Here is a 72,089-nt window from a genome sequence, read left to right on the forward strand (position 1 = left end):
CTCTGTTTTTAATCCAATAATTATATGCATCATGTCCTACAATGTTGGGTGGTAGTGGTCCTTTTAATTTTATTTCTACAATTCCCATTATGTCCGGTTCTTTTTCTTTCAAATAATCATTCAGCTCATTCAATCCTGTTATTAATCCATCTATATTTGTGTAAGACACTCTTAGTTTTCTGTCACTTCCATTGTGTTCTCTGTTTCCCTTTTGTTTTTATCTTGTATGTCGAACTGCCTTAGTTTCATATTCACTACTCTCCAATAGAATCTCTCTTTCTCTGACTCCGTTCTGTTCTCGTTTTTTTCTTAGCTTCAAGTCTTTTCTGCTTTTCTTCCTCTCTTTCCTCTTTATTCATTTCCCTTTTTATCCATACCTTTTTATATTGTTCACTTGTTGCTAGTTTCCCTGTTTTGGATAAGATATTCTCTGCCGTCGTTTGTGACCTGAATTTAATCTTAATTGGTCTGGTCTTATCTTTACTATACTGTCCGAGCCTGAATTTTTCCTCAATTTCCTTCATAATTTCTGGTTCATCTTCCTGAACTAATTGTAGTAAACTGCTTACTTTTTCATTTTCCTCATTGGTTCCTGAGGTTCTATCTGGGTTATGTTTCTCTTCCATTCCTAATATAATTATACATTTCTTTTTGTCAGCTAAGTCTCTTACTATATTCTCCTTCTGTCTCATCACTTTAATAACTGAGTCTTCAGTTTGTTCTCTCATTTGCTGTTTAATTATATCAGTAAATGCAACTTTACTGTTTTCTTTTATCGACTTCCATCCCTCTCTGTTTTCTTTACTATTCCTCTTCAATTCCTCATTCTCCACATTTACTTCTTTTAACTGTCTTTTCAGGTTTTCTATTTCATCAGTTAAGTTTTTGTTCGCCTTCTCTAGTTCTTCCAATTTTTCAACCCTCCGTATAATATTGTTAACATGACCGAACCTACGCTCCAAGTCCTCGATCATCTTATCGACCTTCTCTTCTAGTCTTGTCAGTCGGGGGGGGGTGTCCCCCCACCCTCTTTAAATCCCTGGAAAATATTCTCATCACTTTCTACTGTATTGCTCTTATCTATACTTCTAATCTCTACATTTTTATTAGACATTTCGTCGTCGTCGGGGGCCCGTTTGTTTACCTTTCGCCTGTCTGTCTGGGCCAAGTCTACTCCTTCCTCATTTCCTTCCATTTCCCTCAGTAATCCCTCCCCTTCTCCTCTTTCCCTACTTTCCTACTACCCCACGAGCAATTCCCCCCCACCCTGTAAATACAATAGGCACTTCTCTTTGCGTTGGGATCCACAAAACTTCAATTTTCTTCAGAACGTCTTCTAAGCCGTCCGTTCGTTGAAGTGTGTGTGTGTGTGTGTGTGTGTGCGTGTATTATATATATATATATATATATATATATATATATATATATATATATATATACATATATATATATATATATATATATATATATAGTGTAATACACACAAATCTAAATACATCTAATTGGAAATAAAGTATATAAAGTCAGAACTGTATATAAATTTGAGGCTAGGTATGATAAGCAAAAAATGAAGAATGGGAGACGGGATCCACCGAGCGTTGCTTCTTTCCTATATACTACAATTAAGTAAATACACGTTTAACTCCGTGTCTTTTTCCGTTGCAAATCATGTTTACGTTTTAGAAATCGTCTGCTGTTGAGACCTAAAAGCTACACGTCAGGGGTGAAGAAAATGTGGGCGGACACATTATTCATCGTTTTCATATCCATATGCACCGCTTTCTTTGGTGAAGGTATTTTAGAGATGTTTTATGTTTTTTTCTCTGTGAATGCAGGGTCAGGTAGTTTTTTTTAGTTAGTATTCTGGTTTATATCTGTAAAGTAGTCCATGCACCCTGATCCTCCGTGTTCTTCTAATCATCTAATGGTTTATAAGAATAAAGTAATTCATAAAACAGTTCACAGTTTGTATTTGATTTAGAATTATATTTTTGGGTCAGAGGCTTTATAATTTATTTCTGGTGCACTTTCTGTGATTTTTGTTATTATATTTTTTTCTTTTCATTTTTGAGATATATTTTGTTTTAGATTTATAATAAAATAATCACAACTCAGTTGCTTCAAGGAAATAATCATAATGATAACTCCATTGGTTATGGATAAATATGAACCATTTGATACAAGGTGCTCCAGAACAGGAAAAGAGTAGTCAGTAGGTCATGCTTGTTAGAATGTCAAAAAGATCTCTCCTAGAATGTAAATGTGACTTTCACCAACATGTGGATTAGTTTTAAGCATGTCATTTTGGTTCTTGATTAGTTTGGGTGGTGATATCTCTGTTAGATTGATATCTTGGGAAGTCTGGTGAAGTACAGATGTTGGACATCTGTTGTGGAATGCCTGTTTTGTGACCTAATTGTGGATATTTTTTATATAGAGATATTGTCAGGTGCTAGACCAGATAATTGTATGTGAATGATTATATTGCAATTACTGGGCTATGTTTGTATAATGTATGAGGGGTCTGTGGGTTTGAGGGCTCAAACCTATATAACATAAAAATATAGAAATAATAAATTTGTAAATTATAATACATCAACATAATATGTTATTCTTGGTGGAAATCAGTAACAGAAAATATGGACAATTTATAGTTTCACCCAACCATAGAATTTGATATGTGGCTTATGTGTTTCTGGTGAGAAATGTTGTGATATGAACGATGGTGTACATCATTTCTGTCGCAAATGCGTACTTTTGAAGTAATTAAGTATTGAAGTTATGCACTTATGCCTACATCTCCCAAACGATCTGGGGGGACGTGTGGGAAATCGGGGTTTTTGGGTGGGGGAGACTAATAAATGGAGTAATGTGCGTTGCAAAACAGGTATAAAATGAACAAAAACACTTAAAAATATAAAAAATAAAAATCACATTTTAGGTCCGGAGTCCAGCGGTAGCCATCTTTGTGTTTACCAACGATTCGAAAAATGTCTCGCTAAATATGTTACACTTAGCGAAGTCCACTCCAGCCACGCAAGACTTCCTAACCGTAAACTAATGTTACCTCTGTTAGGTTAGGTTAGTTTAGTTTACTTTACTTTACGGTTACCAAGTCTTGCGCGATCGGCTGCCCTCAATCTAGCGCTTCTACTCACAAATACTTACAATCGTTAGTAAACAAACATGGCGCTGCGCGCGGTACCCACCAATTTGGGATATTTTTGCTTTTTATGGGTTTCTTTAGTCTTCTTCGTTTTACACCTGATTGGCAACACGCATTACTCCATTTATTAGTCTCCCCCACCCAAAAACCCCGATTTCCCACATGTCTCCCCAGATCGTTTGGGAGATGTAGGCAGAAGTGCATAACTTCAATACTAAATTACTTCAAAAGTACGCATTTGCGACGGAAATGATGTACTGAAAATATTGCAAAAAGATCTACACAAACATAGCCACTTCGGCTGCTTGAGATGCCATCTTTGTTTTGGTAAATACAGAGGTGGAAAAAATTAAAGTATGATAAATTCATCTATTCTAACATAACCAAACCTACCTACCTAACCTAATCTCCATACCTAACTTCACCTACCTACTTAACCTAACTTGCATTTAATAATGTAGTACCTGTAATTCTAGAGGTGATCAGAGTCATTGTTGTCTTCAACCTCTGAATCTATCAAAAGAAAGATGGGAGTCAACACAACTTCGTTTGTTTGTGCATGGCTTTGAGCAATGTTTTCTGTTCTTGATTTTTGCCAAGAAAAATATTTATTATGTTGATGTATTATAATTTACAAAATTAGTATTTAATTTTCTAATGCTACATTGTATGTATGTGCACTGCTAAAGAAATACCTCTGTTTTGTGTATGGAGTGAAGTGCACATGCAAATGGAGTAAAGTGTGTATGTATTTATATATCATAAGATGGTGAGGAGCCTATGCCATAAGGTGCATAGTTGCTTTCAAAGCCATTACCCTCTGTACCTCGACTGTATCAGTCACTGCTGGGAATCAGAGTGGAGTGTGGAATTAAACCCACAATGAAGCAAATGACAGATTTAGAATTTAGAAATCACTAAGGTGTTTTCAATAATTACACTAAATTCCTTGTATTTATACAGAACACAGGAAAAAAGTTGAGTCAATTGATTGTATAGTTGGAAAAAAAAACAGTAAAAACTGACAGTGTATACATAAATTCTGTATATTTCTTTCCAGGTCTAACATGGCTTTTGGTGTATCGGACAGAGAAGTACCAGAAACTAAAAGCAGAAGTTGAAAGACAGTGTAAAAGATGTAAGTAGAGCAACATCTGTTGAGTAACTGGTATGTAGTCATAACTTGTACATTTGAATTTGTCTTGCATATTTCTTAAATGTGCTCTTGCCATTATTTAGAAGCAAGAATTATGTGAGAAAAGGTACTCTTCAAGGATCCACAGTTATATGCATGTTCCTCGCATCATCCTTTTACCTGTTAGCTTAGCCTCATAAAAGAGGTCTATTTTAATGATATACAAACAAAATATACTCTCCCTCAACACTCTATGCCTAGAGGTTTATTCCTATGAATATGTACATTTGTGTTACATACTATTCATCTGAAATTTGTCCAAAATATAGTTAAAAGAATATGTGCTTCCTATCCAAGAAACTGGTGGTGGATAGGCTTGAATATCTTAATTGTTTCCATATACCATTGCTAACCATTACGATATAACACGCATGAAACATGAACCACATGCATACAAGGTGTCAGCAGGCACTGGCGTTTTGCAATACCTCCAATCATGCTGACCTCCATATTTCCAAAATGTAAACACCTGACTCAAACATACATCACACATCATGCCACCACCCAATGGAAAGATACAGAAACAAATACATAGTGTCACCAGACAGATCATTAACCATTTCCGTATACCTGCCAAACTACATAATTATAACTGCAAACCATACATCATCTTGTGACACATTCACTAATACTAAATACTTTGCAATGCAGCTAACAAACAAATAGTATTGTATAAATCCCAAACCTATGATCTATTTGTTAACCTACACCAAATATGCAAATGTAGGCATATTCACATATATATGCGGCAACTGTGTCACCACAGAGAGGGGAGAACTCTCCCTCCAAGGGAGTACCTGGGGACTCCCCAAAGGTGATCACATCCCCATGCTGCAAATATCTCATTACAAATAAACAAGAATGTCTGAAAAGGCTTTATGTTCCCTACCACAGGTGTAGCTTTTCACAGGTTACATTAATGACTTTAACACCTATGTCATTAGAGATAAAACTCTCTGCAGGGTCTCCTATATTGAAGATCTTGTATGAAAGATGTGACTAATAGCAGCTCACACACCTAGTAACAGGACCCACTGCCAATTGGTATGCCCCTGGTGGCAAATAGAGAATTTTCTTAGATATGAGGTATTGCCATAATGTTAGCATGGACCATATGGTACCTAAAAACAGAGAGGGCTCCACCAGGTATTTAGAATAAGGTGGCACCAAAGAAATATCTCACCAGAAATTAGGTGGCAAAGTGAGATTACTGCCACCATCTCTCAGATCAACCATGAATTATACAGCCAGTGTAAAACTGAGTGTTTCCTGTGGAACCATCATCTAAAAGTTCAGCTCTCTTGCATCTTGTGTTTGTGGGCTGTGTGCCCCTGAGTGTGATTAAGCACTGTCCAAATAGATCAAAGTCTTTGACAATAAACAACCTGAAGAAGATAGGTATCTACATCTACAATGTGAGATCCTTCGAGAGTTTGATATAAGAAATGAGATCAGGTGAGGCATAGTGGGACCTGGTGAAGTCCAAAGGAAGAAAGCACATGCAACTACAAGATTGTCACCACCTGTTCTGCTTTAGAAGAAGGAAAGATCCAATGGGATAGAATTGTTGATAGATTGAAAGGTTGCTGGTAATATAGTGAAATTCAGTAGTGTATCAGATAAGATACCTTGGATTATGATGAGGCTGTGTAAAAGGTACACTATCAATAATACAGGTATATGGACCAACTTCACAGAGTTTAGACAGTGAAACTGAGCTTATGTGTGATTATGTAAGCCAGATAATGGATCAAGTAAAAGAAATAGAACATTTCCTTATTCTGTTTTTGTGGTACTTGATCCTTGAATAACTGTTGCTTCTGGACATTTCCTCCTTATGCAGTCAGTTTCACATGTATGTTATATGGAGGTGGATGACTTAATGGTTTGATACACCATTTCATTGGTGCTAGTCTTGAGCACCTGAACAAAAATCTTGGAAGAGTCACTGGTCAGCTGTACAACCTTGTGACTGGCTCTCCACATTGATAATGGTTGTCCATTGATTTTCCTTTCTTCTGCATTGTTTAATGATAAACTGTGGGAATTTCAGTTTTGCAAACACTTCCTCAATGTATTGGCATTCTTCATCTTTTGTGGATATCTTTCTAAATTCCATATCTGGGTTGGACTACATGGATGACAAAGTGTAGTTTAAGTAAAATTAATATATATTTATATAATTTATTCAACCTACCTCTGCAGGAATAATTATCATAAAGTAGCATATCCCTAAAATAGGTGGAGTTTTCCTGAGGCCAGGGATAACCCCCCTCCCCCAACTCAAAATTGTTTATTGGGAAAACTTATTTGAAATATGTGGCCATTTTAGGAATTCAATCCTGATAACTCAAGAACTATTTCCATATATATATGAACAACCACAATGCTCTTTAATTCTAAGCCATCAACATCGGGAGGCCTAATGGAGGCTTAGAATTAAAGTGCATTGTGGTTGTTAAAATGTATCTCTAATGACTGGGACCCATTCAGTATTGTACATATATATATATATATATATATATATATTCACACACACACACACACACTTCAACGAATGGACGGCTTAGAAGACGTTCTGAAGAAAATTGAAGTTTGTGGATCCCAACGCAAAGAGAAGTGCCTATTGTTTTTACAGGGTGGGGGGGAAATTGCTCGTGGAGTAGTGGGAACGTAGGGAAAGAGGAAAAGGGGAGGGATTACTGAGGGAAATGGAAGGAAATGAGGAGGGAGTAGACTTTGCCCAGCCAGACAAGCGGAAGGTAAACAAAAGACTGAGCGAGGATCAAATGTCTAATAAAAATGTAAAGATTAGAAGTATAGAGAGGAGCAATACAGAAGAAAGTGACGAGAATATGTTCCAAGGATTTAAAGAGGGTGGGGGGGACACAACCCCCCCCCCGACTGATAAGACTAGAGGAGAGAGTTGATAAGGTGATCGAGGACTTGGAACGTAAGTTAGGTAATGTAGACTCCATTTTCCAGAGAATTGAAAGGTTGGAACAACTAGAGAAGGCTAACAGAAACTTAACTGAAGAAATAGAGGACCTAAAAAGACAGTTAGGAAATGTAAAGGAGGAGAATGAGAAATTGAAGAAGAATAGTAATGAAAATAGAGAGAAAATAGCTACAGAAGTTAAAAATTGGAGAATAACTCAAGAAGGGAATAAGGTTTCATTCACTGACATAGTCAAACAGCAATTGAAAGAACATAATGAAGACTCGGTTATTAAAGTGATGAGACAGAAGGAGAATATAGTAAGAGAATTAGCTGACAAAAAGAAATGTATAATTATATTAGGAATGGAAGAGAAACATAACCCAGATAGAACCGCAAGAATCAAGGAGGAAAATGAAAGAGTAAGCAGTTTATTAAAATTAGTCCAGGAAGATGAACCAGAAATTATAAAGGAAATTGTGGAAAAATTCAGACTCGGAAAATATAGTACAGATAAGACCAGACCAATTAAGATTAAATTCAGGTCACAAATAACGGCAGAGAAAATTCTATCCAAGACAGGGAAACTAGCAACAAATGATCAATATAAAAAGGTATGGATAAAAAGAGAAATGAATAAGGAGGAAAGAGAGGCAGAAAAGCGGAAAAGAATTGAAGCTAAGGCAAAAAACGAGGAAAGAACGGAGTCAGAGAAAGAGAGATTCTATTGGAGAGTAGTGAACATGAAAATAAAGCAGTTCGACATACTAAAGAAAAACATAAGGGAAACAGAGAACACAATGGAAGTGGCAGAAAACTAAGAGTGTCTTACACAAATATAGATGGATTGATAACAGGATTGAATGAACTGAATGATTATTTGAAAGAAAAAGAACCGGACATAATGGGAATTGTAGAAACAAAATTAAAAGGCCCACTACCACCCAACAGTGTAGGACATGATACATACAATTATTGGATTAGAAACAGAGAGAAAAAACAAGGGGGTGGAGTTATGTTCCTGATTAAGAAGGATATAAACGTGAAAGGTGTCATATATGGAAAGAATACAGTAGAGATGATTATGATAGAAGTAGAAGACCGAGATAAGAAGAGCAGAAAATTTGTGATCAATTATGTGCCTCCGAAAACAGCCTCATGGGAGGAGAGTGAACATAAAAGTATGTTAGAGGACACAAAGATAGCATTAACTAAAATAATGGAAGACGGAGGAAGAATAGTTATGATGGGCGACTTTAATTGCAAAGAAATCTGCTGGGAAGAAATGACAGTAAAGAGTGGTGATGACTCATGGGGAAATGCTCTACTTGAGGTGATTACTGACCATTCAATGACACAATGGATACAAGAGAACACTAGGTATAGAAATGAAGAAGAACCATCGAGGCTAGACTTAATAATTACATCTGAACCTAGAATAGTGGACAAGATTGAATATAAAACACCAATAGGTAAAAGTGACCACATATTGATTGAACTGGAACTTAACGAAGAAAAATATATGAAAAGAAATGAACAATATAGAAAAGGAAGAATGATGTATGAAAAAACAAACTTTGATAAAATAAGAGAATTCTTCCAACAAGAAAACTGGGAAGAAATATACAAAGAAGAAACATCAGTGGAAGAGAAATGGAATATTTTGACAAAAATTTACAAAAAAGGAGTGGAAAAGTATGTCCCAAGACAAAAACAAGAAAAAGAATATGTAAAATGCTGGTACAACAAAAGTTGTAGGGAGTTAAAAGACAAAAGAGACAAAGCCTAGACCAGATGGAAAAAAGACAGAAGACCTGAAAAATGGAAAATATATACTGGTTATAGAAATGAATATGTACAAAAGTGCAGAGAGGAAAAAAGAAAATATGAAAAAGATGTTATAGAAAAGTGTAAAGATCAACCAAAACTATTCTACAGATTTGTAAACAATAAACTGAAAAACAAACAAGACTTGGAGAAATTAAGACAAGGAGGAGTTGAATACACTGAGGAAAGGGAAATGGCAGAAATTATGAACAAACATTTTAAATCAGTGTTTACAAGGGAAAATATACAACCTGAAGAGATTGAGTGGAAGGAAAAAGTCCCCCCTATGGAAGAAATAGAAGTAACAAAGAATGAAATATTGACACACTTGGGTAATTTTGATGTCAGAAAATCGCATGGGCCAGATGAAATAGCAAACTGGATTCTGAAAGAATGCAGGAATGAACTGGCAGACAAAATACATAGCATAATAAGCAGTTCCTTAAAAGAAGGAAAAGTTCCAGAAGATTGGAAAAGAGCAAATATAGTGCCTATATATAAAGGAGGAAATAAAGAAGAACCTACCAACTATAGACCAGTCTCTCTAACAAGTACAATAGCAAAAATATGTGAAAGAATTATCAAAAGTAGATGGGTAAAATACTTGGAAAAAAACAACGTACTAAATCCTAGGCAATTTGGATTCAGACAAGGACGATCATGCGTCACCAATTTAATATGTTTCTATTCAAGGCTAATAGATATAATACAAGAAAGAGATGGATGGGCTGATTGTGCATTTCTAGACCTAAAAAAAGCTTTTGACAAAGTACCACATAAGAAGCTGCTTAAGAAATTAGAATATGAAGGAGGAATACAAGGTAAATTGCTAAATTGGATGGAAGACTTTTTGCAAGAAAGAAAAATGAGAGTAGTGATAAGAGATCAGCACTCAGAATGGAATGAAGTAATAAGCGGTGTCCCGCAGGGAACAGTTCTGGCCCCAATAATGTTTGCTATATATATTAATGATATGGATGAAGGAATTGAAAGCTATATGAGCTTCTTTGCAGATGATGCAAAATTACTGAAAAGAGTGAAAACTGAAGAAGATTGTGAATCACTACAGAGAGATCTAAATAAAGTACAAGAATGGAGTAAGAAGTGGGAGATGGAGTTCAATACAAAAAAGTGTAGTATAATGGAATTTGGAAAAAGCAAAAACAGAATAACAGGATCATATAATTTGGGAGAAGAAGGAATAAAAAAGAGTAGAAAATGAGAAGGACCTGGGAGTCATTGTTATGAATAATATGTCACCTGAGAAACATATAAATAAGATTTTTGGAGAAACCTATAATTTAATAAGAACAATCAAAGTGGCATTTACATACCTGGATGAAGAAATGGTGAGGAAAATCCTAATCACCCTGATAAGACCAAGATTGGAATATGCAGCAACGATATGGTCACCAAGTACAAAAAAATGTATAAAAAAACTTGAAAGAATACAAAGAGCAATTACAAAATTGGCACCAACACTCAAAACTATCATATGAAGAGAGACTACAAAAACTTAAACTACAGACACTAGAGCAAAGAAGAGAGAGAGGAGATTTGATAGCTATTTACAGAATCATGAAAGGCATAGAAATTACTGATAGAGAGAATCTGATAAAATGGGATGACAGAAATACAAGAGGACACGGAAAGAAAATAAAAAAAAGACAGCTATAGAAGAGATTTGAAAAAGAACAGCTTTCCTCACAGAGCAATAGACAGTTGGAACAAGTTAGATGAGAAAGTGGTGTGTGCAAAAACAATACATGAATTTAAAAATAGTTTAGATAAAATGAGATATGAAGACGGGACCCCACGAGCATAGCTCCCCTTCCCGTAAAATACAACTAGGTAAATACAACTAGGTAAATACACACTTTCAACGAATGGACGGCTTGAAGAACATTCTGAAGAAAAGTGCAAATTGTGGATCCCAACGCAAAGAGAAGTGCCTTTTTGTATTTGCAGGGTGGGGGGAAATTGCTCGTGGGGTAGTGGGAAAGTAAGGAAAGAGGAGAAGGGGAGGGATTACTGAGGGAAATGGAAGGTAATGAGGAAGTAGAGGACTTGGTCCAAATAGACCGCCGTAAAGTAAACAAAAGACCACAAGACGAGCTGGAGGACGACGGAATGTCTAATAAGAATGTAAAGATTAGAAGTATAGATAGGAACAATACAGTAGAAAGTGATGAGAATATTTTCAAGGGATTTAAAGAGAGTGGGGGGGACACAAACCCCCCCCCCCCGACTGACAAGACTAGAGACGAAGGTTGATAAGGTGATCGAGGACTTGGAGAGTAGGTTAGGTCATATGAACACCATTTTACAAAGGGTTGAAAGATTGGAAGAACTGGAAAAGGCGAATAAAAACTTAACTGATGAAATAGAAGACCTAAAAAGACAGTTAAAAGAGGTAAAGGTGGAGAATGAGGAATTGAAGAAGAATAGTAAAGAAAACAGAGAAACAATAGCTAAAGAAAGTAAAAATTGGAAGAAAACCCAAGAAGGAAATAAGGTTTCATTCACTGACATAGTCAAACAGCAATTGAAAGAACATAATGAAGACTCAGTTATTAAAGTGATGAGACAAAAGGAGAATATAGTAAGGGATTTAGCAGACAAGAAGAAATGTATAATTATATTAGGAATGGAAGAGAAACACAACACAGATAGAACCACAAGAATCAAAGAGGAAAATGAAAAAGTAAGCCAATTACTAGAATCAGTTCAGGAAGAGGAACCACAAATTATGAAACAAATCGAAGAGAAATTTAGACTCGGAAAGTATAGCACAGACAAGACCAGACCAATTAAGATTAAATTCAAGTCACAAACAACGGCAGAGAATATCTTATCCAAAACAGGGAAACTAGCAACAAGTGAACAATACAAAAAGATATGGATAAAAAGAGAAATGAATAAAGAGGAAAGAGAGGAAGAAAAGCAGAAAAGACTGGAAGCTAAGGCAAAAAACGAGAACAGAACGGAGTCAGAGAAAGAGAGATTCTATTGGAGAGTAGTGAACATGAAACTAAGGAAGTTCGACATACAAAAGAAAAACATAAGGGAAACAGAGAACACAATGGAAGTGGCAGAAAACTAAGAGTGTCTTACACAAATATAGATGGATTAATAACAGGATTGAATGAGCTGAATGATTATTTGAAAGAAAAAGAACCGGACATAATGGGAATTGTAGAAACAAAATTAAAAGGCCCACTACCACCCAACAGTGTAGGACATGATGCATACAATTATTGGATTAGAAACAGAGAGAAAAAGCAAGGGGGTGGAGTTATGTTCCTGACTAAGAAGGATATAAACGTGAAAGGTGTCATATATGGAAAGAATACAGTAGAGATGATTATGATAGAAGTGGAAGACAGAGATAAGAAGAGCAGAAAATTTGTGATCAATTATGTGCCTCCGAAAACAGCCTCATGGGAGGAGAGTGAATATAAAAGCATGTTAGAGGACACAAAGATAGCATTAACTAAAATAATGGAAGATGGAGGAAGAATAGTTATGATGGGCGACTTTAATTGCAAAGAAATCTGCTGGGAAGAAATGACAGTAAAGAGTGGTGATGACTCATGGGGAAATGCTCTACTTGAGATGATTACTGACCATTCAATGACACAATGGATACAAGAGAACACTAGGTATAGAAATGAAGAAGAACCATCGAGGCTAGACTTAATAATTACATCTGAACCTGGAATAGTGGACAAGATTGAATATAAAACACCAATAGGTAAAAGTGACCACATATTGATTGAACTGGAACTTAAAGAAGAAAAATATATGAAAAGAAATGAACAATATAGAAAAGGAAGAATGATGTATGAAAAAACAAACTTTGATAAAATAAGAGAATTCTTCCAACAAGAAAACTGGGAAGAAATATACAAAGAAGAAACATCAGTGGAAGAGAAATGGAATATTTTGACAAAAATTTACAAAAAAGGAGTGGAAAAGTATGTCCCAAGACAAAAACAAGAAAAAGAATATGTAAAATGCTGGTACAACAAAAGTTGTAGGGAGTTAAAAGACAAAAGAGACAAAGCCTGGACCAGATGGAAAAAAGACAGAAGACCTGAAAAATGGAAAATATATACTGGTTATAGAAATGAATATGTACAAAAGTGCAGAGAGGAAAAAAGAAAATATGGAAAAGATGTTATAGAAAAGTGTAAAGATCAACCAAAACTATTCTACAGATTTGTAAACAATAAACTGAAAAACAAACAAGACTTGGAGAAATTAAGACAAGGAGGAGTTGAATACACTGAGGAAAGGGAAATGGCAGAAATTATGAACAAACATTTTAAATCAGTGTTTACAAGGGAAAATATACAACCTGAAGAGATTGAGTGGAAAGAAAAAGTCCCCCCTATGGAAGAAATAGAAGTAACAAAGAATGAAATATTGACACACTTGGGTAATTTTGATGTCAGAAAATCGCATGGGCCAGATGAAATAGCAAACTGGATTCTGAAAGAATGCAGGAATGAACTGGCAGACAAAATACATAGCATAATAAGCAGTTCCTTAAAAGAAGGAAAAGTTCCAGAAGATTGGAAAAAAGCAAATATAGTACCTATATATAAAGGAGGAAATAAAGAAGAACCTACCAACTATAGACCAGTCTCTCTAACAAGTACAATAGCAAAAATTTGTGAAAGAATTATCAAAAGTAGATGGGTAAAATACTTGGAAAAAAACAACGTACTAAATCCAAGGCAATTTGGATTCAGACAAGGACGATCATGCGTCACCAATTTAATATGTTTCTATTCAAGGCTAATAGATATAATACAAGAAAGAGATGGATGGGCTGATTGTGCATTTCTAGACCTAAAAAAAGCTTTTGACAAAGTACCACATAAGAAGTTGCTTAAGAAATTAGAATATGAAGGAGGAATACAAGGTAAATTGCTAAATTGGATGGAAGACTTTTTGCAAGAAAGAAAAATGAGAGTAGTGATAAGAGATCAGCACTCAAAATGGAATGAAGTAATAAGCGGTGTCCCGCAGGGAACAGTTCTGGCCCCAATAATGTTTGCTATATATATTAATGATATGGATGAAGGAATTGAAAGCTATATGAGCTTCTTTGCAGATGATGCAAAACTACTAAAAAGAGTGAAAACTGAAGAAGATTGTGAATCACTACAGAGAGATCTAAATAAAGTACAAGAATGGAGTAGGAAGTGGGAGATGGAGTTCAATACAAAAAAGTGTAGTATAATGGAATTTGGAAAAAGCAAAAACAGAATAACAGGATCATATAATTTGGGAGAAGAAGGAATAAAAAAAGTAGAAAATGAGAAGGACCTGGGAGTCATTGTTATGAATAATATGTCACCTGAGAAACATATAAATAAGATTTTTGGAGAAACTTATAATTTAATAAGAACAATCAAAGTGGCATTTACATACCTGGATGAAGAAATGGTGAGGAAAATCCTAATCACCCTGATAAGACCAAGATTGGAATATGCAGCAACGATATGGTCACCAAGTACAAAAAAATGTATAAAAAAACTTGAAAGAATACAAAGAGCAATCACAAAACTGGCACCAACACTCTCAAAACTATCATATGAAGAGAGACTACAAAAACTTAAACTACAGACACTAGAGCAAAGAAGAGAGAGAGGAGATTTGATAGCTATTTACAGAATCATGAAAGGCATAGAAATTACTGATAGAGAGAATCTGATAAAATGGGATGACAGAAATACAAGAGGACACGGAAAGAAAATAAAAAAAGACAGCTATAGAAGAGATTTGAAAAAGAACAGCTTTCCTCACAGAGTAATAGACAGTTGGAACAAGTTAGATGAGAAAGTGGTGTGTGCAAAAACAATACATGAATTTAAAAATAGTTTAGATAAAATGAGATATGAAGACGGGACCCCACGAGCATAGCTCCCCTTCCCGTAAAATACAACTAGGTAAATACAACTAGGTAAATACACACACATTGGTTCCAAAATAGGACGAGAGAATCATATGAGAGGTACAAAGAGAAATAAATCATAAGATAAAGGAGAGCAGATGTGAAATGGGGTAAGAGTATGACAAAAAATTTGGGAAGTAATAAAAAGGTGTTTTGGAAGGAAATTAAGAGAGGAAGGGAGGTGAATCAAGTAGAGAAGAAAAGGTAAAAGGTGCGGATGGAGAGATGATAATGGAAGAGACATCAGTAAAAGGAAGATGGGCAGAGTAATTTAGGGAGTTGCTAAATGTGAACGAGGATAGGGAGGGAAAGGTAGTTGCAGTGAGAAGCACTAAGAAAATGACAATATTGAATGAGGGAAATGGATGGGAAATAAGAAAAGGTGAGGTGAAAGTAGTTATTAAATTGATGTCAGCAGGTAAGGCACTTGGGTTAGGTGGGTGTTATGTGGAGTGTAAAAAAGGTAGAATGATGGTGGACTGACTGGTGAGGTTGTTTAATGTTTGTCTAAAAGAGGGTAGAGTGCAGGAGGACTGGAGGAGTGCATGTATAGTTCCACTTCACAAGGTAAAAGGGGACATGTGTGAGTGTAGTAGTTACAGAGGGATCAGTTTGTTGAGTGTTGTTGGGAGGGTTTTGGTCGAAAGTATTAGAAGAACGGAGTAATTGGTGAGGAACCATGTTGGTTTAGGACAGGTAGGGGTTGCATGGATCAGATTTTTGTGGTAAGGCAGATATTTGAGAAAGCTATAGCAAAAGGCAAGGATTTTTTTGGACCATTGGATTTGGAAAAAGCTTATGACAGGGTAGACAGGAAGGGACTGTGGGAGGTATTGCAGATATATTGGGCAGGAGGAAAACTGTTAAGAGCAGTTGAAAGTTTTTATGAAAGTAGTAAAGCTTGTGTTAGAATTAGAAATGAAGAGAGTGAGTGGTTTCAAGTAAAGGTGGGACTTGACCATGGATGTGTCATGTCACCATGGCTGTTCACTTTATACATGGATGGGGTGATGCGAGAGGAAAATGCAAAGGTAACAGGCCACTGATTGGAAATGGTTAAAGAAAAATGAGAGTTTAGCCAGTTGTTGTTTGTTGACAACACTGCACTTGTAGTAGGATTAGAGGAGAGATTAAGGAAGTTAGTGAGAGCTTGGGAAGGTGTGTGAAAGAAGGAAGTTGAGGATAAATGTGGGTAAAAGTAAGGTGATGAGATATATAAGGGGAGAGGATGGCAGCAAATTGGAAGTGAGTATTAACCACTTCAGTACAATGATGCCTATGTAGATGTCATGAGGCATGTTTGGGTACATGAGGATGCCAGCACCAGCGTCTTGATTATATATTTTTTTGTAGTTGTGCATGAGTTAACACCAGATTCTGTGAACTGGTTTGATCACATTTTCTGTGTTTATTATTACTCAGAGTAAAAGAGAACAAGTAATACAGCATTGACTTAATATTTTATAATGCAAGTAGTTTGATGAATCATACATATGGCAGCCGATACTGGGCACGATAATTTGACTCTTGCCAAAGTGGTTGAGGGAGAAAAACTGGAAGAAGTGGATAGCTTTACATACTTAGGAGGTGAATGTGGCAGGAAAGGGAGTGGAAGTGGAGGTAGAATGTAGATTGAGAGAAGCAAATAAATCCCTTGGAGGATTAAAAAGTGTAATGAGAAATAGAAATTTGGGAGTGGGTGCTAAGAGGAGATTGTATTAAGGGGGGATTGTGCCAACAGTACTGTATGTATATACCTAGTTGTATTTTACGGGAAGGGGAGCTATGCTCGTGGTGTCCCATCTTCATATCTCATTTTATCTAAACTATTTTTAAATTCATGTATTGTTTTTGCACACACTACTTTCTCATCTAACTTGTTCCAAATGTCTATTACTCTGTGAGGAAAGCTGTTCTTTTTCAGATCTCTTCTATAGCTGTCTTTCTTGATTTTCTTTCCGTGTCCTCTTGTATTTCTATCATCCCATTTTATTAGATCCTCTCTATCAATAATTTCTATGCCTTTCATGATTCTGTAAATAGCTATCAAATCTCCTCTCTCTCTTCTTTGCTCTAGTGTCTGTAGCTCAAGTTTTGCTAGTCTCTCTTCATATGATAGTTTTGAGAGTGTTGGTGCCAATTTTGTAATTGCTCTTTGTATTCTTTCAAGTTTTTTTATACATTTTTTTTTGTACTTGGTGACCACATCATTGCTGCATATTCCAATCTTGGTCTTATCAGAGTGATTAGTATTTTCTACACCATTTCTTCATCCAGGTATGTAAATGCCACTTTGATTGTTCTTATTAAATTATAAGTTTCTCCAAAAATCTTATTTATTTGTTTCTTAGGTGACATATTCATAACAATGACTCCCAGGTCCTTCTCATTTTCAACTTTTTTTTATTCTTTCTTCTCCTAATTTATATGATCCTGTTATTCTGTTTTTGCTTTTTCTAAATTCCATTATACTACACTTTGTAGTATTTAACTCTATCTCCCACTTCCTACTCCATTCCCAGACTTTATTTAGATCACTCTGTAGTGACTCACAATCTTCTTCTGTGTTCACTATTTTTAATAGTTTTCCATCATCTGCAAAGAAGCTCATATAACTTTCAATTTCTTCATCCATATCATTGATATATATAGCAAACATTGTTGGGGCCAAAACTGTTCCTTGTGGAACACCGCTTATTACTTCATCCCAATTTGAGTGTTTGTCTCTTATCACTACTCTTTTTTTCTTTCTTTCAAAAAGTCTTCCATCCATTTAAGCAGTTTGCCCTGTATTCCTCCTTCAGTTTCTAATTTCTTAAGCAACTTCTTATGTGGTACTTTGTCAAAAGCTTTTTTTAGGTCTAGAAATGCACAATCAGCCCATCCATCTCCTTCTTGTATTATATTTATTAGCCTTGAATAGATACATAATTGGTGACACATGATCATTCTTGTCTGAATCCAAAATACTTTGGATTTAGCACTTTTTTTTTTTTTTTTTTTTTTTTTTTTTTTCTCTCTAAATATTTTACCCATCTACTTTTGACAATTCTTTTACAAATTTTTGCTGTTGTACTTGTTAGAGAGACTGGTCTATAGTTGGTAGGGGCTTCTTTATTTCCCCCTTTATATGTAGGTACTATATTTCCTCTTTTCCAATCTTTTGGAACTTTTCCTTCTTTCAAGGAACTGTTTATCATTGCTATGTATTTTGTCTTCCAGTTCATTCCTGCATTCTTTCAAAATCCAGTTTGCTATTTCATCTGGTCCATGTGATTTTCTGACATCAAGATTACTCAAGTGTTTCATTATTTCATTCTTTGTTACTTCTATTTCTTTCATAGGGGGGACTTTCTCTTTCCATTCGATCTCTTCAGGTTGTATGTTCTTCCTTGTAATACAAACTCTGATTTAAAATGTTTGTTCATAATTTCCGCCATTTCTATTTCCTGTGTATTCAACTCCTCCTTGTCTTCATTTCTCCAAATCTTGTTTTTCAGTTTGTTGTTTATAAATCTGTAAAATAGTTTTGGTTGATCTTTACATTTTCTATGACATCTTTTTCATATTTTCTCTTTTCTTCTCTGCACACTTGTACATATTCATTTCTATAACAAGTATATATTTTCCATTTTTCAGGTCTTTTGTATTTCTTCCATTTGGCCCAAGCTTTATCTCTTTTGCCTTTTAACTCCCTACAACTTTTGTTGTACCAGCACTTTACATATTCTTTTTCTTGTTTTCGTCTTGGGACATACTTTTCCACTCCTTTTTTATCAATTTTTGTGAAAATATTCCATTTCACTGTTGTTTCCTCTTTGTAAATTCCTTCCCAGTTTTCTTTTTGAAAGAATTCTCTTATTTTATCAAAGTTTGTTTTTTCATACATCATTCTTCCTTTTCTATATTCATTTCTTTTCATGTATTTTTCCTCATTTAGTTCCAGTTCAATCAATATGTGGTCACTTTTACTTATTGGTGTTTATATTCAATCTTTTCCACTATTCTAGCTTCAGATGTGATTATTAGGTCTAGTCTCGATGATTCTTCTTCATTTCTATACCTAGTGTTCTCCTGTATCCACTGTGTCATTGTATGGTCAATAATCATCTCAAGTAGAACATTTCCCCATGGGCCGTCTCCACCCTTTACTGTCATCTCTTCCCAGCAGACTTCTTTGCAATTAAAGTCGCCCATCATAACTATTCTTCCTTCATCTTCCATTATCTTATTTAATGTTATCCTTGTGTCTTTTAACATACTTTTATGTTCACTCTCTTCCCACGAGGCTGTTTTTGGAGGCACATAAATTATCACAAATTTCTGCTCTTCTTATCTCTGTCTTCCACTTCGATCATAATCATCTCTACTGTATTCTTTCCATATGTGACACACCTCACATTTATATCCTTGTTAGTCAGGAACATAACTCCACCCCCTTGTTTTGTCTCTCTCTTTCTAATCCAATAATTATATGCATCATGTCCTACACTGTGGGGTGGTAGTGGACCTTTTAATTTTGTTTCTACAATTCCCATTATGTCCGGTTCTTTTTCCTTCAGATAATCATTCAGCTCATTCAATCCTATTATTAATCCATCTATACAGTATTTGTGTAAGACACTTAGTTTTCTGCCACTTCCATTGTATTCTCTGTTTCCCTTTTGTTTTTCTCTAGTATGTCATATTTCCTTACTTTCATATTCACTACTCTCCAATAGAATTTCTCTTTTTCTGACTCTGTTCTGTTCTCATTTTTTTTTTCTTAGCTTCTTGTCTTTTTATTTTTTCCTCCTGTCTTTCCTCTTTATTCATTTCTCTTTTTATCCATACCTTTTTATATTGTTCACTAGCTGCTAGTTTCCTTGTTTTTGCCAAGATATTCTCTGCCGTCGTTTGTGACCTGAATTTAATCTTAATTGGTCTGGTCTTATCTGTACTATACTTTCCGAGGATATACATCTCTTCAATTTGTTTCATGATTTCAGGTTCATCTCCCTGAACTAATTCTAGTAAAATGCTTACTTTTTATTTTTCTTCATTGATTCTTGTTCTATTTAGGTTATATTTCTCTTCCATTCCTAATATGATTATACATTTCTTTTCATCTGCTAAGTCTCTTACTATATTCTCCTTCTGTCTCATCACTTTAATAACTGAGTCTTCAGTTTGTTCTTTCATTTGCTGTTTTATTATGTCAGTAAATGCAACTTTACTGTTTTCTTGGATTTTTTCCAACCCTGTGCTTCTTTTGCTATGGCCTCTTTATTGTCTTTATTATTCCTCTTTAATTCCTCATTCTCCTCTTTTACTTCTTTTAACTGTCTTTTTAATTCTTTTGTTTCTTTAGTTAAGTTTTTGCTCACCTTCTCTAGTTCTTCCAATTTTTCATCTCCCTTGGCAATTTTGCTATGTTACCAAACCTACTTTCCCAATGTTCAGTCATTGTTTCAAGTTTTTCCTCTAGTCTTGCTAATCGGGGGAGGTTGGTATCCCCCCTTATTAAATCCCTGGAAATTATTATCTTCACCTTCAATTGTGCTGCTTTTATCTATATTTCTAATGTTTACATTTTCGTTAGTCCCTTTGTCTCCAAAATCATCCTCGGTCTTTCTCTTGTTTACAAGACGCCTGGTCTCCTGGACCAAGTCCTCCCCTTCCTCATTTCCTTCCATTTCCCTCAGTAATCCCTCCCCTTCTCCTTTTTTATCACCTCACTACACCACGAGCTTCCCCTTCCCTATAAATACATTAAGGTACTTCCTTGATGTTGAGATCCACGTAGATTTCGCTTTTTCTTCGGAACTCCAATCTTTGCCGTCCATCTGACGAAAGTGTGTGTGTGCGTATGTGTATATATATATATATATATATAATGATAAACTCCACAGCCTCATAACTTGTACATTTTTTGTTCCAGCTAATTTCAAATAATTTAATTTTGCAGAGGGGGTGCCTTTTTTAAAGATACTTCTCAATGAAAACTCATACCTACTAATTGATTCTTGTACCCAATTCTTGCAGTGGAAAAAAAGAAGGAAGCCCATGGGGACAGTATTGACAGACAGCAAAAACGGAAAATTGAGCGGGAAGAAGAGCGGTTGAAAAATAGCAACCGTGATCTTTCTTTAGTGAAAATGAAGAGCATGTTTGCCACTGGCTTTGTCTTCACTGCACTTCTCTCCATGTTCAACTCTATGTAAGCCTCCTTTTTCTTTGGATGGAATTTGATTTGACCCTTTCATCACCATAACACAGAGATTTTCTCCAATAAGAATAAGATAAAATTAGTCATTTGAAGCTAAAACCTCAGCTCAAGCGTCAAACCCTATTTTGACCTTGTTCAAGATGGATGTGACCTTCAGTTAAGATAATTTGGTTGTCACAAAAATAATGCCAGATGGTTTTATTCAGTCAAGGAGGATATTGCCTTGCCAGCTTTCATATCTTTCAATCCTCTTTTAGTTCTCTCTCCCATCTCAGTTATTTTCCTGTCATCTCCCACAGCTGCAAACCTTCCCTGTCCTCCTTGGCATTCAATAATTCCATGAAATACGCTACCCTTCTTACCCTGTTTTCACTTCATTAATGTGTCTGCCATTTATCTCCCCTCTACATCACCTGCCACTGTAGCCCCCTCACTCTTTCCACTTCCATATGAATCATTTTTTTCCTTTGTCCAGTTTTACATTAATTTAAATAGTAGGGGATGTTTTGGGAAGTGGGGGACTTGATCATCAATGAAACAAATATATTATTAGTTCATTGAAATGGATTTGAATGGTATGCTAGCCCTTAAAATGCTAGACCTCTAGTTGCCACTCATCGGAAACATTTTTATGTTATCTGAGCATACAGCAAGCAGTAAGACACAATGCACTAGTGCTTAGTAGCTTCAAAGGAATCTTCCAGCATCTAATTTGAGATTTAGTGCTAAAGGCTGTACCCTGAATAGGGGTAAGGAAGGTTAAAGGCATCTGGAAGGCAACTCAACCTTTTAAAAGAGTAGTATCACATAAAGGTATCTTTAAGGGCCTCTTGCATTATTATTGTGTAATAAATGATAGCAAGTATTGGAATGTGCAGTGTTCATATTTGACCAACAGCTTTGAAGGGAGAGTGGTGGCGAAGCTCCCTTTTACTCCGCTCTCCTGGATCCAAGGTCTCAGTCACCGAAATCTATTAGGGGAGGACTATACTGACTGCTCCTTCATCTTCCTCTACATCCTGTGCACTATGAGTATCAGACAGGTACAGTATATGTACTCTACTTCATAAGTAAAGAGGGGAATGTCTGTTGAGAAAGGACGGGAGAAGACAGAAGGCAGGGGTGAATGGAGAATGGTTGTATATGGATGATGCTGTGATGCATGAGGTAGAATGGGTGGGGGATGGGGGGTGAGGTAGTGTGTGTTAGAAAAATTGATGCAGCCCAAAGGGATTTCTCCCCGTCTTCTCCTTTTCTGCATGGGGGGGGACAAATTTAATGAAGCGGCCTTCCTGTGGATGTGCTGTGTCTTGCAACACTGCCTTTGACCCAGGGCAGTGGACAAGGTGCAGGGATGACCCGTCATCCAGGAGGTGCTAAGATAAGAGGGAGGGTGGAGTGTATTTAGGGATGGAATTGGTGGGAATGGTTTTATGCCTTTTCTTTTTGGCTACCTCTCTTGAAAGAGGGAAAAAGCCTTGGTACATGTATGTTTTTGGCTACCTCCCTTGTAAGGGGGAAAAAGCCTTGGTATATGTATGTACCTCATAAGTATTGTATTTTTAAGGTGACATCATGTTGTAGGGTTTATAGTTTGTAGGTTTAGCTAGGTGTATATAAATTATAAAGGTGTATATATAAATTTTGTAATGTCTCATAATTGATTCAATCAAATTTTCTTGCCAGCCACTGTTGGTTTTCATTCTGTGAAATTCAGGGCAACAGTTATCTCCATGGGAGTCCACCCATTGATGAAGGTTCCTCTTTCATCAACCCTGTCTGCCATATCCCTTTTCAGGCACACTCGCAACTTTTCATAGTTTTCTCTCAGCATCCATCTCTAGATGTTCTGTTTATGTTGTTTTGGGTAGCCAGTTATTATGACTGGAGTCAAACACCTTTGAACTTTTTCATATTTTATTATTATATTATTATTTTATGGGAGAGAGACTGGAGGAAGTGGATAGTTTTAGATACTTGGGTGCAAATGTGGTGGGAAAAGGAGGAGTGGAGGAGGAGGTAGAATGTAGATGGAGAGAAGTGAGTAAATGCCTTAGGGGATTAAACAGTGTAATGAGAAATAAACATTTGGGAATGGATGTTAAGGGGAGATTGTATGAAGGAGTGATTGTGCCGAGAGCACTGTATGGGGCAGAAATATGGAACATAAGAGAGTAGCTTGAATGTGTTTGAGATGAGGTGCCTGAGAAGTATGAGGAAATGAGGAGGTGAGGAGGAGAACAGGGGTGGAAAGGGAGTTGGGAGATAGGGTTTGGACACATGGAAATAATGAGTGAAGAAAGGCTAGTAAAATAGGTGTGGAAGGCAGACATAGAAGGAATGAACATGAGGGGGTGACCAAGAATGAGATGGATGGATGGGGTAAAAGGGGCATTGGAAAAGAGGATGTCTGTTGAGGAAGGATGGGAGTGGACAGAAGATAGGGGTAAAGGGAGAATGGTTGTGTATGAATGATGCTGTGATGCATGGAAGGGAGTGGGTGGGGGAGGGAGTATGTGTGAAAAAATTGATGTAGCCCAAAGGGTGTTCTCCCCATCTTCTTTTCCTGCATGAGGTGACAGAGAGGGGGGGGGAGGGGTCACTGATTTAATAAAGCGGCCTTGCTGTGGATTTGCTGTGTATCTGTTTTGGCACTTAGCAAGTCTACCATGTCATGTCTAATATATTTACTGTAGAGATAAATTTTGGAACAAGATACCCCTATCCATCTGCATTGCAGTTGAAGTAAATTCTGCAAGTATTGTTTTCTAAATTCTTTGTCTTTCCACAGAACATACAAAAGCTTCTTGGATTTGCACCCTCCCGAGCAGCCAACAAACACAGTACGAATCTGTTTGGACCACAGCCACAGCAATTTGGGCAGTACAAATAGTTGCTCTTGGCATTGGTCTACAACACTTATTTGACATATTTTACTCTTGTTACCTGTTATATACTTGGGTTCATATACTTAGTTACTGAAATTTAATTTATTGTGTTGTTGCCTCAACAAAACTTACCCAAGTCATTTGTTGTACTGTTCTTATTGTAATCATTCCTATAGATGTCCTTGTGGCTAAGGAAACTACAGCTTTGAGTATCTGTTTTTTTGCAATGTATTGTATACTTAAATGTATAATTACCTTTATTTTTGCCATTATATAATTCAAAATTTGTGTCCAGATTTAGTTGTAACATGTGACCTGCATATTCCAGTGTAAATTTAAAAAAACCTGTCATGTAGGTGTTACTAGGGTTTCATCATATTAACATCTAAGCAAGTCTAAAATTGTTTTGAAAATGAAATATTTTATACAGTTTTTTACAATGTATTTGTAAACATACATGCATATCCTCTTAATAAAGTAACACTTGCACAGATGAATCAAGTGTCAGATACATGTAGATGACCTAAAATTCAATAAAATACAATAAAAAAAAATACAGATTTTTAATCAAACCGAGAATATTCATGAAAAAGATGTAACAGACAGCCTCAAATGTTGATCATTATATACATAAAACCATTAACTATGTAAGATTGTAGATCTTTGAATTGGGCTAAACTACCAAATGAGAAGCCTCAAAATTTCCAGCGAATATTACAAAAATGCATGACCCAGATCAAAACTGAACATTAAAAACATGTGTGTTCTGCATGATAACCTGTTGATCTGGGGAGAGGGGGTACCTTGTAGCAAATTGTATACTTCCCATACCGAACCCAATACATTCCCTTCTATCGATGCCGTGGCTTCAGCTCTTCGTAACACGGTCGCAAAAAGATGTAATTCTTCTTTTGTGGATTGAAGAAGGCATGACCCTGCAACATAAACATTTTTATGGGTAAAGGGAAGAATGAAGTGGGCAGCATTGGAACACTAAATGGAGTGTAAAAAAACAAAGGGAGTTAAAGAAAGTAGTGTTCCAGTCTTATGTTTGAATTTTATTTTGTAAGATATAAAGTACTACTAGTAATAGGTGACTGAGCAAACTCCTTCATAGGTGACCAATACTTCCTCCAGACTCCTTCCAAAGTGTGAGATAGTGACCAAGACTGAGAGTATATCCAGTCACCATCAAAACTCATCTACCAAACCATACCTTCATTTTTTCCTATTACTTATCCTGTCCTTTAGGAAGGATAATTTCTGGAAGCACCTTGCCACAAACCACATAGTAGACAGTGCAGGCCCAATAGTCACCCTGTACTGGACTGAAGGGGCAATATATCTCAGCCTGCACAACTGAACAAACCTGTTCATGACCCATTCTGCTCACCCCACAAGGAAAAGAAGCTACAAAAGTAAACATAGCTTAACCACTCCCCCCATTCTCTTTCTCTCTCACCCTCACTTCTATGACTATCTCTTCATTCTCTACTCCATCTATTGTTCTTGTGGTGGGGGTACTGTCCCCATACATGTCACAGAAGTCGACTAAATAAAATGGAGTGCGGAGACTAGGGATTCCCCACCCAACTGCACTTTAGTCCTATGAAAAATAGCCATAAAAGGATCTGGAAGCAAAATTCTGACCAGAAGCCTTGTACTTGAGTCATATTAAATGTGTGGTTGTGACATTGATGAAATCAAAAGAGAAGAGATTGGTAGTATATTTGTGAGAAGAAATATGGATGCATTAGCCTTGAGTAAAACATAATTGAAAGGGAAGGGTGAGTTGGAGTTTGAGCATGGTGGGAAGGATGTCGGGTGTGACGTGGGGATAAGGGAGGGAAGAAGTAGCACTGCTGGCATGTGATGAGAATTCTAAGTGCACAGTGGAGTAGGGAATTTAAAGGGTAATGTAGTGAAGGTGGTACCAGGATGGGAGATTTAGGCTTTTATGAATGCCTGTGACCCAGGTAGGGAGAAACGTGAAGAGGTGGAGAAAGTATTCCAAATTTATTTAAATGATCATGTAAAATTTTGGGAGGAATGTAAATGTAGAAATGTTGGGGGATCTCGATGCTTGAGTAGAAACTGACCCAACAGATGTAGTTGGGAATTATGGGGTGGCAGACAGGAACTACAGTAATGAGATATCTAGGACATGTATTAACCTTTTCAATACAGGTCAAACTGTCGTGCACAACTTTGGATGCCTGATGTATGACGATTCAATGATGCATCACAATATTCACATTATAAAATATAAAATCATAGCTGTATTACTTGTTCTCTTTTACTCTGAATATTAGTAACCAGAGAAAATGTGATCAAGCCAGTTCACGGAATATGGGGGTCACTTGGCTACAACTACAAAATAAATAAAATCAAGACATAAATGCCAGCATCCTTGTATACTTGTATACTGTGCTAAGATGGGAGGGAGGGTGGAGGGGTGTGGAGTGTTTTCGGGGATGAAATGGGTTGGAGTGTTTTTGTGCCTTGTCCTTTTTGGCTGCCCCCCTGGTAGGGGGGAGGGAATCCTTAGTATATGTATGTATATATGTATCCTTGTATACCCACTAATGCCTCATGATGCCTACATAGGTGTAATCACATGAAAGAAGTTAAAAGGGAGGTGATGATAGTGAAAAGATTGATACAACTCTTCCTTTAGGATTCAAACCAAGTTGTTAAACATAATTATATACCAAGGGCTTTTTTCCACCTTGTCAGGGACGTTGCCAAATACAAGACTAGGATATTGCCAATTATACTGTGATGGACATCCAAAGGAAACCACTTGGAACTATACCAACAGCATTTTGCAGATAATTATAAGTCAACAGAATTAAAATATGTGCAAATCAACCGATCAATCTGTTGCTCCTGGCATCTTTTTGGAGAAGGTCTGTTGCCTTTCAGTAACTGGCAACAGTCTCCAGGTAGGTCTAGTCACTCAAGGAAGATAAATTGTGTTGTTGCCCAGGGATTCTTAGGTTGGGACATTTAGTTTGAGGTGTTCTGTGCCCTCTGTGTGGGGCTTATGTATGGTGGGTGTTGGTAGAGTACCGAGTTTGGTGGTCTGTCTTTAAGGGTTTGTTTAGTGATCTGAGAGAAAGAGTGTATGTGTGTGTGTTTTTGTGTGGATGCTTTGTGGTAGGTTGATATACGAGTATATGTTATGCAAAAGATAAATATAACTCAAATTTCTTTCAATGGTACATCTAAAACAAATCCAACCTAGTACTTACCTTGGACCAGTCATAGGACACGGCATAAGCAAAGATTTGTCCATTGTGATTAAAAGCACAACATGAAATAGGTTGTTCCATTGCATCTGAGTTCTTTAGTTTGGTTCTCGCATCTTTGTCCCAAAAGCTGAACCTTCCATCAGATCCAACAGTGGACAAGGTACCATGGACTGGGTGGAATTTAATGTCATTCACCTGGAGAGAAATTGAATGTTAAAATAACACTACAACCATATATACATATACCAAAGGGTTTTTCCCCTTTACAAGGAAGGTTGCCAAAAAACAGGCATAAAATCCACTCCCACCCATTCCATCACCACATACTCTATTCCCATTCACCCCCCCTCCCTCCCTCTTATCTTGGCTCCTCCTGGATGAACATAATAATGAAGGAGTCATAATCACAATTAAGTAAATGATATGAGGAATTGAGAAAAATTAGAATAAATAAATAAATAAATAAATAAAAAAAATGAAATGGTTTCACATGCCTTTACTAGGCATCTCTCTCCACTATATGTTGCCTTCAGTTTCTTTAGCAGGAAAATTTTGGCTTCAAGGTTCCCAACAAGTTTCTAGATCAACCCATAAATCCCTCAGAGAAGAAATATTCATGTCCTGGACAGTTACTAGCGTAGCACCCTTAGCCAGCCCTCCATTGCACCACCAGTTCTACAATGGGACCCCTCCCCTTCACCTTCCTTCAATAAGATCTAATAAAGTGATTCCAACTGGGGTATTGGCTGCTTGTTATTGTGGCAAAGTAGCATGCAGTCGATACTTTAGGGTCTATATGGGGCGCCCCTACGGACCAGAGCCACACATCATTTTGTCTATGATAGAAGAAATTCTGTTCATAGAGAAATGATGACACTTTTATACTACGACTGTCCCTCCATTATGCTGTCCCCCAACCCCTTGTTGCTGTCCTGTACCATTTCTCTGAGTATTCTCTTTCTGTGATGGGGGAATTTCCCTGTGGTGGGGGAAAAGAATACTGCCACCAAGTTTCCCACTTGGATCGTAAGAGGCGAGAAGAAAGGGACGGGGAGAGGGACTAGGCATCCTTCTCCCTGTAGCCCCAAGGGGCAGATTCCTAAAAAGCAAAGGAAAGGCATAAGGGGTGCTGGAGGGCCTCGGGCCAGCACCCTAAGGTTTGGGTCTTTTAATGTGCGTGGATGTGGTACAGATGAGAGTAAAAGGGAAGAGATAGGTAGTATGTTTGTGAGAAGAAAGTTGGATGTGTTGGCTTTGAGTGAAACTAAGTTGAAAGGGAAGGGTGAGTGTAAGTTTGGGAGTGTAAGTGGGAGGTTATCAGGAGTGAAGAGAGGGCAAGGGAGGGAAGGGGTGGCTATTCTAGTAAGTGAGGAGTTAGGTAAAGGGGTAGTGGAGTGGAAGGAGGTTTCCTCAAGGATAATGTGGATGAAGGTGAAACTGGGAAAGGAGATGTGGGTCTTTGTAAGTGCATATGGGCCGGGCAGTGAGAAGAGCATGGAAGAAAGGGAGGCCTTTTGGATAGATTTAAATGAGTGCATAGAGGGTTTAGGAAGAAATGTCAATGTAATAGTACTGGGAGACCTTAATGCTAGGGTGGGAAATGGTCCAATCGATGGAGTGGTTGGGAAATGTGGAGTTCCAGGAAAGAATCGTAGTGGAGAGTTGATGGTGGAAATGTGTCTAGAAAGAGAGTTGATGATAGCAAATACAGTGTTTCGGAAGAAAGTCAAGCATAAGTACACATGGGAGAGGGTGGTGGAGGGAAGGGTGGTAGATAGAGCGCTAATGGATTATGTAGTGGTAAATAGGATTATGATAGGAAGAGTTAAGGATGTACATGTGCTAAGGGGAGAGGGTGGGGGAATATCAGATCATTTTTTGGTGGAAGGTAAGCTGAGAGTGGAGGATAGATGGAGAAGGAGGAAAGGGACAAAAGGTAGGGAGGTTCTTAGAGTGAACTCCTTGAATGAAAAGGAAAAGGAAAAGGAGTACGAAAAGAAGCTGAAGGAGGAGTGGGAGGGAGTAAAGGATAGAGCAGAGATGGGTGTGGAGGAGGAATGGGGATGGTTCAAGGAGGGAGTCTTAAAGTGTGCAAGGATGGTGTGTGGAACAAGAAGGACAGGGGGAAATAGAAGAAAGGGTAGTGAATGGTGGGATGAGGAAACAAAGAAGGTTGTAGAAGAGAAGAAGCGAGCATTCACAGATTGGTTACAAAAGAGGACAGGGGAGTCATATGAGACGTACAAAGAAAAGAAAAGAGAAGTAAAGCAAAAGGTAAAGGAGGCAAAGCAGAGAGCAGATGTGAAATGGGGTAGGAGTATGACAGAAAATTTTGAAAGTAATAAAAAGATGTTTTGGAAAGAAATTAAGAGAGGAAGAGGAGGTGAATCAAGTAGGGAAGAAAAGGTAAAAGGTACAGATGGAGAGTTGATAATGGAAGAGATGGCAGTGAGGGGAAGATGGGCAGAATATTTTAGGGAGTTGCTGAATGTGAAGGAGGATAGGGAAGGAAAGATAGCTGCAGTGGGAAATGCGAAGAAAATGAGAGTGATGAGTGAGGAGAATGGAGGAGAAATAAGGAAGGATGAGGTGAAGGCAGTTGTAAAGATGATGAAAGCAGGTAAGGCACCTGGTCTGGATGGATGTCATGCAGAATGTCTGAAAAAGGGAGGTTCAGTGATGGTGGACTGGTTGGTGAGGTTATTTAATGTTTGCTGGAGAGAGGGTAGAGTACCGGAGGACTGGAGTAGTGCCTGTATAGTTCCTCTTTACAAGGGAAAAGGGGACAAGTGTGAATGTAGTAATTTCAGAGGGATTAGCCTGTTGAGTGTAGTAGGGAAGGCTTATGGGAGGATCTTGATTGAGAGGATTAGGAGAGGAACAGAAGGAGTAATTGGTGAGGAACAGTGTGGTAGAGGTTGCGTAGATCAGATCTTTGTGGTAAGACAGATATGTGAGAAAGCTATAGGTAAGGGGAAGGAATTTTTTTGGGCTTTTATAGATCTGGAAAAGGCTTATGATAGGGTAGACAGAAAGGCACTGTGGGAGGTCATGCAGATATATGGGATAGGAGGAAAGCTTTTGGGAGCTGTTAAGAGTTTTTATGAGAATAGTAGAGCATGTGTTAGGATTAGAAATGGAGAGAGTGAGTGGTTTGAAGTAAAGGTGGGACTTCGTCAAGGATGCGTTATGTCGCCCTGGCTGTTCAACTTATATATGGATGGGGTGGTGCGAGAGGTGAATGCAAGGGTAGTGGGTCAGGGATTGGAGATGGTTAAAGAAAATGGAGAAAAGTGGGAGGTGAGCCAGCTGTTGTTTGCGGACGACACTGCGCTTGTGGCAGGGTCAGAGGAGGGATTGAGGAAGTTGGTGGCAGAGTTTGGGAGAGTATGTGATAGAAGAAAGTTAAAGATAAATGTGGGTAAAAGTAAGGTGATGAGATGTACAAGGGGTGAAAGTGGCAGTAGACTGGAAGTGAACATTAAGGGAGAGCGACTGGAGGAAGTGGATAGTTTTAGATACTTGGGTGCAAGTGTAGCAGGAAAAGGTGGAGTGAAGGTGGAGGTAGAATGTAGATTGAGAGAAGCGAGTAAATGCCTTGGTGGTTTAAAGAGTGTAATGAGGAATAGACATTTGGGAATGGATGCAAAGAGGAGACTGTATGAAGGAGTGATTGTGCCAACAGCACTGTATGGGGCAGAAACGTGGAACATAAGAGAAGAAGACAGAAGGAGTTTGAATGTGTTTGAGATGAGGTGTCTGAGAAGTATGGTGGGGGTTACTAGGCTGGATAGAGTGAGAAATGAGGAGGTGAGGAGGAGAACAGGGGTGAAAAAGGATTTGGGAGATAGGGTTGATGAAAGAATATTAGGATGGTTTGGACACATGGAAAGAATGAGTGAAGAAAGATTAGTAAAAGAGGTATGGAAGGCAGATGTGGAGGGAGTGAACATGAGGGGACGTCCTAGGATGAGGTGGATGGATGGGGTGAAGGGGGCTTTGGGGAAGAGGGGAATGTCTGTTGAGGAAGGAAGGGAGAGGACGGAAGACAGAGGTGAGTGGAGAATGGTTGTATATGGATGATGTTGTGACTGCATGAGGAGGAATGGGCGGGGGGGTGGGGGGTGGGGTAGTATGTGTGAGTAAATTTTGACGCAGCCCGAAGGTGATTTCTCCCCGTCCTCGCCTTATATGCAAAGGGGGATGGAGAGGGGGGGTCGCCGATTAAATGAAGCGGCCTTGCTGTGGATGTGCTGTGTCTTGCGACACTGCTTCTGACCCAGGGCGGTGGGCAGGGTGCAGGGATGACCTGTCATCCAGGAGGTGCTCAGATGAGAGGAAGGGTGGGAGGGGTGTGGAGTGTATTTAGGGATGAAATGGGTGGGAGTGTTTTTTATGCCTTTCCCTTTTTGGCTACCTAACTTGAAAGGGGGAAAAAGCCTTGGTATATGTATGTATGTATGTATGATTACAAAAGATTACACTAAGTGGGAACCAATGATGGGTACCTCCTATGGGTGGGCCTGCAAGAGAACCCTTTCCTTGGTTCCCATTTTCAAAACCTGTCAACTCTCATCTTCTAAAGATGCAGCCCCGGGGGGTCTGGCATTTTGTCTCCTGAATGGACTCAGGATCTCCTATCAACTTCAATTGTATTACCTTCACCTTTCCACATAAGGTAAACTGACATCCAGCACCTGTTCCTCTCCTTCTATTCTCATACATACATATACCAAGGCTTTTTCCCCCTTACAAGGGAGGTAGCCAAAAAGGAAAAGGCATAAAATCATTTCCACCCATTCCATCCCTGAATACACTCCACACCCCTCCACCCTCCCTCTTATCTTAGCACCTCCTGGATGACGGGTCATCCCTGCACCTTGTCCACTGCCCTGGGTCAGAAGCAGCAAGGCCGCTTCATTAAATCGGCGACCCCCCCTCTCCATCCCCCCATGCATAAAAGGAGAAGACAGGGAGAAATCTCTTCAGGCTGCATCAAAATTTGCTCACATATACTACCTGACACCCCATCCCCCCGTCCATTCCACCTCATGCATCACAACATCATCCATATACATCCTTCTATTCTCAGTTGGTGATAAAGAAGCAATCCCACACTAGGTCAACATAGTAGGGGTCACTGACTGGTACCAGAATGTGGTGGTCCTGTAAGATGGGTAACAAAGCTGCCCATTTTCAAAACCTGTCAATCCACTCATTTCCATCAGGTGGTTCAGCTCTAAAGGGCTAACACATCATCTACAGACTGTTACCAAGACCTCTCTTTATCATCTTAAACTATATTTCCTACACTTTTTATTGCATGAAGAGCTGACCTTCCCTTACCACTTTCTTGCAGTGACATGGAAATAGACCCACACCATAACAACACAGAAAACAGTCCAAATTTTCTTCCTAAAGAACCTGTGGGAGAACCCATGGACCATTGCCAGCCACTGTGGGTCTGTGCATTTTTCACTTCGTGAAACTCGTGGCAAATTAATTAATTGGTTCATGGAAGTTTCCGTACGACCTGTTCTCGTTCTTAGAACTTTGTTTAACATCTTCACAATACTCACTGCAAATATATCTTGGAATCCATTTGTGGTGCCATTGGACCTGTGGCACTTGAAGGTGAAATTATCTTTGGGCGACGCTGGATGAATAAACTGGATGGCCACACGTCCTTCTACACTACCCAATGCAAAGCCAGCAGGAGCACCTTTTTTGTCCTTAAAAATGGCAACACACCGATGCTGTAAGAGAGGAAATTATATAATCTCAGCACACTGAGTACCAGATATTCTAATTCTATATTAGCATGATGAGTCAGGTGTCTACTTAGATGGGATAAATGAAGTGGCTGCCTCCCAAGAGTAAGAATAAGCTAGAAGTTTACTTGGGAATTTGATAGTAACGACTCCAGGAACAAGTCCCTATCAAAGGATGCTTACATGACGGTCTGGTTTAACATCATGAACTTCCCCTATCAGGAAGCTGGTCTTCCCAACTACACTCAACAAACAGATCCTTCTGAAACTACTACATTCACATTTGTGCCCTTTTCCCTTCTAAAGCTGAATTATACAGGCAGTCCTCCAGCATTCTATCCTCCCTAAGACACACATTAAATAACCTCACTAGTCAGACCACTATTACTGTACCTCCCTTCTTCAGACACTCTGCATGACACCCATCTCACCCAGGTACCTTTCCTGTTCTAATCATTTTCAGAGCTACTTGCATCTCATCTTTTCTTATTTTTCCTCCATTTTCCTCTCCCAACACTGCTTCTGACCCAGGGCAGTGGACAGGATGCAGGGATGACCCGTCATCCCGGAGGTGCCAAGATAGGAGGGAGGGAGGGGAGTGGAATATATGGGAAATGAAATGGGTGGGAGTGATTTCTATGCCTTTTTCTTTTTGGCTACCCCCCCCCATGTGAGGGGGAAAAAGCCTTTGGTATATGTATGTATGTATCACTGTCATTTTCTTAGCACGTCCCACAGCTACCAGCACTCCCTATCTTCCTCCACATTCAACAGCTCTCTAAAACACTCGGCCCATCTTCCCCTTACCACTTCCATTAAGATCTGTCCATCTGTGTCTTTAACCTTTTCTTTTCTACTTGACTCACCTCCGCTTCTTCTCTTGATTTATGGGATACTATACATTAAACTTATAGTCATGTGAAAATATGGTGAAATAAATATAATATGGGGAAAATCATCTTACATACATACATATACCAAGGCTTTTTCTCCCTTTCAAGGGAGGTCTTCAAAAAGGAAAAGGTATAAAATCACTCCCACCCATTCCACCCCTGAATACACTCCACACCCCTCCACCCTCCCTCTTATCTTAAAACAAAAAAGCAAAGGCAAAATCATCTTGTATAAGAAATTTTCAGCTTCACTAACACCTTCTTTCTCATGCAGCAATTATTTGTTGGTTACACACCTTATATCTATATACCCAGGGCTTCTTCCTCCTCTTTACAAGGGAGGTATCCAAGCATGCACCCATTCCCATCAACCATATTTGTTTCCCTTTTATCTTACCTTCTCATGGATGAAGGGTCCTCCCTGTCTCCTGCCCACTACCCAGGTCAGAATCAATATTTCAATGGTTACACATACATACACCAATAGACATTTTCCCCTTATGAGGGAGGTGACCAACCCTTTAATCATCCCACACCTATTTGTTTTCTCTTTTATCTCAGCTATTTGTGAATGAGGGTCTATCCCTATTTCTTGCACACTGCTTGGATTAGAGGCAGTACAGCAGGACCATTTTACATAGCAACTAAATTCATACCTGGTATTTTAATGGTGAATCAATAGGTTTGAACTCCTGTGGCTGGCCTTCCAACTGGTACACGATAAGGTTGCGGTTTGCAGTACCTACTACAGCCATTGGATATTCCACGTCAGCACAGTAGCATCGCTCAGGAAGATTAATGCTCATGACGGGCTGTGGTTGCCGAGTGTCCCAGAACTGAAATGTAAATAAAAATGTTTAAACTTAATGCCACTTGACTCTCATTCCACACTACTGCATAAAATATTCACAACACTATACTATTTGTGGTATATCAATTTTATTCTTTATCCACAGTAACTGTGGAAATGAATGATAAATGTTTGTTTCCTTTTTAATCCATGAATATCTAAGTAATAACATTCTATTAAATCAATTCATCAATCTGTTGCCCCTGGTCTTTCTTGCAGAAGACCTACAGCCTCCAGGCAGGACCAAAAGTCAATTGGAGAAGATATACTGTGATGTTGTCAGAGGACATTTAGTGTAGAGCATAGTAGTATGAGATGTTCTTTATCTTCTACATGGTGGTTGCATCTGGGGCAGTTTGAATCTATGGCCAGGCCTATTCTGTATTGGTACTGTCTTAATGATGGATGGTGTCCCCGTGTGCTTTGTGTCTGGTAAGGGGGGGTTTCTCTGGGATTTATATCTGGTGATTATTACTGGAGTATTGAGTTTGGTGGTCTTTCTAAAGCCACTTCCACATGGTTGAGCACTGTCCATCACGCATGGGGGGTTTGCCCATCTATGGGTACCTTTGGCAGGTAAACCATCAAACTGCCAATTCCCAGCACTATTGGACGGCAGTGGGCATAAGCTTGACATCATTGCCAAATACACAAGGTAAGGTGTGAGCAGACTCAGTACTAAACTAGTAGGACATGATGTCCACACCAAGTACATACTGGTCTCAACAAGAGACAGTAACATTAATTGACCTGTATTGAGCACACAGATGTTTATGGAATGTAAGGTGTGACACCATGGTGATCACACTGCACTAGACCACTCGCTCACAACCCCTGCTTATGGCCAACTAACCACCAACCATCATAGTCAGCTGTGTGGACACCTTTGCGGGGATAGTCTAGAGGTTTTGCCCAGTTAGGGGGCAGCCTGCCGGGCACAGGTCAACCATGTGGGTGTGGAATTAAAGTGCTTGTTTAGTTATAGGGGTGTGAATGTGTTTCTGTGTGGATGTTTTGTGTGGTTTGGGTGGCTGGTTCTGGTAGTATGATGCTATTGTAGATTTTTTTGTTGCATTCTATTGGTATTGTTATTAAGGGTTCTAATGTAGAATTCTGTTCCAACCATTTTCATGTCATATTCTATTGGGAGGATTTTGGTTTCTGCATGCAAGTTTCCTCTAAGGTGCTGCAGTGTCCTGGTTGCAAAAGGCTACACTGCTGGAGTCCTTGGACAGGAAGAAGAGAATACTGAATGTAGGGAGGAGAGCTGGGTAGATAAGAGAGGGTAAAGGGTGCAGATGGCATGGCCTTTGTGGACATTTCACCCACGGACGTTTGGGCCAGCATTCTCATCCTTTCCCAGTGTCCAATCCCCCCCCCCTTCTCCTCCTCCTCTTCCTTCCCCCCCTTTTCTCTCCCCGTTCCCTCCTTTCCCCTTATTTAATCTCAAGCATTTGTATCTCAACTTGTACTTGAAAAAGCTGTAATAAGCAAAACGTCGTACAAATAAAGGCTCCGTCCTCATATGGTGTTTATCTCGTCAATCTTGTCGGCAAACTGCCACTTTTAAGCTCTTCATCCTACCATTTGCCCCCTCTCTTTCTGTCCCCTCACATCTTTCTCATCCCACATACAATCTCTGTACACTTTAGCACTTCTTCCTTGAAGCATACCCATTCTTCTTCTACACCTTTTACCAAGTCACTCTTCTAAACAAACAATACAACTACTTAGACTTACTTTGAGCGTTTTGTCCCACGAGCCAGTCATAATACAACTATAGTTGGAGGCCTTGATCCAATGCACTGTCTTCACTGGTGCTTCATGCTGAGCAACTTGCATCTTCTGGTTACTGCCCAGGTCCCAGCAGTGTACTGTTTTGTCTGCACTTGCCATGAACACCTGTATTTATCAAACACATTCTTAATATTATCGTTTACATTCATAAAAGGCAAATTATTTATTGGAACACACTATGGCTATATCTGTATGCAGTCCTGGAGCTGCAACGTCTACGTCGTGGGACCACCCCCCAACCCCAAGAGTTGGGGGCCAAACAGCAGCAAATACCCCTGGCCATCAGCTCTACGCAGATGGCACCGATCCCCAAGGAGGAGCTACGCCTACCTGGGGGAGTACCACAATCCTTTTTTTTTTTCCAACACACAATGTTACGTTTTTTCTGCACTGAGGGGTCATTTTCCGGCGATCACCCCTCTTCTTCTACTTTTAGCCGGAGATGTAGAGAGCAATCCTGGGCCCACCACAAAATACACATGCCCAACATGCTCTAAACCCATTACTTCGAGCAGACAGACAAAGGGCTCAGTTCAGTGCAATATGTGCAAAAACTGGGCCCACCTCACTTGTACAACACTTGCTGACACAAACCAATACACAAACACTTGGACATGTTCTACCTGCCCTCCAGTAACCCCAATCCCACCTCCCCAACCACAGCCAACACCCTTACCCACTCCCAATTTCCCTTTGCCCTTACCCCCGATTAGTACTCCCCTTCCTTTGTCCCCGATCTCTCCTTTCCCCCCCTCTGACCCAGATCCTACACCTTCCCCACTACCACCCCAACCTCAACCCCAAACGGCAACATACAACACATACAAAACACACAACATCAACATATTACAACACAACATTGACGGTATAAACACTAAAAAACATGAACTTGAACACTTTCTTAAACAACACAACATACACATTGCAATTCTACAAGAAACAAAATTAAGACACTCACACAAAACACCGTCATTTCATAATTACACCACCATCAGACAAGACCGGACTGACGGCAATGGCGGTGGACTCATCACCCTGATCCACCATTCCATCTGTTTTGTGGACACAAGTGCCACAACCAAAATTCTCCTCCCTACCACAGATAACACAACAGAAACCCAATCCATTCGTATCAGCACAGGCAACAATTCAACACTAACAATAGTTAACATGTACATTACCCCCCACTCATCCCCCACAGTTCCAAACACCTTCAGACCTCAACTCAGCCAACTAACCTCAATCCCCAACCTGATCATGGGTGGTGACTTCAACGCCAAGTCGTCTGCCTGGTTTGTCGACAACCCTGACACAGACAGAGGGCTTGATATACAGACTCAATTCAACTCATTGACTATCATGAACAACACGCATAATCATACACATATCCCATACCAAGCCCTCTACACTCCCTCCTCTCCTGATATCACCTTTTGCTCCCCCTGCCTAACCCCAACAACATCATGGAGAGTGGTCGGAGCCCTTGGTTCTGACCACCTTCCAATCATCATCACCACCAAAACAAGATGCACCCCAGCTGGCCACAGACACACTTACACCAATTACAAGAGAGCTAACTGGGAAGCCTTTAATGAAGAGACAGAACAACATTTTGAAACACTTAACAGTACACCAATCACAAACATAAACAATGCTGTGCACGCTTTTAATACAATCATACAAAACGCAGACAAGAGATACATCCCTAGAGGCAACAGAAAATCACACAACCCCAACTTCACACCAGAAATCCAAGGCCTCATCAGACAACGTGACACACTTAAACACGATACCCCCACACCTATCCCTCAAAACATAGCAGACCAAATACAAACACTAAACACTGTGATTGCCAATAAAATACATGAACAAAAAACACAAAATTGGCAAAACTTTATCAATACACTTGATCACAAAACAAACACCAGCAAATTGTACAAAACACTCAACAGCATCACACTATCCAACACTAACACTACACGCTCTCACGCAGCAATAATCACAACAACAGATAATCTACCCTCAAACAGACAACAAGCAAACGCACTCATACGTCATTTTGCACAGACGAGCCATCTTACATCTCACCCTGACGACCGACGCACCATTCGACGTAAGAAAGACTTTCCCACAGACTCAGACTATACACCCTTCATAGACAGTCAGACAAAACTCATAATGCATAGTCTCAAGCACTCATCTGCCTGTGGCCCTGATAACATAAGCAACATCCACCTAAAACACATTGGACCACAAGGTATACACGCACTCACAAACATTGCAAACTACAGCTATTCACACAACACAATACCCGACATCTGGAAGCATGGTAAAATAATCACCATTCCAAAACCGAACAAAGACCCAACAATCCCAACATCGCACCGCCCAATCACACTTCTCTGCACCCCCTCTAAAGTCATTGAACGCCTAATACTTAAACTTGTCACACCATATATTCCCCTTGCTGACTCACAACACGGTTTTAGGCCACTACACTCCACAAACACTCTTCTGACAAACCTCACACAAAGAATTTTAGATGGCATCAATTCAGATAGGCCCCACCACAGAACACTTCTTATAACATTGGACATTAGTAAAGCTTTTGATGCTATCCCCCGCCACAACCTAACAAATAAAATATATAACACAGACATGCACAATAACACCAAAAGATGGCTGGCCAATTATCTGGTAGGCAGGAATGCTCATGTGTCATATAATGGCCAATCATCGCACATCAGAAACATTAAGAACGGAGTACCACAGGGCTCAGTTCTATCCCCCACATTATTTAATCTATACATGCATGACTTACCCACGCCAGACACCTCAGAAATACAAATCTCTTCCTACGCAGACGACATAACAATCACATGCACACATCGTAACACAGACAAAGCTGCAGAAATAATCCAGCCTTACCTTGACACACTCAACACATGGTTCATCACAAACAGACTCAAAATAGCTCCAACCAAATCTACAGCAACACTTCTCACCAACTGGACAAAAGAACACAAATACATACCTCATCTCTACATCAACAACACTCTAATACCACACACAAACACACCGAAAATTCTTGGTGTAACATACGATACATCCATGTCTTTCAAACAACACCTCACAAACATAAAAAACAAATGCACACCTAGACTTAACGCACTTAAGTCAATCACTGGAACAACATTTGGACAAAACAAAGAAACTAATATAACAGTATACAAACAATGCATACGCTCAGTGATGAATTATGCGAGTCCTGCATGGGCTCCTAATCTCAGTGAGACACACCACAACACCCTTCAAATCATACAAAACAAAGCCCTAAAAACAATTACAGGCTGCACAAATACATCACCTACAGACCATTTACACCATGAAACAAAAGTCCTCAAAGTCAAGGACCACCTCGACATGAGAGGCACACAAACACTTGCTGCAGCCACCACAAACACATCACACCCGCTACACTACATAGCAGAACACCCACACACACCAAGAAACATTAAAACTACACCCATAGACCTTTATTACAACCACCAAATACCAGCCTCCGGAAACATATTCATAATCATATCACTCACCGCTCCATTAACACACTGAAAGACAACACACTGCTGCATGCCAGACCCCCTGATATCCACCCTTCTGAATCCTCTCTCCCACGTAAGGACAGAGTCCACTTGGCCAGACTGCGATGCGGTCACCACCCAGCACTTCTAAGCTACCAGAAGAGGCTGGACGACCGTGTTGTGAACAGCTGCCCAGGATGTAACACTTCACCCCATACCATACAACACATAATGGAAGACTGCATTATACACAATCATGCACGCAAACAACACAACATACACTCTATAAAGGATTTGTGGAAAAACCCAGTTTCGGCTGTGGCCTTCCTTGAGGAGACGGGACTGCTCGGACAGACAGTCTAGGGAACGACGACAACAACAACAACAACAACTTATTAAGCAATACATGTAATAAACCCTTCTGGTTTTTTGGCTCAATAAAAGCATTTATGTCATATGAGTCTTAGATATAGAGAGCTCTTGTACCATACCTTGGTGCCGTCATCATGCCATGCCACATCCATGACTGGTCCTCCCATGGTCTGCTGTGCCTTCCCAATAGTCTTGCCATCTCGCTGCACCTCCCAGCATCGCACCTGGAAAGCAAGGAATTTACAATTTTATCATCTCAATTTTTAGATACTTGGGTGCAAATGTGGCAGGAAAAGGTGGAGTGAAGGTGGAGGTAGAATGTAGATTGAGACAAGCGAGTAAATGCCTTGGTGGATTAAAAAGTGTAATGAGGAATAGACATTTGGGAATGGATGCTAAGACGAGGTTATATGAAGGAGTGATTGTGTCTACAGCACTGTACGGGGCAGAAACATGGAACATAAGAGAAGAAGAGAGGAGGAGTTTGAATGTGTTTGAGATGAGGTGTCTGAGAAGTATGATAGGGGTTACTAGGCTAGATAGAGTGAGAAATGAGGAGGTGAGGAGGAGAACAGGGGGTGGAAAGGGAACTGGGAGATAGGGTTGATGAAAGAGTATTAGGATGGTTTGGACACATGGAAAGTGAGTGAAGAAAGACTAGTAAAAGAGGTATGGAAGGAACTTTCACTAACTTCCTTAATCTCTCCTCTGATCCTGCTACAAGCACAGTGTCGCCAGCAAACAACAACTGGCTAACCTCCCATTTTTCTCAATTTTCTTGAACCATTTCCAATAATTTATTTACATAATTAAACAATATAAGTGTTGAAATAAGGTTTGCACTAATGCATTTTTAGGGGATGCACCCATTATACTTGAGTTTTTAGTATTCCCGAGGGGTCATGGAATCTAACCCTCATAAATAATGGAGGATCACTGTATTTATGAGACAATGTAGTTTTTTCTTTCCACATAATAGGACTGGGAAAGTGGTGCTCCTTTATTTTAGGGGTTCTCTTATCTGATAAATATATGCTTAAACTTGAATTACACCTAAGAATTTTAGGGGTCAACTTATGCACTAAATTGACTCATACACTGGTATATGTGGTAATACACCTAGGTCTCTCATTACAACACTTGCAAACTGCAAGACCCAAGACATACACCCACTTCAGGAATGGGTGGTGTTTTGTCCTGGGCCAATTCCAGTAGTGGGTTTATGCCCTGGGCCCAAACATCTGCACAAGTGACGGCTGGTGAGTGTTGGATAAAGAGACCTAGGTGTGCCCTTACATTGCAACATATTTGGTCAGTTTCACTTTTAAAATCAGGCTGGCTAAACAGTTGGCCATTTCCACATTTTTTTTTTTTTGAAGATCAGTTTCCCTATTTTCCCTGTGACTTTTCAAGATCGCTAAGCAACTAATCACAATACATTTAGGTTTTCAGGAACCCTAACTATGTAATAATGGAGCCCTGTAGAATGAATGCTTTTGAGATGAGGCATTTAAGAAATACTATGTTTCAAGAGTGAATGGAGTTAATAATGTGGAGAAAAATATACAGTGGTACCTTGGATGTTAAATGTGGAGAAAAATATACAGTGGTACCTTGGATGTTGAACTTAATTCATTCCTGAAGACCATTAGAGTTCTACAAAATTTGAGTTTCAAAGCCATTTTTCCTTTTTTCTTTAAATATGAAAATTAATGTAACAAACAGTATACAGTACACTTACACTGCTACTTTTTTACATTTTAATTCTAAGAAAATGGTTAAAGTCTTCTAGGATACTCTATATCAATGCATACACATAGAATGCAATCCTGTAAGATACACCCATCTTTGTTTACATTCAATTTCCAAGAAAAGTTCAACTTCTGGGGCAAAAGTTTCTCCAAAACACTGTCTGGATTAAAAATTGTTGGACCTCTGTGGCATTCAAATTCTGAAATAGAAAGACACTGTACATGCATACATACAGTGGCCGCGAAAAGTTTGGGCGCAAAATTATAGGCACCCCAACTTTCCCCTAAACTCAAAACATGCGAAAAATACAACTTTCCACCCTAACTTTTCGCTATTTTTCAATGCTAGCGTTTGTACCCGTATTTAGCCGAGACAATACACACTATTTGGCAACTCTGTTTAGGTGCACTCGATGTCACATGGAGTCACTTTCTAAACATCTCTCACGGAGAGTAGTCTTTTTTTTGCGGTGGTCTCTGTTTTTGTGCCTTGATATCTCTACTTCTACGGTTCTAACTGCCTCCTAATAACCGTAGGAGGCAGTTAGAACCATAGAAGTACGATTTGATATCTTCCTTGGCCGACCAGAGCGATGCTTTGGAGTACGAATGATGTCACTTCCTTCGTCTCGAAATTTCTTGGTCCACTTTTGCACTTGACGCACTCCAATTCCCACACGAGTAGCAATATCTTTACACTTATAACCCTCCTTATAGAGGGTTATGATTGTAACAACTGTGTCTCTTTCCAGCTCTTTACCACTTCCCATTACGGAGATATCAAGGCACAAAAACAGAGACCACCGCAAAAAAAAGACTACTCTCCGTGAGAGATGTTTAGAAAGTGACTCCATGTGACATCGAGTGCACCTAAACAGAGTTGCCAAATAGTGTGTATTGTCTTGGCTAAATACGGGTACAAACGCTAGCATTGAAAAATAGCGAAAAGTTTGGGTGGAAAGTTGTATTTTTCGCATGTTTTGAGTTTAGGGGAAAGTTGGGGCGCCTAAAATTTTGCGCCCAAACTTTTCGCGGCTACTGTATACAAAAAGGCCCCTCCCCTTTACCAAATGTAGATATATCATACAAAATAAAACTATTTCTCTCTGACTTACATTGTTATCCCAACTCCCTGCAACCATGAAGTCTGTGCCAATGGATGCTGGCGAGAAGGCCATACACTGGATCGAGTCATCGGGTGGGTTTACTACCTGATGAAAAATAAAGGTTTGTAGTCACACATTAACATGATACATGCACTTTGAATGTATAAAAATTTTCAACTTAAACCAAAATGGCAAGGTACAGAAGAACAGCCTTCCATTTCCACTACCTCCAGCTTTGCCATGAGAAAATTACATCCAGACCCCTTACGAGTAAGTACTGCCCTAGGGCAAAGTTCTCAGTGATCCCCCACTCCTCCCCTTCCCCCATCACCACTTCCCATTTCCACCATTCCTTACTGCCTATTATAGTTATTGGCTAGCAAAATAAATGGATTTTATAAATGTTATATAATGTCCCTATTGCAGAAAGAATAAGGGAAAAATATTTCATATTCTGTTGATCCTAATGCCAAATTTGTATATTACGGTAAAATATACAGGGCTCCTTTGACTTTTTTCTTTATTATAATTATTTTGTCAGCATTGTGGGTGGTATGTGCAGACTAGAATTGCTGCCTACCTAAATGTGCCTTCCCAGGGCATATGCAGCCCCCAAACCCCCCCATGTGAGGGCCCTCATTATATCTTATTTTTTTCCCCAGTAATATTACCAGTTCATCCCCCGCCAAGCAAATCACCAATTCAAAGCCTTCTGGACCCGAGTTCCCAAGCACCAGTTGGTTAAATTTACTCATAAAATGTTCACACGGCCATTGCTCCGTGGTGCAGAGGGCTAGGGGGTGGACCATGAACTATCCAGTGCCTGGTTTGAGTCCTGACCCCAAAAAACCCCATTCAGCAACTTCCCTTGTGGGTTCATGTCTGTAAAAGTGCAGTGAACTTCATGTCCCCTTCAAGATGTGACTAAATAAATGTACCCCACTCTACTCATGAGCTAACCTTCCAATTGGTTGTGACTCCAAGATAGTCTACTGAGCAACATGAAGACCATATATAAGAGAGAGGGAGGAAGGAGGTATATTATATATATATATATATATATATATATATATATATATATATATATATAGATAGATGGATAGATAGATATACCAAGGCTTTTTCCCCCTTACTAGGGAGGTAGCCAAAAAGGAAAAGACATAAAATCATTCATTTAAAAGATGATTTCCATGAGTTTCCTTGCATTTACTATCCAGAATGCAAACCACATTCCTGTCCAAATTTTTATGACATCCCTATTTTTTAATCCATCCCCTCAACAAACATCATCTGGTATATACACTAACCTCAAAGTCCTTCATAGGGTTGGCTGTACTTGGAGTTATGGTGCCAGTCGAGAATCCACTGAAGCTTGTGCTTCCACTTGTAAATCCTCTGTTACCAAACATGTTATGTGATCTGTAACAATAACATCCTTATATATTTTTTATTCCATTGGTATCACTTCCTTCACAACAAAGAATAATTAATGTGTCAAATCAATACACCACACAGATTGATGAGTGATTCAGTTTAACATCACAAACTCCCCATATCAGGAAGCTAGGACATTGCCCCTTACAGAGGACTTTGTAGCATGGAATTGTATTAACCATGCCCTTGGTCCAACTCGCTGGCATCAGGGTCGAACTACTGTCACCTCAATCTCCGACACAAGTAGGCATTCAAACCCATTCACCCAGCGACCACCCACACAGGGTAGTCCAAAAGTAGGTTCATAATTCAGTTTAATTTTTCAACCTTTTTTTTTTTTTTTTTTTGACCCAGTGTCAATTAACTGCCCTGATTTCTTCTCACAGAAAATCCCTAGCCCCCCAAGAACTGGCTACAGCTGCCAGTTTGTCCCATGAGTCACTCAGTATAGAGATTTTGTGTTGCTGTCTGGAATGAATGAGTGTAGGACAGTGCAACTTTTTTTTTTCTTTTTCCTCCAAGCACTTTGGAACCCATGGTGCTCACTAAGCTGTCCTGGAATCATTAATGGAGTTGGACTTAAGGCCTTAAAAGGTGACATGGGTATATTTGCTTTCTATCCACACCCAATCATTTTCATGTGCGGCTCTGTGGGAAGGATTTTGACTCCCGAGTGTAGAGGTTTTCTGTTTTTCCACATTACTTGGTTCATACACACTTACATACACCCATATCTCCATCCAAATCTCACCCTTGCTCACATCATCCTTGATGACAATTTTCTCCACCTCATCACACACCTATCTTACCACTTACTAACAATGCCACTCCCTCCCTTACCTTCTTCCTATTCCTAACAACCAAACTCCAGTTCCTCTTTCTTTTTCAGTTTCTTTTCACTCAATACGATGGTGGCATAACTGGAAACGTGTTGGTCTTCCATTCGCTTAGTTGTGGACTTGAATCCCACATTTCTCTCTCATTCCTAGAAGTGATTGTCACCCGGCTTAACCCCTTCACTCCGGGCCAAAATCTCGCGGGCAGCATTTGCTGCCAGACATGCGATGTTGCGTCATAATACTCGCATTATAAAAAATAAAGTCACCACTGTATTAATTGTCACGCAGGTACACTACAATAAATATAATCAAGATGTCGACGTCGGCATCCTCGCGTACCCACTTGCTCCTCATGACGCCTACATAGGCATCACCGTATGGAAGGGGTTAACAGTCCAAGTGTATGGAGCAAAGGCTACAGAGTTGGCTGCAGATACATGCCTCCGAGTGTAGGCTCCTCACTGTCTTTCTTGTCCCCTACACCACATCTACAAACATCCAATGATCCCATTACTAGGTTCCTCATCCTAGACCCTTTTTTAATTTGATTCTTTGCAAGAGAAAAAGACAGAAGGAAATCCCCTAGTCCCCTTAACCTATCCCATTAAGTGCTTTCTATGACACATATGAACATGGCAGCAGCATTCCTCCCCCCCACCACCACCACCACCATCATCATTGCCAGGGGGGTTAGAAAAGGAAGAGGTGGAATGGTAAAGAATAAGTTCAACTGGGCAGGAAAAATACACAATCTAGTATCAACTTTTTTCCATAAATTTCACTACAGAATTGGACCACTTTCTTTATTACAATATAGGACTGACTTTACACCTGTTCTAAATGACAGCCACTAGGGAAGACGGCAGACAGACAGAAAGTGCCACAAGGTAAATTCAAATTGCTCATTACCCTTGCCAGCCGTGCAGTAGGGTTGGTTGGTGATCTGGACAATGACAATTTCCAGAGAAGGGCAATCCAAATAATGGCAAATTCTGAATAATGGCAATCCAGATATGGTTAGGATTATTGTACTACATTTACTTTCGATATATGGCTCACTTCTGTAAAGAGCAAAACTATCAATCCCAAATATACATACATACACATTTACACATATAACCAAACAAGCACTACTAAGCAGAATACAAATAGCATAATTCACCAAGAAATCAACTCTGCAGAGAAATCACCTCCAAGACAGATAAGGGTGACACTAGCAAACCTCCGTTTCAAATCACCACCCTTTGCTAAAATAGTACCAACACAGAACTGACCTGGCAACAGACACCAAATGCCTAAGATGCAACTAACACACAGAAGACACAAAACACCTAATACTACAGTCCTTCACTCACACCCTACAGACAATACAATATCTCTTCAGTGAGTTACCTTACTTATGGACCTAACCAGTGGCTGTGACCAACTACTTGTGGACTGGGTCTACTGCAAAAGTTAACTGAGACAACAATTTGTAAAGGGATGTACTTAGTTCACATCCACATTGGACATGAGATACATGTGCCTCCTAAACAGTTCTTTGACCAATCTACTACTATATATTCTTTCCACATTGCAAATTAGTGCCCCTGGCTTTTCCTGGACTTCTTTCTCAGATGCACTTTTATTTTATTTTCTGAAAGAATACAAACTTGCTAGTCTATGCGTTCAGAATGTTGAAATAAAAGGCATACTAATTTGTAGAACAACTGGTTTCCATTCTGTGAGTAGGCTGAGCTACCCATAACATCCATCCACATTATTACTTGCACCAACATTCACTGAAAATTAAATAAGTAGTGTCCAAAGGAATTCTTCTTTCCATATGTCTTTAAAATTAACCTTTTGATAAAATTAGGAAATATAAAGTCAATGACAATATGTATACAATACAGCAGTATTTGATTAGGCTATGGCAACTAGCATATATTTTGACCAGTCTCATGGATGTTTTGATATATGAACATTCTGACTTGTATGCATTCTGGTCATGAGGAAATTGGTGAGGCATTAGCAACATCTGGTGCCTTTGGTCTATATACTGTGACTTCTGATCAAGTTAGATTTACCAGTTGAGTTAGAGAAGGCTTTGGGAGCAAAAGTTTAGCTTCAATCAGCAGCAAATCCTGACCTGGTTTTCAAATCAGTGCAACTTTTCTAACATATCAAGTATGAAATAAAATAAAAAACAATAAGAAATAAAAAAGTGGGGGTATTATGGCCCTGGCACATTTTGCTATCCAGAACACATGGACATTCTTAGCAGTGAGCCCATAAGAACATAATTTCACTTCATCACACACAAGAATTATCACTGTTTTTCTAGTTATCTTGAGAGGTTACTTTCTTCTAAGTATCACTTTCAACAGAAAATTGGAGTCACCTGAAGAACTGTTACCCCAGAACGTCCACCTGAAGAATCATCACCCCAGGATACCCTACCTGAAGAATTGTCACCCCAACCAAAAACACCTGAAGAATCATCACCCCATTTAGGTTAGGTTAGGTTAGGTAAGGTTAGGTTAGGTTAGGTTAGGTTAGGTCAGGTCAGGTAAGATTAGGCGAGGTAGGTTAGGTTAGGCTAGGTTAGGTTAAGCTATGTTAGGTTTGGTTAATTTAGGAATCGTCGCCCTGGGATATTCCACCTGAAGAATTGTCACCCCAAAATTGCCCACCTGAAGAATTATCACACTGTCAAAGTCTGGGGTGACAATTCTTCAAGTGATCTGGAAATTGCCACAAACAAATAATAATAACACTTTGCTAAAACAAAGTCTTAGAGATGCTCCACATCCCTAAATACAGTTTCACTAATTTATGGCTTTAGTAATGAACGAGAACACAAACCTACTTAATCCTTCACTGGGACCGACTTTGGATGACTCAAACTCTAATAATCATCTATACGTAATTCATAAGCACTACCTTCAACTAAACCTCTTCAGCATGGTTCCCAACAATCAGCAAGACAAAAACAAACCAAAATTCTCTCCAGTGAACACCACATGAATACAATTATAAAGCAAAACCCCAAACACCATACACCTTTCACACAACCACCACCAAAGAAATGCCCCAAAAAAAAAAAAAAAAAAATACACCAGTACCATACTCCTCGAATATTTATAACAACCTTCTACCTATACTATATAAAACATTGGCACAAAAACATATACTCAGATTACTAAACAAACCTTTAAAGACAGACCATCAAACTCGATACTACAACAATCCCCAGACATAAGCCCACAATAAAAACCCTCCCACACCTTATAAAAACTATACTGGCATGCTTACACTTATGACAGAATAGACCTGGCCAGAATCAATCTGCTCCAAATGCAGCCACTAGAAAAAACAGAACACTTTATACTACAATACACAATACAAACAATCCCTTGACAATATATCTTCCCTAAATGGATTATGGTTCCACCTGGGTCTTCCCCATTAAGTCGTAGGTCCTCTGCAAGAGACGAGAGTTAACAGATTTATTGATTGTATTAATCTACAGTACTTACACGGCTTGCATACATGAGAGTAAAATTCACAGCCACATGAAATTATCTTTCTTATTCACCCTACTGGTATGTGGTACAGCGCAGTGATGAATCAAATAATTATTACCTTAGCATAACAAACTCGTGTGTCACTGCCCTCATACCCAGGGCAGTGGACAGGGTGCAGGGATGACCCGTCATCCAGGAGGTGCTAAGATGAGAGGGAGGGTGGAGAGGAGTGGGGTGTACTTGGGGATGGAATGGGTGGGGATGATTTTAAGCCTTTTTCTTTTTGGCTACCTCCCTTGTAAGGGGGAAAACGCCTTGGTATATGTATGTACTTTTCATAATAAAAAACATTCTAAGCAAAGCATAATTTTGTAAACCTAATGGCAAAATGTCAAGGATTTGATTCAATAGGTGGAGTGGAACCACCAAAGAGGCACTAAAATAAAGGGCAGGTAAGTCACACTGTGACACTGGCAGTACATCTAAAAGAACTGGTAAAAAATATAGAAATCCTGAGGTTGTATTGCATTAACACACATTTATTTGTGGCTTCAATGTAATTCATATTAATTGCATGCCTTTTACACAGAAAACTAATTTGAGGACCACAATGGAAATAAGCTTACATGCTTTTATGTGTTACCCTTGGCATTTGTAATTGTTATTTCGAACTATGTGTTCTTTTCTTTATTTGCACTTCATGTATATTGATTAAATGCCAAATAAAATTACTTACTTACCAAACGTCTTACACCTTAATAAGTATATCTGGGTGAGCATAAATTCAGTTGCCTGTATAATTGTTTACTTTTACATGAACTATCATGTTCATGTATTCACTTGTCTTGTAGTATCCACCCCCAGTACTCAGTAGTATGGCAAAAGATATTAACCTTTCGGGAATTCCCTCCTATTCAACAAGACACTTAAAACACCCAAAACCCTGCTATAATTTGAACAACTATGTGATATCTTCATCCAATCAATACATATTTTGATTATCTATGGCTGTACTGGATTGCGTAGCTCTGTAACCATTCCCGAATACGTTTAGACAAATTGATTACTCAAATTACATAGTATGTATAGTTAAACTCTGCGTTACTGCATATTTAAACAACACTGAAAGCTTAACTAAAATTTGGTCTGAAACCTTAAAGTGACATGTTGTTCGCTGATTAAATGGAAAGTTGATATATAGTTGTAGTCTTGTACGTACCCGCTACTTTTCCTGCTTCACATCAACAACAACACGTTTGTTTGCAACATGTTATAAAGAATTGGTTTGAATCAAACATTACAAAGTTAGTGTATAGTGAGTATTTTTAAAATATATCTGTAACTAAATTTCAATTAGTGACTAGGTAAGTATTTCTTTGGGAAAGTTATGATGCTACGCGAAATAAAAATTAACTTGACTAAGCTCAAGTCAAGATTAAAAGAAAAGAACGTGTTGTATGTCAGAAAATTGAATTATAATGTAAACTATACATTTTCATGAGAAGGAGACTTATATGAAATATCATAATGTCTAAACTATAAGAATGCTACAATGACATATGAAAATAGCACACAACAGTTCGGCGCAATTTCTAATCATTGAATTTCCTCCGGGTTATCAAAACCAAGCTCTTATTATTTCATTATAGAATACACTCCTAACATTAGACAACAAATCCGTGATCAGAATGACATGTTATATACCATAGATGTGAAAAATAGATTATATAACTCTTATGGTGTCTCAAAGTTTAAGTGTTAAGGTTTCGGCCACTGCATAGGCCCCAGAAACTGTAATGTAGCTGTTCCCAAACTATGGTATGCGTACCACTAGTACGCGATGGCCTTACAGGTGGTACGCAGGCACATTCGGAATTATGTGCGATTTTCAGTTGTTGGCAATTTGGTTGCAAACAATTGAAAATACGTCGCGTAGCGGCCCACTGGCACAGCCAGTTCTCAAACTGCCTCCGTACTGTGAAATTGTATCTTATCACCTGGTAAAGTAGTAGTTTATTTTGTATTTCTCTATTGTACATCTCCATTAGAATTTAACAAAGAAATTGTGTCATTTGTTGATGGTACATTTGTGTATTTTACTTATGAATAAATAGATATCTGATAGATTTTTTTCTGGAACCAGGTGGTACACAATCAGAGTAACTTGCACCCAACAATTACACGAATGATTACAGGCAGTCACAACCTAAAATAACATACATACAATTATAAGTTTCTTTCCCATTTATCTTCTCACCTCCCTGCCATCAGCATCTGCACAGTCGACTACCGCTTTAGCCGAAGAGTTGACTGTAACTGTATCTCCCACAGCTAGTGCTCAGATTCACTCTCACCCCCACTGACAAAACCTTTTCAATACTATTTACTGCCGAAGTCTTTGCTGTCCTCACTACCTTGTGTCTTATTTCCAGCTCTCCATTCTCATCCTTCATTATAATTTTTGAATGACACAGTTCCTTATATATATATATATATATATATATATATATATATCTATATATATATACATATATATATATACACATATATATATATGCTGAGACATTCTGACAGGATGACGTAGGTGGAGTAGGAAACACAAGGGTCTTAGTCAGTCTTGAGTTTATTCTTGACTAGTTTCGCAGGTATGCTTTTTCAAAGGAAAGAAATGAAAAGGCATACCTTTGAAAAAGCATACCTGTGAAACTAGTCAGGAATAAACTCAAGACTAAGACTCCTGTGTTTCCTACTCCACTTATATATATATATATATATATATACATATATATATACATATATATATACATACATATATATATAAATATATATATATATATACATACATACATATATATATATATGTGTATATATATATATATATATATATATATATATATATATATACATATACATATATGTATATATATACATATATTCCCACCACCTACTGATCCACGATATCTCATGCTGGTAACCCCGCAACAAGGCAGCTCGGGAGGTAGGGAGGCAGCAGCAACCTCTTTCAGTGTTACCACCCCCCTGCCTGAAACAGACTTCTACACTACCCTCCACCACGCATAACAATAATTACAGCATATTTTTTCTCGAAAAATACCTGACAAATTATATAATATCGATGAAAATTTATGTGCGGTTGTGGCTTTCATCCCACATGCGTCACCGACGCTTTGAAGCAGTGTACACTGGTGCGTTTAAGAATTGGACAGTCTCGCCCCATCCATGGCTTTCTTATATTTAATGACAAATCACACACACACACACACACACACACACACACACACACACACACACACACACACACTTCAACGAATGGACGGCTTAGAAGACGTTCTGAAGAAAAGTGAAGTCTGTGGATCCCAACGCAAAGAGAAGTGCCTAGTGTTTTTGCAGGGTGGGGGGGAAATTGCTCGTGGAGTAGTGGGAACGTAGGGAAAGAGGAAAAGGGGAGGGATTACTGAGGGAAATGGAAGGAAATGAGGAGGGAGTAGACTTTGACCAGCCAGACAAGCGGAAGGTAAACAAAAGACTTAGCGAGGATCAAATGTCTAATAAAAATGTAAAGATTAGAAGTATAGAGAGGAGCAATACAGAAGAAAGTGACGAGAATATGTTCCAGATTTAAAGCGGGTGGGGGGTACACAACCCCCCCCCCCCGACTGATAAGACTAGAGTAGAGAGTTGATAAGGTGATCGAGGACTTGGAACGTAAGTTAGGTAATGTAGACTCCATTTTCCAGAGAATTGAAAGGTTGGAACAACTAGAGAAGGCTAACAGAAACTTAACTGAAGAAATAGAGGACCTAAAAAGACAGTTAGGAAATGTAAAGGAGGAGAATGAGAAATTGAAGAAGAATAGTAATGAAAATAGAGAGAAAATAGCTACAGAAGTTAAAAATTGGAGAATAACTCAAGAAGGGAATAAGGTTTCATTCACTGACATAGTCAAACAGCAATTGAAAGAACATAATGAAGACTCGGTTATTAAAGTGATGAGACAGAAGGAGAATATAGTAAGAGAATTAGCTGACAAAAAGAAATGGAAGAGAAATGGAAGAGAAACATAACCCAGATAGAACCGCAAGAATCAAGGAGGAAAATGAAAGAGTAAGCAGTTTATTAAAATTAGTCCAGGAAGATGAACCAGAAATTATAAAGGAAATTGAGGAAAAATTTAGACTAGGAAAATATAGTACAGATAAGACCAGACCAATTAAGATTAAATTCAGGTCACAAACAACGGCAGAGAAAATTCTATCCAAGACAGGGAAACTAGCAACAAATGATCAATATAAAAAGGTATGGATAAAAAGAGAAATGAATAAGGAGGAAAAGAGAGGCAGGAAAAGAAGAAAAGAATTGAAGCCAAGGCAAAAAACGAGGAGAGAACGGAGTCAGAGAAAGAGAGATTCTATTGGAGAGTAGAGAACATGAAAATAAAGCATTACGACATACTAAAGAAAAACATAAGTGAAACAGAGAACACAATGGAAGTGGCAGAAAACTAAGAGTGTCTTACACAAATATAGATGGATTGATAACAGGATTGAATGAACTGAATGATTATTTGAAAGAAAAAGAACCGGACATAATGGGAATTGTAGAAACAAAATTAAAAGGCCCACTACCACCCAACAGTGTAGGACATGATACATACAATTATTGGATTAGAAACAGAGAGAAAAAACAAGGGGGTGGAGTTATGTTCCTGACTAAGAAGGATATAAACGTGAAAGGTGTCATATATGGAAAGAATACAGTAGAGATGATTATGATAGAAGTGGAAGACCGAGATAAGAAGAGCAGAAAATTTGTGATCAATTATGTGCCTCCGAAAACAGCCTCATGGAGGAGAGTGAACATAAAAGTATGTTAGAGGACACAAAGATAGCATTAACTAAAATAATGGGAAGACGGAGGAAGAATAGTTATGATGGGCGACTTTAATTGCAAAGAAATCTGCTGGGGAAGAAATGACAGTAAAGAGTGGTGATGACTCATGGGGAAATGCTCTACTTGAGATGATTACTGACCATTCAATGACACAATGGATACAAGAGAACACTAGGTATAGAAATGAAGAAGAACCATCGAGGCTAGACTTAATAATTACATCTGAACCTAGAATAGTGGACAAGATTGAATATAAAACACCAATAGGTAAAAGTGACCACATATTGATTGAACTGGAACTTAATGAAGAAAAATATATGAAAAGAAATGAACAATATAGGAAAAGGAAGAATGATGTATGAAAAAAACAAACTTTGATAAAATAAGAGAATTCTTCCAACAAGAAAACTGGGAAGAATATACAAAGAAGAAACATCAGTGGAAGAGAAATGGAATATCTTGACAAAAATTTACAAAAAAGGAGTGGAAAAGTATGTCCCAAGACAAAAACAAGAAAAAGAATATGTAAAATGCTGGTACAACAAAAGTTGTAGGGAGTTTAAAAGACAAAAGAGACAAAGCCTGGACCAGATGGAAAAAAGACAGAAGACCTGAAAAATGGAAAATATATACTGGTTATAGAAATGAATATGTACAAAAGTGCAGAGAGGAAAAAAGAAAATATGAAAAAGATGTTATAGAAAAGTGTAAAGAACAACCAAAACTAGTCTACAGATTTGTAAACAATAAACAGAAAAACAAACAAGACATGGAGAAATTAAGACAAGGAGGAGTTGAATACACTGAGGAAATGGAAATGGCAGAAATTATGAACAAACATTTTAAATCAGTGTTTACAAGGGAAAATATACAACCTGAAGAGATTGAGTGGAAGGAAAAAGTCCCCCCTATGGAAGAAATAGAAGTAACAAAGAATGAAATATTGACACACTTGGGTAATTTTGATGTCAGAAAATCGCATGGGCCAGATGAAATAGCAAAACTGGATTCTGAAAGAATGCAGGAATGAACTGGCAGACAAAATACATAGCATAATAAGCAGTTCCTTAAAAGAAGGAAAAGTTCCAGAAGATTGGAAAAAAGCAAATATAGTACCTATATATAAAGGAGGAAATAAAGAAGAACCTACCAACTATAGACCAGTCTCTCTAACAAGTACAATAGCAAAAATATGTGAAAGAATTATCAAAAGTAGATGGGTAAAATACTTGGAAAAAAACAACGTACTACATCCAAGGCAATTTGGATTCAGACAAGGACGATCATGCGTCACCAATTTAATATGTTTCTATTCAAGGCTAATAGATATAATACAAGAAAGAGATGGATGGGCTGATTGTGCATTTCTAGACCTAAAAAAAGCTTTTGACAAAGTACCACATAAGAAGCTGCTTAAGAAATTAGAATATGAAGGAGGAATACAAGGTAAATTGCTAAATTGGATGGAAGACTTTTTGCAAGACAGAAAAATGAGAGTAGTGATAAGAGATCAGCACTCAAAATGGAATGAAGTAATAAGCGGTGTCCCGCAGGGAACAGTTTCTGGCCCCAATAATGTTTGCTATATATATTAATGATATGGATGAAGGAATTGAAAGCTATATGAGCTTCTTTGCAGATGATGCAAAACTACTGAAAAGAATGAAAACTGAAGAAGAATTGTGAATCACTACAGAGAGATCTAAATAAAGTACAGGAATGGAGTAGGAAGTGGGAGATGGAGTTCAATACAAAAAAAGTGTAGTATAATGGAATTTGGAAAAAGCAAAAAAACAGAATAACAGGATCATATAATTTGGAGAAGAAGGAATAAAAAGAGTAGAAAATGAGAAGGACCTGGGAGTCATTGTTATGAATAATATGTCACCTGAGAAACATATAAATAAGATTTTTGGAGAAACCTATAATTTAATAAGAACAATCAAAGTGGCATTTACATACCTGGATGAAGAAATGGTGAGGAAAATCCTAATCACCCTGATAAGACCAAGATTGGAATATGCAGCAACGATATGGTCACCAAGTACAAAAAAATGTATAAAAAAACTTGAAAGAATACAAAGAGCAATTACAAAATTGGCACCAACACTCTCAAAACTATCATATGAAGAGAGACTACAAAAACTTAAACTACAGACACTAGAGCAAAGAAGAGAGAGAGGAGATTTGATAACTATTTACAGAATCATGAAAGGCATAGAAATTACTGATAGAGAGAAATCTGATAAAATGGGATGACAGAAATACTAGAGGACACGGAAAGAAAATAAAAAAAAGACAGCTATAGAAGAAGAGATTTGAAAAAGAACAGCTTTCCTCACAGAGCAATAGACAATTGGAACAAGTTAGATGAGAAAGTGGTGTGTGCAAAAACAATACACGAATTTAAAAATAGTTTAGATAAAATGAGATATGAAGACGGGACCCCACGAGCATAGCTCCCCTTCCCGTAAAATACAACTAGGTAAATACAACTAGGTAAATACACACACAAAATACACACACACGCGCGCGCGCGCGCGCACCCACACCGAATGGACGGCGTAGAGGACGTTCTGAAAAAAAGTGATATTTTCGTGGATCCCAACGCAAAGGAAGTACCTATTGTATTTACAGGGGGGGTTGCTCGTGGTGTAGGGGGAAACAGAGGAAAAAGGAGAAGAGGAAGGATAACTCAGGGAAATGGAAGGAAATGAGGAAGGAGAGGACTTGGTCCAGGCAGGCAGGCGCCATGTAAACAAAAGGGGTCCTGTCCAATTGAGTAACGACGAAAGGTCTAACAAAAATGTAAAGATTAGAAACATAGATATGAGTAGCATAATAGAAGGTGAGAATGATAATTTCCATGGATTTAATGAGGGGGTGGGGGCGGATACCAACCTCCCCCAACTGGCAAGTCTCGAAGAAAAACTTGATAAAATGACCGAACATTGGGAGAGTAGGTTTGATAGAATTTCAAAAATGGCTGAAAGAGTGGAAAGATTAGAAGCACTTGAGAAGGCAAACAAAAACTTAACTAAGGAAATAGAAGAACTAAAAAGACAGTTAAAAGAAGTAAAAGAGGAGAATGAAGAATTAAAGAGGAATAATAAAAAAACAAAGAGGCCATAGCTAAAGAAGCTAAGAGTTGGAAGACAATCCAAGAAGACAATAAAGTTGCATTCACTGATATAATTAAACAGCAAATGAAAGAACAAAATGAAGACTCAGTTATTAAAGTATGAGACAAAAGGAGAATATAGTAAGAGATTTAGCAGATAAAAAGAAATGTATAATTATATTAGGAATGGAAGAGAAACACAACCCAGATAGAACCACAAGAATCAAGGAGGAAAATTAAAAAGTAAGCCGATTACTAGAATCAGTTCAAGAAGATGAACCAGAAATTATGAAACAAATTGAAGAGAAATTTAGACTCGGAAAGTATAGTACAGATAAGACCAGACCAAATAAGATTAAATTCAGGTCACAAACGACGGCAGAGAATATCTTATCCAAAACAGGGAAACTAGCAACAAGTGAACAATATTAAAAGGTATGGATAAAAAAGGGAAATGAATAAAGAGGAAAGAGAGGAAGAAAAAAATAAAGGACTTGAAGCTAACTAAGGAAAAAAAACGAGACCAGAACAGAGTCAGAAAAAGAGAGTAGTGAATATGAAACTATTGGAGAGTAGTGAATATGAAACTAAGGAAATTCGACATACTAGAGAAAAAAAGGGAAGCAGAGAACACAATGGAAGTGGCAGAAAACTAAGAGTGAGGTGTGTCACATATGGAAAGAATACAGTAGAGATGATTATGATCGAAGTGGAAGACAGAGATAAAAAGAGCAGAAAGTTTGTGATAAATTATGTGCCTCCGAAAACAGCCTCGTGGGAAGAGAGTGAACATAAAAGTATGTTAGAGGACACAAAGATAACATTAAATAAGATAATGGAAGATGGAGGAAGAATAGTTATGATGGGCGACTTTAATTGCAAAGAAATCTGCTGGGAAGAGATGACAGTAAAGGGTGGAGACGGCTCATGGGGAAACGCTCTACTTGAGATGATTACTGACCATACAATGACACAGTGGATACAGGAGAACACTAGGTATAGAAATGAAGAAGAGCCATCGAGACTAGACCTAATAATTACATCTGAACCTAGAATAGTGGACAAGATTGAATATAAAACACCAATAAGTAAAAGTGACCACATATTGATTGAACTGGAACTTAATGAAGAAAAATATATGAAAAGAAATGAACAATATAGAAAAGGAAGAATGATGTATGAAAAAACAAACTTTGATAAAATAAGAGAATTCTTTCAAAAAGAAAACTGGGAAGAAATATACAAAGAAGAAACAACAGTGGAAGAGAAATGAAATATTTTGACAAAAAATTACAAAAAAAAGAGTGGAAAAGTATGTCCCAAGACAAAAACAAGAAAAAGAATATGTAAAATGCTGGTACAACAAAAGTTGTAGGGAGTTAAAAGACAAAAGAGACAAAGCTTGGACCAGATGGAAAAAAGACAGAAGGCCTGAAAAATGGAAAATATATACTTGTTATATAAATGAATATGTACAAGCGTACAGAGAGGAAAAGAGAAAATATGAAAAAGATGTCATAGAAAAGTGTAAAGATCAACCTAAACTATTCTACAGATTTATAAACAACAAACCGAAAAACAAACAAGACTTGGAGAAATTAAGACAAGGAGGAGTTGAATACACAGAGGAAATAGAAATGGCGGAAATTATGAACAAACATTTTAAATCAGTGTTTACAAGGGAGAACATACAACCTGAAGAGATCGAATGGAAAGAGAAAGTCCCCCCTATGAAAGAAATAGAAGTAACAAAGAACGAAACATTGAAACACTTGAGTAATCTTGATGTCAGAAAATTGCATGGACCAGATGAAATAGCAAACTGGATACTGAAAGAATGCAGGAATGAACTGGCAGACAAAATACATAGCATAATAAGCAGTTCCTTAAAAGAAGGAAAAGTTCCAGAAGATTGGAAAAAAAATATAGTACCTATATATAAAGGAGGAAATAAAGAAGATCCTACCAACTATAGACCAGTCTCTCTAACAAGTACAATAGCAAAAATTTGTGAAAGAATGATCAAAAGTAGATGGGTAAAATATTTAGAAAAAAAAACAACGTGCTAAATCCAAGGCAATTTGGATTCAGACAAGGACGATCATGCGTCACCAATTTAATATGTTTCTATTCAAGGCTAATAGATATAATACAAGAAAGAGATGGATGGGCTGATTGTGCATTTCTAGACCTAAAAAAAAGCTTTTGACAAAGTACCACATAAGAAGTTGCTTAAGAAATTAGAAACTGAAGGAGGAATACAGGGCAAACTGCTTAAATGGATGGAAGACTTTTTGCAAGAAAAAAATGAGAGTAGTGATAAGAGACAAACACTCAAAATGGGATGAAGTAATAAGCGGTGTTCCGCAAGGAACAGTTCTGGCCCCAATAATGTTTGCTATATATATTAATGATATGGACGAAGGAATTGAAAGCTATATGAGCTTCTTTGCAGATGATGCAAAACTACTGAAAAGAGTTAACATGGAAGAAGATTGTGAATCACTACAGAGTGATCTAAATAAAGTACAGGAATGGAGTAGGAAGTGGGAGATGGAGTTAAATACTAAAAAGTGTAGTATAATGGAATTTGGAAAAAGCAAAAACAGAATAACAGGATCATATAAATTGGGAGAAGAAGGAATAAAAAAAGTAGAAAATGAGAAGGACCTGGGAGTCATTGTTATGAATAATATGTCACCTGAGAAACATATAGATAAGATTTTTGGAGAAACTTATAATTTAATAAGAACAATCAAAGTGGCATTTACATACCTGGATGAAGAAATGGTGAAGAAAATCCTAATCACCCTGATAAGACCAAGATTGGAATATGCAGCAACGATATGGTCACCAAGTACAAAAAAATGTATAAAAAAACTTGAAAGAATACAAAGAGCAATTACAAAATTGGCACCAACACTCTCAAAACTATCATATGAAGAGAGACTAGCAAAACTTGAACTACAGACACTAGAGCAAAGAAGAGAGAGAGGAGATTTGATAGCTATTTACAGAATCATGAAAGGCATAGAAATTACTGATAGAGATAATCTGATAAAATGGGATGATAGAAATACAAGAGGACACGGAAAGAAAATAAAAAAGACAGCTATAGAAGAGATCTGAAAAAGAACAGCTTTCCTCACAGAGTAATAGACAGTTGGAACAAGTTAGATGAGAAAGTGGTGTGTGCAAAAAGAATACATGAATTTAAAAATAGTTTAGATAAAATGAGATATGAAGACGGGACACACGAGCATAGCTCCCCCTCCCGTAAAATACAACTAGGTAAATACATACACACACACCTATCCTTAGTTGAAGAATTTAAATACCTAGGAGTAAAGATAGATGAAAGGTGTCAAGTGGAAAAAGAAATATTAAATAGAATACAGTGCCATACAAATAACTTAAGAACGCTATATCCACTGATGCGAGAAAAACTTATACCCAGGCAGGTTAAGATAACAGTTTACAAAACCATTTTAAGACCAGTTCTAACATATGGGTCAGAAACATGGACACTGACAGAGAGGTTGAAAATTAAAATACAAGCAGTAGAGATGAGAGTACTGTGAATAATAAAAGGTGTGATAAAATAAGAAATAAAGAAATAAGGAGAGAGCTGGAAATAGAGCCTATATTAGAATATGTAGAGAAAAGCCAATTAAGATGGTTTGGACACGTCATGAGGATGAATGAGCAGCAGTATCCATTCAAATACTACCAGTGGTAGCCACAAGGAAAGCGACCAACAGGAAGACCCAGGAAGAGATGGAGAGACCGTATCAGACAAGCCATAGAGTCAAGAGGAAGAACTATAGAGGAAGTGGAGAGAGTGCAGCTGTATGCAGATAGGGCCTTGTGGAGAGACTTCGTGAGGCATCATCGCTGACAGAGCAACGCCCTACCTGGTGTGTGGTGAGAAGGTGAGATTCCCTTCATGAGGAAGCAAAGAAGGGTGTAGAAGAGAAGAAGCAGGCTTTCATAGATTGGCTACAAATTAAGACGAGGAAATCGTATGAGAGGTACAAAGTAAAGAGAAGGGAAGTTAAGCATGTGATAAAGGAAGCAAAGAGGAAACCAGATGTGAAATGGGGTAAGAGTATGACAGAAAATTTTGAAAGTAATAAAACGATGTTTTGGAAAGAAATTAAAAATGGAAGAGGAGGCGAATCAAGTAGAGAAGAAAAGGTAAAAAGTGCAGATGGAGAGATGGTAATGGAAGAGAAGGCAGTGAGAGGAAGGTGGGCAGAGTTTTTTAGGGAGTTACTAAATGTGAAGGAGGATAGGGAGGAAGAGGTAGTTGCAGTGGGAAGCGCTAAGTGATGAGTGAGGAAAATGGAGCAGAAATAGGGAAAGATGAAGTGAAAGCAGCTGTTAAGATGATGAAAGCAGGTAAGGCACCTGGGTTGGATGGATGCCATGCAGAATGTCTGAAGAAAGGAGATACAGTTATGGTGGACTGGCTAGTGAGGTTATTTAATGTTTGTTTAATTGAGGGTAGAATGCCGGAGGACTGGAGGAGTGCCTGTATAGTTCCGCTTTATAAGGGAAAGGGGGACAAGTGTGAGTGTAGTAGTTTCAGAGGGATTAGCTTGTTGAGTGTAGTTGGGAAGGCCTATGGGAGGGTCTTGATTGAGAGGATAAGGAGAGGAACAGAGGGAGTAATTGGTGAGGAACAGTGTGGTTTTAGGACAGGTAGGGGTTGTGTAGATCAGATCTTTGTGGTAAGACAGATATGTGAGAAAGCTATAGGAAAAGGTAAGGATGTTTTTTGGGCTTTTATGGATTTGGAAAAGGCTTATGATAGGGTAGACAGGAAGGCACTGTGGGAGGTAGTGCAGATATATGGGATAGGAGGAAAGCTGTTAAGAGCAGTCCAGAGTTTTTATGAGAGTAGTAGGGTTTGTGTTAGGATTAGAAATGGAGAGAGTGAATGGTTTGAGGTAAAGGTGGGACTTCGTCAGGGATATGTTATGTCGCCCTGGCTGTTCAATCTATACATGGATGGGGTGGTGCGAGAGGTGAATGCAAGGGTAGTGGGTCAGGGGTTGGAGATGGTTAAAGAAAATGGAGAAAAGTTGGGAAATAAGCCAGTTGTTGTTTGCTGACGACACTACGCTTGTAGCAGGATCGGAGGAGGGATTGAGGAAGTTAGTGACAGAGTTTGAGATGGTGTGTGAAAGAAGGAATCTGAAGATAAATGTGGGTAGAAGTAAGGTGATGAGATGTACAAGGGGAGAGAGTGACAGTAGGCTGGAAGTGAGCATTAAGGGAGAGCGACTGGAGGAAGTGGATAGTTTTAGATACTTGGGTGTGAATGTGGCAGGAAAGGGAGGAGTGGGGGTGGAGGTAGAATGTAGATTGAGAAAAGCGAGTAAATGCCTTGGTGGATTAAAATGTGTAATGAGAAATAGACATCTGGAAATGGATGCTAAGAGGAGGTTATATGAAGGAGTGATTGTGCCAACAGCACTGTATGGGGCAGAAACATGGAACATGAGAGAGGAAGAGAGAAGGAGTTTGAATGTGTTTGAGATAAAATGTCTGAGAAGTATGATAGGGGTTACTAGGCTGGATAGAGTGAGAAATGAGGGGGTGAGGAGGAGAACAGGGGTGGAAAGGGAGTTGGGAGATAGGGTTAATGAAAGAGTATTAGGATGGTTTGGACACATAGAAAGAATGAGTGAAGAAAGATTAGTAAAAGAGATGTGGAAGGCAGAGGTGGAAGGAGTGAATATGAGGGGGCTTCCTAGGATGAGATGGATGGATGGGGTAAAAGGGGCATTATAAAAGAGAGGAATGTCTGTTGAGGAAGGACGGGAGAGGACAGAAGATAGGGGTGAATGGAGAAGGGTTGTGTATGGATGATGCTGTGATGCATGAGGGGGAGTGAGGAAGTATGTATGAGAAATAATTTCGACGCACCCCGAAGGGATTTCTCCCCGTCTTCTCCTTTTCTGCATGGGGGGGACAGAGAGGGGGGGTTGCCAAATTAATGAAGCGGCCTTGCTGTGGATTTGATGTGCCTTACGACACTGCTTCTGACCCAGGGTAGTGGACAAGGTGCAGGGATGACCCGTCATCCAGGAGGTGCCAAGATGAGAGGGAGGGAGGAAGGTGGAGGGGAGTGGAATATGTAGGGGATGGAATGGGTGGGAATGGTTTTTATGCCTTTTTCTTTTTGGCCACCCCCCCGTGTAAGGGGGAAAATCCTTTGGTATATGTATGTATATCACACATTCTACTTGGATCCCCTACACCCTGCAACAAATTTCTCACTACTCACTTTCCACCTCTAACAGCGATTTCATTACATAATACTTTAGGACTTCCTTTCATTCTACTAACCTTACACTCTGAAATAAAACCTTAACATTTCCACAGTTTAAAGACATCGTGTTTCCTTTCGTAACCGTATTAAACTTGCTGACCCACATCTCCCAAACCGTGTTTTAAGCATGGGAATGTGAGATCGACCTCAGATGTCGTTTCTCATTTGTTTATTTGTATCATTCACAGCAACGCCTCGACATTCAAATCAAACGAGTCTATGAATAGGGGAGTCTTTAATCTTTTCTTGAAAACTTGAAGACTTGGGATAGTTTTTATCCCATCTAGTAGTTTATTGAGTAACCTAGGAACACTCTTTTCAAAGGTTCTGAATCATATAAGTAGGTTACCATGATTCGTCAAATCAAGTTTGTCTTCTTGGCTACAGTCCCACAACATCATAAGTGTATCCGAGGATTTTATTGACATCCCAAGATAACGACAATTAATCAAATATTTTGAAGTTACTTCCCATTGAGTGATAGGTAAAGAGCTTTGTTATGTGCGTCGTTTTTATACACAATATGTCAAGTATCTGTTCAATTATTAAACACATTTAATTCTCCCTTGGTTTGAATTTGGTCTCTGTATTTTCTGAATGGATGGAGGAGGAGAAAATCCTCAGCGAAAGCCCTGACGCGGATGCGTGTCGTCACTCTTTCCCCAATCTCGTTAAAAATTAATATGCAGTGAGAACAAGGGAACCTTGCGATTTGATCAGTAAAAGAAATGTTTATGGTCTATACTATAGACATTTTTATTCACCTTAACGTTGGGCCTCCAACCCCATAACTGCTTTTAATTGGGATGTATTACTAGAATAAACACAGTTTGAAATAACAATTACAATTGCCGAGGATAAAAAATACGCTGCTAAATGTTATTGTAACGCGTAAATTATGTCTTCCAAAGCAAATATTAGACAAGTAGTATAAGGAAATCATATATACGGTCAGGCGTTTGTTTCTATTTTATTTTTTTGACGTCATGAAGATCACTCATTCACCAAACAACGGTGTCACCCATTCTGCTGATTACGTTTTCATATGCATACATTTCAAAGAAAATGCAAAAATATGGGGAATAACTTTAAAAATATACAAGTACGATTTGGCCATAAAAAATCTTGCTTGTTCAGCATATCGGTGAAATCACGTTAACTACAACCAACATTGAAATATGATAGATCAAATACAAAATCATAATCATAAACGAAATATAATCACAATTTTTTATTAATTATTATTTTTTGTGCAATAACGAAAACACCCAATGCATTAAAGTATTTTAGTATTTCGTAGCCATTTACTGTTTCCATCCTTGATGACAACATTGTACAGAAATGGTTGAATTAAGATTGGTAAACGGAAGGTATATGAGGGATAGCAGGGCGGAGGAATAATAGAAGTTAGAAGTGATCTGTATTTTATCTTATATAAATATTAGTCTCTAATAAAAAAAATGGATGTCATTAAAATCCATACGAGTTATTGTAATGAATTTTAAATGTTTAAGTTTTAAGAATCTTAGGCTACATGTTCTATGCCAAGCAGTCGTTCTCTGCGAATACCTACACTTTCGGACAAGGTCAGCAGGTCAACAGTCGTTAATTGACGTCACAATTTTATCTACTTGACCTTTTCCTTCTGTTCGTGGGCTGACTTGTTGTCACCGCTGATTGGCCAATACCCCGTTTCTTTATTTCCGTCTCCCTTCCCCCTCTCTCTCCCTCCGTGATGCGCAGGATGTTCGAGTGTTTGCAAGTATTTCTTCTCTCTTGGATTATATTTTTTTCCTATTAACGTTGTCGTTTTTGTGGACTCGTCGACATATAGCACAACAATAAGTAGCCATTGAGATACTCGACAATCCTGGTCTACCTCGGATTCCGCTTCCGACAGTCTCATATTTTAACTCCACCAACCTTCAGCCACGATTTCCACGATGCAGCAACCCAAGGTCTAAATATATGCTCGTGATGTCTCGTCTTCATATCTCATTTTATCTAAACTATTTTTAAATTCATGTATTGTTTTTGCACACACCACTTTCTCATCTAACTTGTTCCAACTGTCTATTACTCTGTGAGGAAAACTGTTCTTTTTCAGATCTCTTCTATAGCTGTCTTTCTTCATTTTCTTTCCGTGTCCTCTTGTATTTCTATCATCCCATTTTATCAGATTCTCTCTATCACTAATTCCTATGCCTTTCATGATTCTGTAAATAGCTATCAAATCTCCTCTCTCTTCTTTGCTCTAGTGTCTGTAGTTCAAGTTTTGCTAGTCTCTCTTCATATGATAGTTTTGAGAGTGTTGGTGCCAATTTTGTAATTGCTCTTTGTATTCTTTCAAGTTTTTTTTTATAATTTTTTTTTGTACTTGGTGACCACATCGTTGCTGCATATTCCAATCTTGGTCTTATCAGAGTGATTAGAATTTTCTTCACCATTTCTTCATCCAGGTATGTAAATGCCACTTTGATTGTTCTTATTAAATTATAAGTTTCTCCAAAAATCTTATCTATATGTTTCTCAGGTGACATATTGTTCATAACAATGACTCCCAGGTCCTTCTCATTTTCTACTTTTTTATTCCTTCTTCTCCCAATTTATATGATCCTGTTATTCTGTTTTTGCTTTTTCTAAATTCCATTATACTACACTTTTTAGTGTTGAGCTCCATCTCCCACTTCCTACTCCATTCCTGTACTTTATTTAGATAACTCTGTAGTGACTCGCAATGTTCTTCCGTGTTCACTTTTTTTTTTTAACAATTTTGCATCATCTGCAAAGAAGCTCATATAACTTTCAATTTCGTCATCCATATCATTAATATATATAGCAAACATTATTGGGGCCAGAACTGTTCCTTGTGGCACACCGCTTATTACTTCATCCCATTTTGAGTGTTTGTCTCTTATCACTACTCTCATTTTTCTTTCTTGCAAAAAGTCTTCCATCCATTTAAGCAGTTTGCCCTGTATTCCTCCTTCAGTTTCTAATTTCAGCAACTTCTTATGTGGTATTTTGTCAAAAGCTTTTTTTAGGTCTAGAAATGCACAATCAGCCCATCCATCTCTTTCTTGTATTATATATATTAGCCTTGAACAGAAATATATTAAATTGGTGACGCATGATCGTCCTTGTCTGAATCCAAATTGCCTTGGATTTAGCACGTTGTTTTTCTAAATATTTTACCCATCTACTTTTGACAATTCTTTCACAAATTTTTGCTATTGTACTTGTTAGAGAGACTGGTCTGTAGTTGGTAGGGACTTCTTTATTTCCCCCTTTATATATAGGTACTATATTTACTTTTTTCCAATCTTCTGGAACTTTTCCTTCTTTCAAGGAACTGTTTATTATGCTGTGTATTTTGTCTGCCAGTTCATTCCTGCATTCTTTCAAAATCCAGTTTGCTATTTCATCTGGTCCATGCGATTTTCTGACATCAAGATTACTCAAGTGTTTCAATATTTCATTCTTTGTTACTTCTATTTCTTTCATAGGGGGGACTTTCTCTTTCCATTCGTTCTCTTCAGGTTGTATGTTCTCCCTTGTAAACACTGATTTCAAATGCTTGTTCATAATTTCCGCCATTTCAATTTCCTCTGTGTATTCAACTCCTTTGTCTTAATTTCTCCAAATCTTGTTTGCTTTTCAGTTTGTTGTTTACAAATCTGTAGAATAGTTTTGGTTTATCTTTACATTTTTCTATGACATCTTTTTCATATTTTCTCCTTTCCTCTCTGTACGCTTGTACATATTCATTTCTATAACAAGTATATATTTTCCATTTTTCAGGTCTTTTGTCTTTCTTCTATTTGCTCCAAGCTTTATCTCTTTGGTCTTTTAATTCCCTACAACTTTTGTTGTACCAGCACTTTACATATTCTTTTTCTTGTTTTTGTCTTGGGGCATACTTTTCCACTCCTTTTTTTTTTATAAATTACTGTCAAAATATTCCATTTCTCTTCCACTGTTGTTTCTTCTTTGTATATTTCTTCCCAGTTTTCTTTTTGGAAGAATTCTCTTATTTTATCAAAGTTTGTTTTTTCATACATCATTCTTCCTTTTCTGTATTGTTCATATCTTTTCATGTATTTTCCCTCATTTAGTTCCAGTTCAATCAATATGTGGTCACTTTTACTTATTGGTGTTTTATTTTCAATCTTTTCCACTATTCTAGGTTCAGATGTGATTAGGTCTAGTCTCGATGGTTCTTCTTCATTTCTATACCTAGTGTTCTCCTGTATCCACTGTGTCATTGTATTGTCAGTAATCATCTCGAGTAGAACATTTCCCCATGGGCCGTCTCCACCCTTTACTGTCATCTCTTCCCAGCAGACTTCTTTGCAATTAAAGTCGCCCATCATAACTATTCTTCCTCCATCTTCCATTATCTTATTTAATGTTATCCTTGTGTCTTTTAACATACTTTTATGTTCACTCTCTTCCCATGAGGCTGTTTTTGGAGGCACATAAATTATCACAAACTTTCTGCTCTTTTTATCTCTGTCTTCCACTTCGATCACAATAATCTCTACTGTATTCTTTCCATATGTGATACACCTCACGTTTATATCCTTCTTAGTCAGGAACATAACTCCACCCCTTTGTTTTGTCTCTCTGTTTCTAATCCAATAATTATATGCATCATCTCCTACACTGTGGGGTGGTAGTGGACCTTTTAATTTTGTTTCTACAATTCCCATTATGTCCGGTTCTTTTTCCTTCAGATAATCATTCAGTTCATTCAATCCTGTTATTAATCCATCTATATTTGTGTAAGACACTCTTAGTTTTCTGCCACCTCCATTGTATTCTCTGTTTCCCTTTTGTTTTTCTCTTATATGTCGTATTTCCTTAGTTTCATATTCACTACTCTCCAATAGAATTTCTCTTTTTCTGACTCTGTTCTGTTCTCGTTTTTTTCCGTAGCTTCATGTCTTTTCATTTTTCTTCCTGTCTTTCCTCTTTATTCATTTCTCTTTTTATCCATACCTTTTATATTGTTCACTTGCTGCTAGTTTCCCTGTTTTTGCTAAGATATTCTCTGATGTCGTTTGTGACCTGAATTTAATCTTAATTGGTCTGGTCTTATCTGTACTATACTTTCCGTGTCTATACATCTTTTCCATTTGTTTCATGATTTCAGGTTCATCTTCCTGAACTAATTCTAGTAAACTGCTTACTTTTTCTTTTTCCTCATTGATTCCTGTGGTTCTATTTAGGTTATATGTCTCTTCCATTCCTAATATAATTATACATTTCTTTTTATCTGCTAAGTCTCTTACTATATTCTCCTTCTGTCTCATCACTTCAATAACTGAGTCTTCAGTTTGTTCTTTCATTTGCTGTTTAATTATGTGAGTAAATGCAACTTTACTGTTTTCTTGGATTTTTCCAGCCCTGTGCTTCTTTTGCTATGGCCTCTTTATTGTCTTTATTATTCCTCTTTAATTCCTCATTCTCCTCTTTTACTTCTTTTAACTGTCTTTTTAATTCTTCTATTTCTTTAGTTAAGTTTTTGTTCACCTTCTCTAGTTCTTCCAATTTGTCAACTCTCTGCGCAATCTTTGCTATGTTACCGAACCTACTCTCACAATGTTCGGTCATTTTATCAAGTTTTTCCTCTAGTCTTGCTAATCGGGGGAGGTTGGTACCCCCCCCCCCCTCATTAAATCCCTGGAAATTATTATCTTCGCCTTCCGTTGTACTGCTCTTATCTATACTTCTAATCGTTACATTTTTTTTAATCCCTTCTTCTCCATAATCCTCAGTTCTCCGTTTGTTTACAAGACGCCTGGCCTCCTGGACCAAGTCCTCCCCTTCCTCATTTCCTTCCATTTCCCTCAGTAATCCCTCCCCTTCTTATTTCTCACCTTCCCACTACACCACGAGCTTTCCCCTTCCCTGTAAATACAATAAGGTACTTCCTTGACGTTGAGATCCATGTAAAATTTTATCTTTCTTCGGAACTCCAATATATGCCGTCCATCCGACGAAAGTGTGTGTGTGTGTGTGTGTGTGTGTGTGTGTGTGTGTGTATTTACCTAGTTGTATTTACCTAGTTGTATTTTACGGGAAGGGGAGCTATGCTCGTGGGGTCCCGTCTTCATATCTCATTTTATCTAAACTATTTTTAAATTCATGTATTGATTTTGCACACACCACTTTCTCATCTAACTTGTTCCAACTGTCTATTGCTCTGTGAGGAAAGCTGTTCTTTTTAAAATCTCTTCTATAGCTGTCTTTTTTTTTTTTCTTTCCGTGTCCTCTTGTATTTCTGTCATCCCATTTTATCAGATTCTCTCTATCAGTAATTTCTATGCCTTTCATGATTCTGTAAATAGCTATCAAATCTCCTCTCTCTCTTCTTTGCTCTAGTGTCTGTAGTTTAAGTTTTTGTAGTCTCTCTTCATATGATAGTTTTGAGAGTGTTGGTGCCAGTTTTGTAATTGCTCTTTGTATTCTTTCAAGTTTTTTTATACATTTTTTTGTACTTGGTGACCATATCGTTGCTGCATATTCCAATCTTGGTCTTATCAGGGTGATTAGGATTTTCCTCACCATTTCTTCATCCAGGTATGTAAATGCTACTTTGATTGTTCTTATTAAATTATAAGTTTCTCCAAAAATCTTATTTATATGTTTCTCAGGTGACATATTATTCATAACAATGACTCCCAGGTCCTTCTCATTTTCTACTTTTTTTATTCCTTCTTCTCCCAAATTATATGATCCTGTTATTCTGTTTTTGCTTTTTCCAAATTCCATTATACTACACTTTTTTGTATTGAACTCCATCTCCCACTTCCTACTCCATTCTTGTACTTTATTTAGATCTCTCTGTAGTGATTCACAATCTTCTTCAGTTTTCACTCTTTTCAGTAATTTTGCATCATCTGCAAAGAAGCTCATATAGCTTTCAATTCCTTCATCCATATCATTAATATATAGCAAACATTATTGGGGCCAGAACTGTTCCCTGCGGGACACCGCTTATTACTTCATTCCATTTTGAGTGCTGATCTCTTATCACTACTCTCATTTTTCTTTCTTGCAAAAAGTCTTCCATCCAATTTAGCAATTTACCTTGTATTCCTCCTTCATATTCTAATTTCTTAAGCAACTTCTTATGTGGTACTTTGTCAAAAGCTTTTTTTAGGTCTAGAAATGCACAATCAGCCCATCCATCTCTTTCTTGTATTATATCTATTAGCCTTGAATAGAAACATATTAAATTGGTGACGCATGATCGTCCTTGTCTGAATCCAAATTGCCTTGGATTTAGTACGTTGTTTTTTTCCAAGTATTTTACCCATCTACTTTTGATAATTCTTTCACATATTTTTGCTATTGTACTTGTTAGAGAGACTGGTCTATAGTTGGTAGGTTCTTCTTTATTTCCTCCTTTATATATAGGTACTATATTTGCTTTTTTCCAATCTTCTGGAACTTTTCCTTCTTTTAAGGAACTGCTTATTATGCTATGTATTTTGTCTGCCAGTTCATTCCTGCATTCTTTCAGAATCCAGTTTGCTATTTCATCTGGCCCATGCGATTTTCTGACATCAAAATTACCCAAGTGTGTCAATATTTCATTCTTTGTTACTTCTATTTCTTCCATAGGGGGGACTTTTTCCTTCCACTCAATCTCTTCAGGTTGTATATTTTCCCTTGTAAACACTGATTTAAAATGTTTGTTCATAATTTCTGCCATTTCCATTTCCTCAGTGTATTCAACTCCTCCTTGTCTTAATTTCTCTAAATCTTGTTTGTTTTTCAGTTTATTGTTTACAAATCTGTAGAATAGTTTTGGTTGATCTTTACACTTTTCTATAACATCTTTTTCATATTTTCTTTTTTCCTCTCTGCACTTTTGTACATATTCATTTCTATAACCAGTATATATTTTCCATTTTTCAGGTCTTCTGTCTTTTTTCCATCTGTTCCAGGCTTTGTCTCTTTTGTCCTTTAACTCCCTACAACTTTTGTTGTACCAGCATTTTACATATTCTTTTTCTTGTTTTTGTCTTGGGACATACTTTTCCACTCCTTTTTTGTAAATTTTTGTCAAAATATTCCATTTCTCTTCCACTGTTGTTTCTTCTTTGTATATTTCTTCCCAGTTTTCTTGTTGGAAGAATTCTCTTATTTTATCAAAGTTTGTTTTTTCATACATCATTCTTCCTTTTCTATATTGTTCATTTCTTTTCATATATTTTTCTTCATTAAGTTCCAGTTCAATCAATATGTGGTCACTTTTACCTATTGGTGTTTTATATTCAATCTTGTCCACTATTCTAGGTTCAGATGTAATTATTAAGTCTAGCCTCGATGGTTCTTCTTCATTTCTATACCTAGTGTTCT

The 72,089-nt window shown here is 38.1% G+C and overlaps 2 protein-coding genes across 7 annotated transcripts; one reads left to right on the forward strand and one right to left on the reverse strand.

Moving 5' to 3' along the window:
* The first annotated feature begins 1,637 nt into the window (after positions 1–1,637).
* Positions 1,638–24,782, forward strand: LOC143032748 (calcium load-activated calcium channel). Its single transcript, XM_076197719.1, has 5 exons — positions 1,638–1,793; positions 4,227–4,304; positions 21,116–21,290; positions 22,198–22,342; positions 24,091–24,782. Exons 1-5 carry the CDS (start codon positions 1,733–1,735, stop codon positions 24,190–24,192), a joined length of 561 nt encoding a protein of 186 aa, XP_076053834.1. The 5' UTR covers positions 1,638–1,732; the 3' UTR covers positions 24,193–24,782.
* On the reverse strand, positions 24,608–50,737 carry Rae1 (ribonucleic acid export 1). Of its 6 annotated transcripts, XM_076197716.1 has the most exons (10): positions 50,564–50,733; positions 49,133–49,183; positions 44,870–44,981; positions 43,572–43,667; positions 40,825–40,929; positions 36,696–36,857; positions 34,762–34,941; positions 33,021–33,197; positions 27,442–27,636; positions 24,608–25,122 (listed from the first exon to the last, which is right to left on the reverse strand). In XM_076197716.1, exons 3-10 carry the CDS (start codon positions 44,969–44,971, stop codon positions 25,039–25,041), a joined length of 1,101 nt encoding a protein of 366 aa, XP_076053831.1. In that variant the 5' UTR covers positions 44,972–44,981; positions 49,133–49,183; positions 50,564–50,733; the 3' UTR covers positions 24,608–25,038. The 6 variants fall into 6 exon arrangements, with proteins under 6 accessions (XP_076053831.1, XP_076053830.1, XP_076053832.1 ...); XM_076197715.1 differs by lacking the exon at positions 49,133–49,183 and having other exon boundaries at positions 50,564–50,737; XM_076197717.1 differs by lacking the exons at positions 49,133–49,183; positions 50,564–50,733 and adding an exon at positions 50,498–50,530.
* Between the last annotated feature and the right edge of the window lie 21,352 nt (positions 50,738–72,089).

Source organism: Oratosquilla oratoria, chromosome 14 (assembly GCF_046742065.1).
Source record: "Oratosquilla oratoria isolate Oo_2021 chromosome 14, ASM4674206v1, whole genome shotgun sequence".
In the NCBI taxonomy this organism is placed as follows: Eukaryota; Metazoa; Arthropoda; class Malacostraca; order Stomatopoda; family Squillidae; genus Oratosquilla; species Oratosquilla oratoria.

Bases quoted from the DNA above. Each gene is read 5' to 3' on its own strand.
- LOC143032748 (XM_076197719.1), top strand. From the start codon at position 1,733: ATGTGGGCGGACACATTATTCATCGTTTTCATATCCATATGCACCGCT. The intron at 4,305-21,115 runs GTAAGTAGAGCA...CAATTCTTGCAG, and splicing joins TGAAAGACAGTGTAAAAGAT to TGGAAAAAAAGAAGGAAGCC. The intron at 21,291-22,197 runs GTAAGCCTCCTT...TTTGACCAACAG, and splicing joins CTCTCCATGTTCAACTCTAT to CTTTGAAGGGAGAGTGGTGG.
- Rae1 (XM_076197712.1), bottom strand. From the start codon at position 49,536: ATGACGGGTCATCCCTGCACCCTGTCCACTGCCCTGGGTATGAGGGCA. The intron at 44,982-49,462 runs GTAATAATTATT...TTATTGTTACAG, and splicing joins CACGAGTTTGTTATGCTAAG to ATCACATAACATGTTTGGTA. The intron at 36,858-40,824 runs GTATGGTACAAG...TGATAAATACAG, and splicing joins GGCATGATGACGGCACCAAG to GTGTTCATGGCAAGTGCAGA.